The 72,089-nt window shown below is 45.1% G+C and overlaps 1 protein-coding gene across 1 annotated transcript; it reads right to left on the reverse strand.

Annotated features, from left to right (window-relative positions):
• Positions 1–34,050: 34,050 nt before the first annotated feature.
• LOC139973750 (uncharacterized) lies at positions 34,051–41,055 on the reverse strand. The gene is made up of 2 exons (XM_071980612.1): positions 40,044–41,055; positions 34,051–39,983 (listed from the first exon to the last, which is right to left on the reverse strand). Exon 2 carries the CDS (start codon positions 39,851–39,853, stop codon positions 35,291–35,293), a length of 4,563 nt encoding a protein of 1,520 aa, XP_071836713.1. The 5' UTR covers positions 39,854–39,983; positions 40,044–41,055; the 3' UTR covers positions 34,051–35,290.
• Positions 41,056–72,089: the final 31,034 nt, after the last annotated feature.

Here is a 72,089-nt window from a genome sequence, read left to right on the forward strand (position 1 = left end):
CAATCGAATGTGCGGTATCGATCAATCGAATGTGCGGTATCGATCAATCGAATGTGCGGTATCGATCAATCGAATGTATGCTACCGATCAATCGAATGTGCGGTATCGATCAATCGAATGTACGGTACCGATCAATCGAATGCGCGGTACCGATCAATCGAATGTGCGGTACCGATCAATCGAATCTGCGTTACTGATCAATCGAAAGCGCAGTATCGATCATTCGAATGTGCGGTATCGATCAATCGATGTGCGTTATCGACAAATTGAATGCGCAGTATCGATCTATCGAATAAGCGTTATCGATCAATCGAATGTGCGGTATCGATCAATCGAATGTGCGATATCGATCAATCGAATGTGCGGTACCGATCAATCGAATGTGCGGTACCGATAAATCGATAGCGCAGTATCGATCAATCGAATGTGCGGTACCGATCAATCGATGGGCGTTATCGACTAATCGAATGTGCAGTATCGATCATTCGAATGTGCGTTATCGATCAATCGAATGTGCGGTATAGATCAATCGAATGTGCGGTACCGATAAATCGATAGCGCAGTATCGATCTATCGAATGTGCGGTATCGGTCAATCGAAAGTGCAGTACCGATTAATCGAATGTGCGATATCGATCAATCGAATGTGCGTTACCGATCAATGGTATGTGCGGTACCGATCAATCGAATGTTCGGTACCGATCAATCGAATGTGTTGTATCGATCAATCGAATGTGCGGTATCGATCAATCGAATTTGCGGTATAGATCAATCGAATGTGCGGTATCGATCAATCGAATGTGCGGTATCGATCAATCGAATGTTCGCTACCGATCAATCGAATGTGCGTTATCGGCTAATCGAACGCGCAGTTTCGATCTATCGAATGTGCGGTATCGATCAATCGAATGTGCGGTACCGATCAATCGAATGTGTTGTATCGATCAATCGAATGTGCGGTATCGATCAATCGAATGTGCGGTATCGATCAATCGAATGTGCGGTGTCGATCAATCGAATGTGCGGTATCGATCAATCGAATGTTCGCTACCGATCAATCGAATGTGCGGTATCGATCAATCGATAGAGCAGAATCGATCAATCGAATGTGCGGTACCGATCAATCGAATGTGCGGTACCGATCAATCGAATGTGCGGTACCGATAAATCGAAAGCGCAGTATCGATCAATCGACCGGGCGGTACCGATCATTCGATGTGCGTTATCGACTGATCGAATGCGCAGTATCGATCAATCGAATGTGCGGTATCGATCAATCGAATGTGCGGTATAGATCAATCGAATGTGCGGTATCGATCAATCGAATGTGCGGTATCGATCAATCGAATGTTCGCTACCGATCAATCGAATGTGCGTTATCGGCTAATCGAACGCGCAGTTTCGATCTATCGAATGTGCGGTATCGATCAATCGAATGTGCGGTACCGATCAATCGAATGTGTTGTATCGATCAATCGAATGTGCGGTATCGATCAATCGAATGTGCGGTATCGATCAATCGAATGTGCGGTGTCGATCAATCGAATGTGCGGTATCGATCAATCGAATGTTCGCTACCGATCAATCGAATGTGCGGTATCGATCAATCGATAGAGCAGAATCGATCAATCGAATGTGCGGTACCGATCAATCGAATGTGCGGTACCGATCAATCGAATGTGCGGTACCGATAAATCGAAAGCGCAGTATCGATCAATCGACCGGGCGGTACCGATCATTCGATGTGCGTTATCGACTGATCGAATGCGCAGTATCGATCAATCGAATGTGCGGTATCGATCAATCGTATGTGCGGTACCGATCAATCGAATGTTCGGTACCGATCAATCGAATGTGTTGTATCGATCAATCGAATGTGCGGTATCGATCAATCAAATGTGCGCTACCGATCAATCGAATGTGCGGTACCGATCAATCGAATGTTCGGTACCTATCAATCGAATGTGTTGTATCGATCAATCGAATGTGCGGTATCGATCAATCGAATGTGCGCTACCGATCAATCGAATGTGCGCTACCGATCAATCGAATGTGCGGTACCGATCAATCGATAGCGCAGTATCGATCAATCGAATGTGCGGTACCGATCAATCGAATGTGCGGTACTGATAAATCGAAAGCGCAGTATCGATAAATCGAATGTGCGGTATCGATCAATCGATGTGCGTTATCGACTAATCGAATGCGCAGTATCGATCTATCGAATGTGCGGTATCGGTCAATCGAAAGTGCAGTACCGATTAATCGAATGTGCGATATCGATCAATCGAATGTTCGCTACCGATCAATCGAATGTGCGGTATCGATCAATCGATAGAGCAGAATCGATCAATCGAATGTGCGGTACCGATCAATCGAATGTGCGGTACCGATCAATCGAATGTGCGGTACCGATAAATCGAAAGCGCAGTATCGATCAATCGACCGGGCGGTACCGATCAATCGAATGTGCCGTACCGATCAATCGAATGCGCAGTATCGATCAATCGAATGTGCGGTACCGATCAATCGAATGTGCGTTATCGACTAATCGAATGCGCAGTATCGATCTATCGAATATGCGGTATCGGTCAATCGAAAGTGCAGTACCGATTAATCGAATGTGCGATATCGATCAATCGAATATGCGTTACCGATCAATCGTATGTGCGTTACCGATCAATCGAATGTTCGGTACCGATCAATCGAATGTGTTGTATCGATCAATCGAATGTGCGGTATCGATCAATCGAATGTGCGGTATCGATCAATCGATAGAGCAGAATCGATCAATCGATTGTGCGTTACCGATAAATCGAAAGCGCAGTATCGATCAATCGAATGTGCGGTATCGATCAATCGATGTGCGTTATCGACTGATCGAATGCGCAGTATCGATCTATCGAATGTGCGGTATCGATCAATCGAATGTGCGGTATCGATCAATCGAATGTGCGGTACCGATCAATCGAATGTGCGGTACCGATAAATCGATAGCGCAGTATCGATCAATCGAATGTGCGGTACCGATCTATCGAATGTGTGTTACCGATCAATCGAATGTGCGGTAACGATCAATCGAAATGTGCGGTACCGATCAATCGAATGTGCGGTACCGATCAATCGAATGTGCGGTACCGATCAATCGATTGCGCAGTATCGATTAATCGAATGTTCGGCACCGATCAATCGATGTGCGTTATCGACTAATCGAATGTGCAGTATCGATCTATCGAATGTGCTTTATCGATCAATCGAATGTGCGGTATCGATCAATCGAATGTGATACCGAAAATCGAATGTGCCGTACCGATAAATCGAATTTGTGTTACCGATCAATCGAATGTGCGTTATCGATCAATCGAATGTGCGGTATCGATCAATCGAAAGTGCAGCAACGATCAATCGAATGTGCGTTATCGATCAATCGAATGTGCGTTACAGATCAATTGAATGTGCGGTACCGATCAATCGAATGTGCGGTATCGATCAATCGATGTGCGTTATCGACTAATCGAATGTGCAGTATCGATCTATCGAATATGCGGTATCGATCAATCGAATGTGCGGTACCGATCAATCGAATGTGCGATATCGATCAATCGAATGTGCGTTACCGATCTATCGTATGTGCGGTACCCATCAATCGAATGTTCGGTACCGATCAATCGAATGTGTTGTATCGATCAATCGAATGTGCGGTATCGATCAATCGAATGTGCGCTACCGATCAATCGAATGTGTTGTATCGATCAATCGAATGTGCGGTATCGATCAATCGAATGTGCGGTATCGATCAATCGATAGAGCAGAATCGATCAATCGATTGTGCGTTACCGATAAATCGAAAGCGCAGTATCGATCAATCGAATGTGCGGTACCGATCAATCGATGGGCGTTATCGACTAATCGAATGTGCGGTATCGATCAATCGATGTGCGTTATCGACTGATCGAATGCGCAGTATCGATCTATCGAATGTGCGGTATCGATCAATCGAATGTGCGGTATCGATCAATCGAATGTGCGGTACCGATCAATCGAATGTGCGGTACCGATAAATCGATAGCGCAGTATCGATCAATCGAATGTGCGGTACCGATCTATCGAATGTGTGTTACCGATCAATCGAATGTGCGGTAACGATCAATCGAAATGTGCGGTACCGATCAATCGAATGTTCGGTACCGATAAATCGAAAGCGCAGTATCGATCAATCGAATGTGCGGTATCGATCAATCGATGTGCGTTATCGACTAATCGAATGCGCAGTATCGATCTATCGAATGTGCGGTATCGATCAATCGAATGTGCGGTATCGATCAATCGAATGTGCGGTACCGATCAATCGAATGTGCGGTACCGATCAATCGAATGTGCGGTACCGATAAATCGATAGCGCAGTATCGATCAATCGTATGTGCAGTGCCGATCAATCGAATGTGCGTTATCGATCAATCGAATGTGCGGTACCGATCAATCGAATGTGCGGTACCGATCAATCGAATGTGCGGTACCGATAAATCGATAGCGCAGTATCGATCAATCGTATGTGCAGTGCCGATCAATCGAATGTGCGTTATCGATCAATCGAATGTGCGGTACCGATCAATCGAATGTGCGGTATCGATCAATCGATGTGCGTTATCGACTAATCGAATGCGCAGTATCGATCTATCGAATGTGCGGTATTTGTCAATCGAATGTGCCGTACCGATCAATCGAATGTGCGGTTTCGATGAATCGAATGTGCGGTATCGATCAATCGAATGTGCGGTGTCGATCAATCGAATGTGCGGTATCGATCAATCGAATGTTCGCTACCGATCAATCGAATGTGCGGTATCGATCAATCGATAGAGCAGAATCGATCAATCGAATGTGCGGTACCGATCAATCGAATGTGCGGTACCGATCAATCGAATGTGCGGTACCGATAAATCGAAAGCGCAGTATCGATCAATCGACCGGGCGGTACCGATCATTCGATGTGCGTTATCGACTGATCGAATGCGCAGTATCGATCAATCGAATGTGCGGTATCGATCAATCGTATGTGCGGTACCGATCAATCGAATGTTCGGTACCTATCAATCGAATGTGTTGTATCGATCAATCGAATGTGCGGTATCGATCAATCGAATGTGCGCTACCGATCAATCGAATGTGCGCTACCGATCAATCGAATGTGCGGTATCGATCAATCGATGTGCGTTATCGACAAATTGAATGCGCAGTATCGATCTATCGAATAAGCGTTATCGATCAATCGAATGTGCGGTATCGATCAATCGAATGTGCGATATCGATCAATCGAATGTGCGATACCGATCAATCGAATGTGCGGTACCGATAAATCGAATGTGCGATATCGATCAATCGAATGTGCGGTACCGATCAATCGATGGGCGTTATCGACTAATCGAATGTGCAGTATCGATCATTCGAATGTGCGTTATCGATCAATCGAATGTGCGGTATAGATCAATCGAACGTGCAGTATCGATCAATCGAATGTGAGGTATCGATCAATCGAATGTGCGCTATCGATCAATCGAATGTGCGCTACCGATCAATCGAAAGTGCGCTACCGATCAATCGAATGTGCGGTACCGATCAATCGAATGTGCGGTATCGATCAATCGAATGTGCGGTACCGATCAATCGAATGTGCGGTACCGATAAATCGATAGCGCAGTATCGATCAATCGAATGTGCGGTACCGATCAATCGATGGGCGTTATCGACTAATCGAATGTGCAGTATCGATCATTCGAATGTGCGTTATCGATCAATCGAATGTGCGGTATAGATCAATCGAACGTGCAGTATCGATCAATCGAATGTGCGTTACCGATCAATCGTATGTGCGGTACCGATCAATCGAATGTTCGGTACCGATCAATCGAATGTGTTGTATCGATCAATCGAATGTGCGGTATCGATCAATCGAATGTGCGGTATAGATCAATCGAATGTGCGGTATCGATCAATCGAATGTGCGGTATCGATCAATCGAATGTTCGCTACCGATCAATCGAATGTGCGTTATCGGCTAATCGAACGCGCAGTTTCGATCTATCGAATGTGCGGTATCGATCAATCGAATGTGCGGTACCGATCAATCGAATGTTCGGTACCGATCAATCGAATGTGTTGTATCGATCAATCGAATGTGCGGTATCGATCAATCGAATGTGCGGTATCGATCAATCGAATGTGCGGTGTCGATCAATCGAATGTGCGGTATCGATCAATCGAATGTTCGCTACCGATCAATCGAATGTGCGGTATCGATCAATCGATAGAGCAGAATCGATCAATCGAATGTGCGGTACCGATCAATCGAATGTGCGGTACCGATCAATCGAATGTGCGGTACCGATAAATCGAAAGCGCAGTATCGATCAATCGACCGGGCGGTACCGATCATTCGATGTGCGTTATCGACTGATCGAATGCGCAGTATCGATCAATCGAATGTGCGGTATCGATCAATCGTATGTGCGGTACCGATCAATCGAATGTTCGGTACCGATCAATCGAATGTGTTGTATCGATCAATCGAATGTGCGGTATCGATCAATCAAATGTGCGCTACCGATCAATCGAATGTGCGGTACCGATCAATCGAATGTTCGGTACCTATCAATCGAATGTGTTGTATCGATCAATCGAATGTGCGGTATCGATCAATCGAATGTGCGCTACCGATCAATCGAATGTGCGCTACCGATCAATCGAATGTGCGGTACCGATCAATCGATAGCGCAGTATCGATCAATCGAATGTGCGGTACCGATCAATCGAATGTGCGGTACTGATAAATCGAAAGCGCAGTATCGATATATCGAATGTGCGGTATCGATCAATCGATGTGCGTTATCGACTAATCGAATGCGCAGTATCGATCTATCGAATGTGCGGTATCGGTCAATCGAAAGTGCAGTACCGATTAATCGAATGTGCGATATCGATCAATCGAATGTTCGCTACCGATCAATCGAATGTGCGGTATCGATCAATCGATAGAGCAGAATCGATCAATCGAATGTGCGGTACCGATCAATCGAATGTGCGGTACCGATCAATCGAATGTGCGGTACCGATAAATCGAAAGCGCAGTATCGATCAATCGACCGGGCGGTACCGATCAATCGAATGTGCCGTACCGATCAATCGAATGCGCAGTATCGATCAATCGAATGTGCGGTACCGATCAATCGAATGTGCGTTATCGACTAATCTAATGCGCAGTATCGATCTATCGAATATGCGGTATCGGTCAATCGAAAGTGCAGTACCCATCAATCGAATGTGCGATATCGATCAATCGAATATGCGTTACCGATCAATCGTATGTGCGTTACCGATCAATCGAATGTTCGGTACCGATCAATCGAATGTGTTGTATCGATCAATCGAATGTGCGGTATCGATCAATCGAATGTACGGTATCGATCAATCGATAGAGCAGAATCGATCAATCGATTGTGCGTTACCGATAAATCGAAAGCGCAGTATCGATCAATCGAATGTGCGGTATCGATCAATCGATGTGCGTTATCGACTGATCGAATGCGCAGTATCGATCTATCGAATGTGCGGTATCGATCAATCGAATGTGCGGTATCGATCAATCGAATGTGCGGTACCGATCAATCGAATGTGCGGTACCGATAAATCGATGGCGCAGTATCGATCAATCGAATGTGCGGTACCGATCTATCGAATGTGTGTTACCGATCAATCGAATGTGCGGTAACGATCAATCGAAATGTGCGGTACCGATCAATCGAATGTTCGGTACCGATAAATCGAAAGCGCAGTATCGATCAATCGAATGTGCGGTATCGATCAATCGATGTGCGTTATCGATCAATCGAATGCGCAGTATCGATCTATCGAATGTGCGGTATCGATCAATCGAATGTGCGGTATCGATCAATCGAATGTGCGGTACCGATCAATCGAATGTGCGGTACCGATCAATCGAATGTGCGGTACCGATAAATCGATAGCGCAGTATCGATCAATCGTATGTGCGGTGCCGATCAATCGAATGTGCGTTATCGATCAATCGAATGTGTGGTACCGATCAATCGAATGTGCGGTATCGATCAATCGATGTGCGTTATCGACTAATCGAATGCGCAGTATCGATCTATCGAATGTGCGGTATTTGTCAATCGAATGTGCCGTACCGATCAATCGAATGTGCGGTTTCGATTAATCGAATGTGCGTTACCGATCAATCGAATGTTCGCTACCGATAAATCGAATGTGCGTTATCGATCAGTCGAATGTGCGGTACCGATCAATCGAATACGTGGTACCGATCAATCGAAAGCGCAGTATCGATCAATCGAATGTGCGGTATCGATCAATCGCTGTGCATTATCGACTAATCGAATGTGCAGTATCGATCCATCGAATGTGCTGTATCGATCAATCGACTGTGATACCGAAATTCGAATATGCCGTACCGATCAATCGAATGTGTGTTACCGATCAATCGAATATGCGTTATCGATCAATCGAATGTGCGGTACCGATCAGTCGAATATGCAGTTCCGATCAATCGAATGCGTGGTACCGATAAATCGAAAGCGCAGTATCGATCAATAGAATGTGCGGTATCGATCAATCGATGTGCGTTATCGAATAATCGAATGCGCGGTATCGATCTATCGAATGTGCGGTATCGATCAATCGAATGTGCGGTATCGATCATTCGAATGTGCAGTATCGATCTATCGAATGTGCGGTATCGATCAATCGAATGTGCGGTATCGATCAATCGAATGTGCAGTATCGATCAATCGAATGTGCGGTACCGATCAATCGATTTGCGTTATCGACTAATCGAATTTGCCGTATCGATCAATCGAATGTGCGGTATCGATCAATCGATTTGCGTTATCGACTAATCGAATGTGCAGTATCGTTCAATCGAATGTGCGGTATCGATCAATCCAATGTAAGGTATCGATCAGACGAATGTGCGGTATCGATCAGTCGAATGTGCGGTATCGATCAATCGAATGTGCGGTATCGATCAATCGAACGTGCGGTATTTGTCAATCGAATGTGCCGTACCGATCAATCGAATGTGCGGTATCGATCAATCGAATGTGCGTTATCGATCAATCGAATGTGCGGTATCGATCAGTCGAATGTGCCGTATCGATCAATCGAATGTGCGGTATCGATCAATCGAATGTGCGGTATTTGTCAATCGAATGTGCCGTACCGATCAATCGAATGTGCGGTATCGATCAGTCGAATGCGCGGTATCGATCAACTGAAAGTGCAGTATCGATGAATCGAATGTGCGGTACCGATCAATCGAATGTGCGTTACCGATCAATGGAATGTGCGGTACCGATCAATCGAATGTGCGGTACCGATCAATCGAATCTGCGATACTGATAAATCGAAAGCGCAGTATCGATCATTCGAATGTGCGGTATCGATCAATCGATATGCGTTATCGACTAATGGAATGCGCAGTATCGATCTATCGAATGTGCGTTATCGATCAATCGAATGTGCGGTATAGATCAATCGAACGTGCAGTATCGATCAATCGAATGTTCGCTACCGATCAATCGAATGTGCGGTATCGATCAATCGAATGTTCGCTACCGATCAATCGAATGTGCGGTACCGATCAATCGAATGTGCGGTACCGATCAATCGATTGCGCAGTATCGATTAATCGAATGTTTGGCACCGATCAATCGATGTGCGTTATCGACTAATCGAATGTGCAGTATCGATCTATCGAATGTGCTTCATCGATCAATCGAATGTGCGGTATCGATCAATCGAATGTGATACCGAAAATCGAATGTGCCGTACCGATAAATCGAATTTGTGTTACCGATCAATCGAATGTGCGTTATCGATCAATCGAATGTGCGGTATCGATCAATCGAAAGTGCAGCAACGATCAATCGAATGTGCGTTATCGATCAATCGAATGTGCGTTACAGATCAATTGAATGTGCGGTACCGATCAATCGAATGTGCGGTATCGATCAATCGATGTGCGTTATCGACTAATCGAATGTGCAGTATCGATCTATCGAATATGCGGTATCGATCAATCGAATGTGCGGTACCGATCAATCGAATGTGCGATATCGATCAATCGAATGTGCGTTACCGATCTATCGTATGTGCGGTACCCATCAATCGAATGTTCGGTACCGATCAATCGAATGTGTTGTATCGATCAATCGAATGTGCGGTATCGATCAATCGAATGTGCGCTACCGATCAATCGAATGTGCGGTACCGATCAATCGAATGTGCGGTACCGATCAATCGAATGCGCAGTATCGATCAATCGAATGTGCAGTACCGATCAATCGAATGTGCGGTACTGATAAATCGAAAGCGCAGTATCGATCAATCGAATGTGCGGTATCGATTAATCGATGTGCGTTATCGACTAATCGAATGCGCAGTATCGATCTATCGAATATGCGGTATCGGTCAATCGAAAGTGCAGTACCGATTAATCGAATGTGCGATATCTATCAATCGAATGTGCGTTACCGATCAATCGTATGTGCGGTACCGATCAATCGAATGTTCGGTACCGATCAATCGAATGTGTTGTATCGATCAATCGAATGTGCGGTATCGATCAATCGAATGTGCGGTATCGATCAATCGAATGTGCGGTACCAATCAATCGAATGTGCGGTACCGATCAATCAAATGTGCGGTACCGATAAATCGAAAGCGCAGTATCGATCATTCGAATGTGCGGTATCGATCAATCAATGTGCGTTATCGACTAATTGAATGCGCAGTATCGATCTATCGAATGTGCGTTATCGATCAATCGAATCTGCGTTACTGATAAATCGAAAGCGCAGTATCGATCATTCGAATGTGCGGTATCGATCAATCGATGTGCGTTATCGACTTATTGAATGCGCAGTATCGATCTATCGAATGTGCGTTATCGATCAATCGAATGTGCGGTATAGATCAATCGAACGTGCAGTATCGATCAATCGAATGTGCGGTATCGATCAATCGAATGTGCGGTACCGATCAATCGAATGTGCGGTACTGATAAATCGAAAGCGCAGTATCGATCAATCGAATGTGCGGTATCGATCAATCGATGTGCGTTATCGACTAATCGAATGCGCAGTATCGATATATCGAATGTGCGGTATCGATCAATCTAAAGTGCAGTACTGATTAATCGAATGTGGGATATCGATCAATCGAATGTGCGTTACCGATCAATTGTATGTGCGGTACCGATCAATCAAATGTTCGGTACCGATCAATCGAATGTGTTGTATCGATCAATCGAATGTGCGGTATCGATCAATCGAATGTGCGGTATCGATCAATCGAATGTGCGGTGTCGATCAATCGAATGTGCTGTATCGATCAATCGAATGTTCGCTACCGATCAATCGAATGTGCGGTATCGATCAATCGATAGATCAGAATCGATCAATCGAATGTGCGGTACCGATCAATCGAATGTGCGGTACCGATCAATCGAATGTGCGGTACCGATAAATCGAAAGCGCAGTATCGATCAATCGACCGGGCGGTACCGATCAATCGATGTACGTTATCGACTGATCGAATGCGCAGTATCGATCTATCGAATGTGCGGTATCGATCAATCGAATGTGCGGTATCGATCAATCGAATGTGCGGTATCGATCAATCGAATGTGCGGTACCGATCAATCGAATGTGCGGTATCGATCAATCGATGTGCGTTATCGACTTATTGAATGCGCAGTATCGATCTATCGAATGTGCGTTATCGATCAATCGAATGTGCGGTATAGATCAATCGAACGTGCAGTATCGATCAATCGAATGTGCGGTATCGATCAATCGAATGTGCGGTACCGATCAATCGAATGTGCGGTACTGATAAATCGAAAGCGCAGTATCGATCAATCGAATGTGCGGTATCGATCAATCGATGTGCGTTATCGACTAATCGAATGCGCAGTATCGATCTATCGAATGTGCGGTATCGATCAATCGAAAGTGCAGTACTGATTAATCGAATGTGGGATATCGATCAATCGAATGTGCGTTACCGATCAATTGTATGTGCGGTACCGATCAATCGAATGTTCGGTACCGATCAATCGAATGTGCGGTATCGATCAATCGATGTGCGGTATCGACCAATCGAATGTGCGGTATCGATCAATCGAATGTGCGGTACCGATCAATCGAATGTGCGGTATCGATCAATCGATGTGCGGTATCGACCAATCGAATGTGCGGTACCGATCAATCGAATGTGCGGTACCGATCAATCGAATGTGCGGTACCGATAAATCGAAAGCGCAGTATCGATCAATCGACCGGGCGGTACCGATCAATCGATGTACGTTATCGACTGATCGAATGCGCAGTATCGATCTATCGAATGTGCGGTATCGATCAATCGAATGTGCGGTATCGATCAATCGAATGTGCGGTACCGATCAATCGAATGTGCGGTATCGATCAATCGATGTTCGTTATCGACTTATTGAATGCGCAGTATCGATCTATCGAATGTGCGTTATCGATCAATCGAATGTGCGGTATAGATCAATCGAACGTGCAGTATCGATCAATCGAATGTGCGGTATCGATCAATCGAATGTGCGGTACCGATCAATCGAATGTGCGGTACTGATAAATCGAAAGCGCAGTATCGATCAATCGAATGTGCGGTATCGATCAATCGATGTGCGTTATCGACTAATCGAATGCGCAGTATCGATCAATCGAATGTGCGGTATCGATCAATCGAAAGTGCAGTACTGATTAATCGAATGTGGGATATCGATCAATCGAATGTGCGTTACCGATCAATTGTATGTGCGGTACCGATCAATCGAATGTTCGGTACCGATCAATCGAATGTGCGGTATCGATCAATCGATGTGCGGTATCGACCAATCGAATGTGCGGTATCGATCAATCGAATGTGCGGTACCGATCAATCGAATGTGCGGTATCGATCAATCGATTTGCGTTATCGACTAATCGAATGTGCAGTATCGAATGTGCGATATCGATCAATCGAATGTGCGTTACCGATCAATCGTATGTGCGGTACCGATCAATGGAATGTTCGGTACCGATCAATCGAATGTGCGGTACTGATAAATCGAAAGCGCAGTATCGATCAATCGAATGTGCGGTATCGATCAATCGATGTGCGTTAACGACTAATCGAATGCGCAGTATCGATCTATCGAATGTGCGGTATCGGTCAATCGAAAGTGCAGTACCGATTAATCGAATGTGCGATATCGATCAATCGAATGTGCGTTACCGATCAATCGTATGTGCGGTACCGATCAATCGAATGTTCGGTACCGATCAATCGAATGTGTTGTATCGATCAATCGAATGTGCGGTATCGATCAATCGAATGTGCGGTATAGATCAATCGAATGTGCGGTATCGATCAATCGAATGTGCGGTATCGATCAATCGAATGTTCGCTACCGATCAATCGAATGTGCGTTATCGGCTAATCGAACGCGCAGTTTCGATCTATCGAATGTGCGGTATCGATCAATCGAATGTGCGGTACCGATCAATCGAATGTTCGGTACCGATCAATCGAATGTGTTGTATCGATCAATCGAATGTGCGGTATCGATCAATCGAATGTGCGGTATCGATCAATCGAATGTGCGGTGTCGATCAATCGAATGTGCGGTATCGATCAATCGAATGTTCGCTACCGATCAATCGAATGTGCGGTATCGATCAATCGATAGAGCAGAATCGATCAATCGAATGTGCGGTACCGATCAATCGAATGTGCGGTACCGATCAATCGAATGTGCGGTACCGATAAATCGAAAGCGCAGTATCGATCAATCGACCGGGCGGTACCGATCATTCGATGTGCGTTATCGACTGATCGAATGCGCAGTATCGATCAATCGAATGTGCGGTATCGATCAATCGTATGTGCGGTACCGATCAATCGAATGTTCGGTACCGATCAATCGAATGTGTTGTATCGATCAATCGAATGTGCGGTATCGATCAATCAAATGTGCGCTACCGATCAATCGAATGTGCGGTACCGATCAATCGAATGTTCGGTACCTATCAATCGAATGTGTTGTATCGATCAATCGAATGTGCGGTATCGATCAATCGAATGTGCGCTACCGATCAATCGAATGTGCGCTACCGATCAATCGAATGTGCGGTACCGATCAATCGATAGCGCAGTATCGATCAATCGAATGTGCGGTACCGATCAATCGAATGTGCGGTACTGATAAATCGAAAGCGCAGTATCGATATATCGAATGTGCGGTATCGATCAATCGATGTGCGTTATCGACTAATCGAATGCGCAGTATCGATCTATCGAATGTGCGGTATCGGTCAATCGAAAGTGCAGTACCGATTAATCGAATGTGCGATATCGATCAATCGAATGTTCGCTACCGATCAATCGAATGTGCGGTATCGATCAATCGATAGAGCAGAATCGATCAATCGAATGTGCGGTACCGATCAATCGAATGTGCGGTACCGATCAATCGAATGTGCGGTACCGATCAATCGAATGTTCGGTACCGATCAATCGAATGTGTTGTATCGATCAATCGAATGTGCGGTATCGATCAATCAAATGTGCGCTACCGATCAATCGAATGTGCGGTACTGATAAATCGAAAGCGCAGTATCGATATATCGAATGTGCGGTATCGATCAATCGATGTGCGTTATCGACTAATCGAATGCGCAGTATCGATCTATCGAATGTGCGGTATCGGTCAATCGAAAGTGCAGTACCGATTAATCGAATGTGCGATATCGATCAATCGAATGTTCGCTACCGATCAATCGAATGTGCGGTATCGATCAATCGATAGAGCAGAATCGATCAATCGAATGTGCGGTACCGATCAATCGAATGTGCGGTACCGATCAATCGAATGTGCGGTACCGATAAATCGAAAGCGCAGTATCGATCAATCGACCGGGCGGTACCGATCATTCGATGTGCGTTATCGACTGATCGAATGCGCAGTATCGATCAATCGAATGTGCGGTATCGATCAATCGTATGTGCGGTACCGATCAATCGAATGTTCGGTACCGATCAATCGAATGTGTTGTATCGATCAATCGAATGTGCGGTATCGATCAATCAAATGTGCGCTACCGATCAATCGAATGTGCGGTACTGATAAATCGAAAGCGCAGTATCGATATATCGAATGTGCGGTATCGATCAATCGATGTGCGTTATCGACTAATCGAATGCGCAGTATCGATCTATCGAATGTGCGGTATCGGTCAATCGAAAGTGCAGTACCGATTAATCGAATGTGCGATATCGATCAATCGAATGTTCGCTACCGATCAATCGAATGTGCGGTATCGATCAATCGATAGAGCAGAATCGATCAATCGAATGTGCGGTACCGATCAATCGAATGTGCGGTACCGATCAATCGAATGTGCGGTACCGATAAATCGAAAGCGCAGTATCGATCAATCGACCGGGCGGTACCGATCAATCGAATGTGCCGTACCGATCAATCGAATGCGCAGTATCGATCAATCGAATGTGCGGTACCGATCAATCGAATGTGCGTTATCGACTAATCTAATGCGCAGTATCGATCTATCGAATATGCGGTATCGGTCAATCGAAAGTGCAGTACCGATCAATCGAATGTGCGATATCGATCAATCGAATATGCGTTACCGATCAATCGTATGTGCGTTACCGATCAATCGAATGTTCGGTACCGATCAATCGAATGTGTTGTATCGATCAATCGAATGTGCGGTATCGATCAATCGAATGTGCGGTATCGATCAATCGATAGAGCAGAATCGATCAATCGATTGTGCGTTACCGATAAATCGAAAGCGCAGTATCGATCAATCGAATGTGCGGTATCGATCAATCGATGTGCGTTATCGACTGATCGAATGCGCAGTATCGATCTATCGAATGTGCGGTATCGATCAATCGAATGTGCGGTATCGATCAATCGAATGTGCGGTACCGATCAATCGAATGTGCGGTACCGATAAATCGATGGCGCAGTATCGATCAATCGAATGTGCGGTACCGATCTATCGAATGTGTGTTACCGATCAATCGAATGTGCGGTAACGATCAATCGAAATGTGCGGTACCGATCAATCGAATGTTCGGTACCGATAAATCGAAAGCGCAGTATCGATCAATCGAATGTGCGGTATCGATCAATCGATGTGCGTTATCGACTAATCGAATGCGCAGTATCGATCTATCGAATGTGCGGTATCGATCAATCGAATGTGCGGTATCGATCAATCGAATGTGCGGTACCGATCAATCGAATGTGCGGTACCGATCAATCGAATGTGCGGTACCGATAAATCGATAGCGCAGTATCGATCAATCGTATGTGCGGTGCCGATCAATCGAATGTGCGTTATCGATCAATCGAATGTGTGGTACCGATCAATCGAATGTGCGGTATCGATCAATCGATGTGCGTTATCGACTAATCGAATGCGCAGTATCGATCTATCGAATGTGCGGTATTTGTCAATCGAATGTGCCGTACCGATCAATCGAATGTGCGGTTTCGATGAATCGAATGTGCGTTACCGATCAATCGAATGTTCGCTACCGATAAATCGAATGTGCGTTATCGATCAGTCGAATGTGCGGTACCGATCAATCGAATACGTGGTACCGATCAATCGAAAGCGCAGTATCGATCAATCGAATGTGCGGTATCGATCAATCGCTGTGCATTATCGACTAATCGAATGTGCAGTATCGATCAATCGAATGTGCGGTACCGATCAATCGAATGTGCGGTACCGATAAATCGAAAGCGCAGTATCGATCAATCGACCGGGCGGTACCGATCAATCGATGTACGTTATCGACTGATCGAATGCGCAGTATCGATCTATCGAATGTGCGGTATCGATCAATCGAATGTGCGGTATCGATCAATCGAATGTGCGGTACCGATCAATCGAATGTGCGGTATCGATCAATCGATGTTCGTTATCGACTTATTGAATGCGCAGTATCGATCTATCGAATGTGCGTTATCGATCAATCGAATGTGCGGTATAGATCAATCGAACGTGCAGTATCGATCAATCGAATGTGCGGTATCGATCAATCGAATGTGCGGTACCGATCAATCGAATGTGCGGTACTGATAAATCGAAAGCGCAGTATCGATCAATCGAATGTGCGGTATCGATCAATCGATGTGCGTTATCGACTAATCGAATGCGCAGTATCGATCAATCGAATGTGCGGTATCGATCAATCGAAAGTGCAGTACTGATTAATCGAATGTGGGATATCGATCAATCGAATGTGCGTTACCGATCAATTGTATGTGCGGTACCGATCAATCGAATGTTCGGTACCGATCAATCGAATGTGCGGTATCGATCAATCGATGTGCGGTATCGACCAATCGAATGTGCGGTATCGATCAATCGAATGTGCGGTACCGATCAATCGAATGTGCGGTATCGATCAATCGATTTGCGTTATCGACTAATCGAATGTGCAGTATCGAATGTGCGATATCGATCAATCGAATGTGCGTTACCGATCAATCGTATGTGCGGTACCGATCAATGGAATGTTCGGTACCGATCAATCGAATGTGCGGTACTGATAAATCGAAAGCGCAGTATCGATCAATCGAATGTGCGGTATCGATCAATCGATGTGCGTTAACGACTAATCGAATGCGCAGTATCGATCTATCGAATGTGCGGTATCGGTCAATCGAAAGTGCAGTACCGATTAATCGAATGTGCGATATCGATCAATCGAATGTGCGTTACCGATCAATCGTATGTGCGGTACCGATCAATCGAATGTTCGGTACCGATCAATCGAATGTGTTGTATCGATCAATCGAATGTGCGGTATCGATCAATCGAATGTGCGGTATAGATCAATCGAATGTGCGGTATCGATCAATCGAATGTGCGGTATCGATCAATCGAATGTTCGCTACCGATCAATCGAATGTGCGTTATCGGCTAATCGAACGCGCAGTTTCGATCTATCGAATGTGCGGTATCGATCAATCGAATGTGCGGTACCGATCAATCGAATGTTCGGTACCGATCAATCGAATGTGTTGTATCGATCAATCGAATGTGCGGTATCGATCAATCGAATGTGCGGTATCGATCAATCGAATGTGCGGTGTCGATCAATCGAATGTGCGGTATCGATCAATCGAATGTTCGCTACCGATCAATCGAATGTGCGGTATCGATCAATCGATAGAGCAGAATCGATCAATCGAATGTGCGGTACCGATCAATCGAATGTGCGGTACCGATCAATCGAATGTGCGGTACCGATAAATCGAAAGCGCAGTATCGATCAATCGACCGGGCGGTACCGATCATTCGATGTGCGTTATCGACTGATCGAATGCGCAGTATCGATCAATCGAATGTGCGGTATCGATCAATCGTATGTGCGGTACCGATCAATCGAATGTTCGGTACCGATCAATCGAATGTGTTGTATCGATCAATCGAATGTGCGGTATCGATCAATCAAATGTGCGCTACCGATCAATCGAATGTGCGGTACCGATCAATCGAATGTTCGGTACCTATCAATCGAATGTGTTGTATCGATCAATCGAATGTGCGGTATCGATCAATCGAATGTGCGCTACCGATCAATCGAATGTGCGCTACCGATCAATCGAATGTGCGGTACCGATCAATCGATAGCGCAGTATCGATCAATCGAATGTGCGGTACCGATCAATCGAATGTGCGGTACTGATAAATCGAAAGCGCAGTATCGATATATCGAATGTGCGGTATCGATCAATCGATGTGCGTTATCGACTAATCGAATGCGCAGTATCGATCTATCGAATGTGCGGTATCGGTCAATCGAAAGTGCAGTACCGATTAATCGAATGTGCGATATCGATCAATCGAATGTTCGCTACCGATCAATCGAATGTGCGGTATCGATCAATCGATAGAGCAGAATCGATCAATCGAATGTGCGGTACCGATCAATCGAATGTGCGGTACCGATCAATCGAATGTGCGGTACCGATAAATCGAAAGCGCAGTATCGATCAATCGACCGGGCGGTACCGATCAATCGAATGTGCCGTACCGATCAATCGAATGCGCAGTATCGATCAATCGAATGTGCGGTACCGATCAATCGAATGTGCGTTATCGACTAATCTAATGCGCAGTATCGATCTATCGAATATGCGGTATCGGTCAATCGAAAGTGCAGTACCGATCAATCGAATGTGCGATATCGATCAATCGAATATGCGTTACCGATCAATCGTATGTGCGTTACCGATCAATCGAATGTTCGGTACCGATCAATCGAATGTGTTGTATCGATCAATCGAATGTGCGGTATCGATCAATCGAATGTGCGGTATCGATCAATCGATAGAGCAGAATCGATCAATCGATTGTGCGTTACCGATAAATCGAAAGCGCAGTATCGATCAATCGAATGTGCGGTATCGATCAATCGATGTGCGTTATCGACTGATCGAATGCGCAGTATCGATCTATCGAATGTGCGGTATCGATCAATCGAATGTGCGGTATCGATCAATCGAATGTGCGGTACCGATCAATCGAATGTGCGGTACCGATAAATCGATGGCGCAGTATCGATCAATCGAATGTGCGGTACCGATCTATCGAATGTGTGTTACCGATCAATCGAATGTGCGGTAACGATCAATCGAAATGTGCGGTACCGATCAATCGAATGTTCGGTACCGATAAATCGAAAGCGCAGTATCGATCAATCGAATGTGCGGTATCGATCAATCGATGTGCGTTATCGACTAATCGAATGCGCAGTATCGATCTATCGAATGTGCGGTATCGATCAATCGAATGTGCGGTATCGATCAATCGAATGTGCGGTACCGATCAATCGAATGTGCGGTACCGATCAATCGAATGTGCGGTACCGATAAATCGATAGCGCAGTATCGATCAATCGTATGTGCGGTGCCGATCAATCGAATGTGCGTTATCGATCAATCGAATGTGTGGTACCGATCAATCGAATGTGCGGTATCGATCAATCGATGTGCGTTATCGACTAATCGAATGCGCAGTATCGATCTATCGAATGTGCGGTATTTGTCAATCGAATGTGCCGTACCGATCAATCGAATGTGCGGTTTCGATGAATCGAATGTGCGTTACCGATCAATCGAATGTTCGCTACCGATAAATCGAATGTGCGTTATCGATCAGTCGAATGTGCGGTACCGATCAATCGAATACGTGGTACCGATCAATCGAAAGCGCAGTATCGATCAATCGAATGTGCGGTATCGATCAATCGCTGTGCATTATCGACTAATCGAATGTGCAGTATCGATCCATCGAATGTGCTGTATCGATCAATCGACTGTGATACCGAAATTCGAATATGCCGTACCGATCAATCGAATGTGTGTTACCGATCAATCGAATATGCGTTATCGATCAATCGAATGTGCGGTACCGATCAGTCGAATATGCAGTTCCGATCAATCGAATGCGTGGTACCGATAAATCGAAAGCGCAGTATCGATCAATAGAATGTGCGGTATCGATCAATCGATGTGCGTTATCGAATAATCGAATGCGCAGTATCGATCTATCGAATGTGCGGTATCGATCAATCGAATGTGCGGTATCGATCATTCGAATGTGCAGTATCGATCTATCGAATGTGCGGTATCGATCAATCGAATGTGCGGTATCGATCAATCGAATGTGCAGTATCGATCAATCGAATGTGCGGTACCGATCAATCGATTTGCGTTATCGACTAATCGAATTTGAAGTATCGATCAATCAAATGTGCGGTATCGATCAATCGATTTGCGTTATCGACTAATCGAATGTGCAGTATCGTTCAATCGAATGTGCGGTATCGATCAATCCAATGTAAGGTATCGATCAGACGAATGTGCGGTATCGATCAGTCGAATGTGCGGTATCGATCAATCGAATGTGCGGTATCGATCAATCGAACGTGCGGTATTTGTCAATCGAATGTGCCGTACCGATCAATCGAATGTGCGGTATCGATCAATCGAATGTGCGTTATCGATCAATCGAATGTGCGGTATCGATCAGTCGAATGTGCCGTATCGATCAATCGAATGTGCCGTATCGATCAATCGAATGTGCGGTATTTGTCAATCGAATGTGCCGTACCGATCAATCGAATGTGCGGTATCGATCAGTCGAATGCGCGGTATCGATCAACTGAAAGTGCAGTATCGATGAATCGAATGTGCGGTACCGATCAATCGAATGTGCGTTACCGATCAATGGAATGTGCGGTACCGATCAATCGAATGTGCGGTACCGATCAATCGAATCTGCGATACTGATAAATCGAAAGCGCAGTATCGATCATTCGAATGTGCGGTATCGATCAATCGATATGCGTTATCGACTAATGGAATGCGCAGTATCGATCTATCGAATGTGCGTTATCGATCAATCGAATGTGCGGTATAGATCAATCGAACGTGCAGTATCGATCAATCGAATGTTCGCTACCGATCAATCGAATGTGCGGTATCGATCAATCGAATGTTCGCTACCGATCAATCGAATGTGCGGTACCGATCAATCGAATGTGCGGTACCGATCAATCGATTGCGCAGTATCGATTAATCGAATGTTCGGCACCGATCAATCGATGTGCGTTATCGACTAATCGAATGTGCAGTATCGATCTATCGAATGTGCTTCATCGATCAATCGAATGTGCGGTATCGATCAATCGAATGTGATACCGAAAATCGAATGTGCCGTACCGATAAATCGAATTTGTGTTACCGATCAATCGAATGTGCGTTATCGATCAATCGAATGTGCGGTATCGATCAATCGAAAGTGCAGCAACGATCAATCGAATGTGCGTTATCGATCAATCGAATGTGCGTTACAGATCAATTGAATGTGCGGTACCGATCAATCGAATGTGCGGTATCGATCAATCGATGTGCGTTATCGACTAATCGAATGTGCAGTATCGATCTATCGAATATGCGGTATCGATCAATCGAATGTGCGGTACCGATCAATCGAATGTGCGATATCGATCAATCGAATGTGCGTTACCGATCTATCGTATGTGCGGTACCCATCAATCGAATGTTCGGTACCGATCAATCGAATGTGTTGTATCGATCAATCGAATGTGCGGTATCGATCAATCGAATGTGCGCTACCGATCAATCGAATGTGCGGTACCGATCAATCGAATGTGCGGTACCGATCAATCGAATGCGCAGTATCGATCAATCGAATGTGCAGTACCGATCAATCGAATGTGCGGTACTGATAAATCGAAAGCGCAGTATCGATCAATCGAATGTGCGGTATCGATTAATCGATGTGCGTTATCGACTAATCGAATGCGCAGTATCGATCTATCGAATATGCGGTATCGGTCAATCGAAAGTGCAGTACCGATTAATCGAATGTGCGATATCTATCAATCGAATGTGCGTTACCGATCAATCGTATGTGCGGTACCGATCAATCGAATGTTCGGTACCGATCAATCGAATGTGTTGTATCGATCAATCGAATGTGCGGTATCGATCAATCGAATGTGCGGTATCGATCAATCGAATGTGCGGTACCAATCAATCGAATGTGCGGTACCGATCAATCAAATGTGCGGTACCGATAAATCGAAAGCGCAGTATCGATCATTCGAATGTGCGGTATCGATCAATCAATGTGCGTTATCGACTAATTGAATGCGCAGTATCGATCTATCGAATGTGCGTTATCGATCAATCGAATCTGCGTTACTGATAAATCGAAAGCGCAGTATCGATCATTCGAATGTGCGGTATCGATCAATCGATGTGCGTTATCGACTTATTGAATGCGCAGTATCGATCTATCGAATGTGCGTTATCGATCAATCGAATGTGCGGTATAGATCAATCGAACGTGCAGTATCGATCAATCGAATGTGCGGTATCGATCAATCGAATGTGCGGTACCGATCAATCGAATGTGCGGTACTGATAAATCGAAAGCGCAGTATCGATCAATCGAATGTGCGGTATCGATCAATCGATGTGCGTTATCGACTAATCGAATGCGCAGTATCGATATATCGAATGTGCGGTATCGATCAATCTAAAGTGCAGTACTGATTAATCGAATGTGGGATATCGATCAATCGAATGTGCGTTACCGATCAATTGTATGTGCGGTACCGATCAATCAAATGTTCGGTACCGATCAATCGAATGTGTTGTATCGATCAATCGAATGTGCGGTATCGATCAATCGAATGTGCGGTATCGATCAATCGAATGTGCGGTGTCGATCAATCGAATGTGCTGTATCGATCAATCGAATGTTCGCTACCGATCAATCGAATGTGCGGTATCGATCAATCGATAGATCAGAATCGATCAATCGAATGTGCGGTACCGATCAATCGAATGTGCGGTACCGATCAATCGAATGTGCGGTACCGATAAATCGAAAGCGCAGTATCGATCAATCGACCGGGCGGTACCGATCAATCGATGTACGTTATCGACTGATCGAATGCGCAGTATCGATCTATCGAATGTGCGGTATCGATCAATCGAATGTGCGGTATCGATCAATCGAATGTGCGGTATCGATCAATCGAATGTGCGGTACCGATCAATCGAATGTGCGGTATCGATCAATCGATGTGCGTTATCGACTTATTGAATGCGCAGTATCGATCTATCGAATGTGCGTTATCGATCAATCGAATGTGCGGTATAGATCAATCGAACGTGCAGTATCGATCAATCGAATGTGCGGTATCGATCAATCGAATGTGCGGTACCGATCAATCGAATGTGCGGTACTGATAAATCGAAAGCGCAGTATCGATCAATCGAATGTGCGGTATCGATCAATCGATGTGCGTTATCGACTAATCGAATGCGCAGTATCGATCTATCGAATGTGCGGTATCGATCAATCGAAAGTGCAGTACTGATTAATCGAATGTGGGATATCGATCAATCGAATGTGCGTTACCGATCAATTGTATGTGCGGTACCGATCAATCGAATGTTCGGTACCGATCAATCGAATGTGCGGTATCGATCAATCGATGTGCGGTATCGACCAATCGAATGTGCGGTATCGATCAATCGAATGTGCGGTACCGATCAATCGAATGTGCGGTATCGATCAATCGATGTGCGGTATCGACCAATCGAATGTGCGGTACCGATCAATCGAATGTGCGGTACCGATCAATCGAATGTGCGGTACCGATAAATCGAAAGCGCAGTATCGATCAATCGACCGGGCGGTACCGATCAATCGATGTACGTTATCGACTGATCGAATGCGCAGTATCGATCTATCGAATGTGCGGTATCGATCAATCGAATGTGCGGTATCGATCAATCGAATGTGCGGTACCGATCAATCGAATGTGCGGTATCGATCAATCGATGTGCGTTATCGACTTATTGAATGCGCAGTATCGATCTATCGAATGTGCGTTATCGATCAATCGAATGTGCGGTATAGATCAATCGAACGTGCAGTATCGATCAATCGAATGTGCGGTATCGATCAATCGAATGTGCGGTACCGATCAATCGAATGTGCGGTACTGATAAATCGAAAGCGCAGTATCGATCAATCGAATGTGCGGTATCGATCAATCGATGTGCGTTATCGACTAATCGAATGCGCAGTATCGATCTATCGAATGTGCGGTATCGATCAATCGAAAGTGCAGTACTGATTAATCGAATGTGGGATATCGATCAATCGAATGTGCGTTACCGATCAATTGTATGTGCGGTACCGATCAATCGAATGTTCGGTACCGATCAATCGAATATGCGGTATCGATCAATCGATGTGCGGTATCGACCAATCGAATGTGCGGTATCGATCAATCGAATGTGCGGTATCGGTCAATCGAAAGTGCAGTACCGATTAATCGAATGTGCGATATCGATCAATCGAATGTGCGTTACCGATCAATCGTATGTGCGGTACCGATCAATGGAATGTTCGGTACCGATCAATCGAATGTGCGGTATCGATCAATCGAATGTGCGGTGTCGATCAATCGAATGTGCGGTATCGATCAATCGAATGTTCGCTACCGATCAATCGAATGTGCGGTATCGATCAATCGATAGAGCAGAATCGATCAATCGAATGTGCGGTACCGATCAATCGAATGTGCGGTACCGATCAATCGAATGTGCGGTACCGATCAATCGAAAGCGCAGTATCGATCAATCGACCGGGCGGTACCGATCAATCAATGTGCGATATCAACTGATCGAATGCGCAGTATCGATCTATCGAATGTGCGGTATCGATCATTCGAATGTGCGGTATCGATCAATCGAATGTGCGGTACCGATCAATCGAATGTGCGGTACCGATCAATCGTATGTGCGGTACCGATCAATCGAATGTTCGGTACCGATCAATCGAATGTGTTGTATCGATCAATCGAATGTGCGGTATCGATCAATCGAATGTGCGGTATCGATCAATCGAATGTGCGGTACCGATCAATCGAATGTGTTGTATCGATCAATCGAATGTGCGGTATCGATCAATCGAATGTGCGGTATCGATCAATCGAATGTGCGGTATCGATCAATCGAATGTGCGGTATCGATCAATCGAATGTATGCTACCGATCAATCGAATGTGCGGTATCGATCAATCGAATGTACGGTACCGATCAATCGAATGCGCGGTACCGATCAATCGAATGTGCGGTACCGATCAATCGAATCTGCGTTACTGATAAATCGAAAGCGCAGTATCGATCATTCGAATGTGCGGTATCGATCAATCGATGTGCGTTATCGACAAATTGAATGCGCAGTATCGATCTATCGAATAAGCGTTATCGATCAATCGAATGTGCGGTATCGATCAATCGAATGTGCGATATCGATCAATCGAATGTGCGATACCGATCAATCGAATGTGCGGTACCGATAAATCGAATGTGCGATATCGATCAATCGAATGTGCGGTACCGATCAATCGATGGGCGTTATCGACTAATCGAATGTGCAGTATCGATCATTCGAATGTGCGTTATCGATCAATCGAATGTGCGGTATAGATCAATCGAACGTGCAGTATCGATCAATCGAATGTGAGGTATCGATCAATCGAATGTGCGCTATCGATCAATCGAATGTGCGCTACCGATCAATCAAAAGTGCGCTACCGATCAATCGAATGTGCGGTACCGATCAATCGAATGTGCGGTATCGATCAATCGAATGTGCGGTACCGATCAATCGAATGTGCGGTACTGATAAATCGAAAGCGCAGTATCGATCAATCGAATGTGCGGTATCGATCAATCGATGTGCGTTAACGACTAATCGAATGCGCAGTATCGATCTATCGAATGTGCGGTACCGGTCAATCGAAAGTGCAGTACCGATTAATCGAATGTGCGATATCGATCAATCGTATGTGCGTTACCGATCAATCGTATGTGCGGTACCGATCAATCGAATGTTCGGTACCGATCAATCGAATGTGTTGTATCGATCAATCGAATGTGCGGTATCGATCAATCGAATGTGCGGTATCGATCAATCGAATGTGCGGTATCGACCAATCGAATGTGCGATATCGATCAATCGAATGTTCGCTACCGATCAATCGAATGTGCGTTATCGACTAATCGAACGCGCAGTTTCGATCTATCGAATGTGCGGTATCGATCAATCGAATGTGCGGTACCGATCAATCGAATGTTCGGTACCGATCAATCGAATGTGTTGTATCGATCAATCGAATGTGCGGTATCGATCAATCGAATGTGCGGTATCGATCAATCGAATGTGAGGTATCGATCTAACGAATGTGCGGTATCGATCAATCGAATGTTCGCTACCGATCAATCGAATGTGCGGTATCGATCAATCGATAGAGCAGAATCGATCAATCGAATGTGCGGTACCGATCAATCGAATGTGCGGTACCGATCAATCGAATGTGCGGTACCGATCAATCGAAAGCGCAGTATCGATCAATCGATCGGGCGGTACCGATCATTCGATGTGCGTTATCGACTGATCGAATGCGCAGTATCGATCTATCGAATGTGCGGTATCGGTCAATCGAAAGTGCAGTACCGATTAATCGAATGTGCGATATCGATCAATCGAATGTGCGTTACCGATCAATCGTATGTGCGGTACCGATCAATCGAATGTTCGGTACCGATCAATCGAATGTGTTGTATCGATCAATCGAATGTGCGGTATCGATCAATCGAATATGCGGTATCGATCAATCGAATGTGCGGTATCGACCAATCGAATGTGCGGTATCGATCAATCGAATGTTCGCTACCGATCAATCGAATGTGCGTTATCGACTAATCGAACGCGCAGTTTCGATCTATCGAATGTGCGGTATCGATCAATCGAATGTGCGGTACCGATCAATCGAATGTTCGGTACCGATCAATCGAATGTGTTGTATCGATCAATCGAATGTGCGGTATCGATCAATCGAATGTGCGGTATCGATCAATCGAATGTGCGGTATCGATCAATCGAATGTGCGGTATCGATCAATCGAATGTTCGCTACCGATCAATCGAATGTGCGGTATCGATCAATCGATAGAGCAGAATCGATCAATCGAATGTGCGGTACCGATCAATCGAATGTGCGGTACCGATCAATCGAATGTGCGGTACCGATAAATCGAAAGCGCAGTATCGATCAATCGATCGGGCGGTACCGATCATTCGATGTGCGTTATCGATTGATCGAATGCGCAGTATCGATCTATCGAATGTGCTGTATCGATCAATCGAATGTGCGGTATCGATCAATCGTATGTGCGGTACCGATCAATCGAATGTTCGGTACCGATCAATCGAATGTGTTGTATCGATCAATCGAATGTGCGGTATCGATCAATCAAATGTGCGCTACCGATCAATCGAATGTGCGGTACCGATCAATCGAATGTTCGGTACCTATCAATCGAATGTGTTTTATCAATCAATCGAATGTGCGGTATCGATCAATCGAATGTGCGCTACCGATCAATCGAATGTGCGCTACCGATCAATCGAATGTGCGCTACCGATCAATCGATAGCGCAGTATCGATCAATCGAATGTGCGGTACCGATCAATCGAATGTGCGGTACTGATAAATCGAAAGCGCAGTATCGATAAATCGAATGTGCGGTATCGATCAATCGATGTGCGTTATCGACTAATCGAATGCGCAGTATCGATCTATCGAATGTGCGGTATCGGTCAATCGAAAGTGCAGTACCGATTAATCGAATGTGCGATATCGATCAATCGAATGTTCGCTACCGATCAATCGAATGTGCGGTATCGATCAATCGATAGAGCAGAATCGATCAATCGAATGTGCGGTACCGATCAATCGAATGTGCGGTACCGATCAATCGAATGTGCGGTACCGATAAATCGAAAGCGCAGTATCGATCAATCGACCGGGCGGTACCGATCAATCGAATGTGCCGTACCGATCAATCGAATGCGCAGTATCGATCAATCGAATGTGCGGTATCGATCAATCGAATGTGCGTTATCGACTAATCTAATGCGCAGTATCGATCTATCGAATATGCGGTATCGGTCAATCGAAAGTGCAGTACCGATTAATCGAATGTGCGATATCGATCAATCGAATATGCGTTACCGATCAATCGTATGTGCGTTACCGATCAATCGAATGTTCGGTACCGATCAATCGAATGTGTTGTATCGATCAATCGAATGTGCGGTATCGATCAATCGAATGTGCGGTATCGATCAATCGATAGAGCAGAATCGATCAATCGAATGTGCGGTACCGATCAATCGAATGTGCGTTACCGATAAATCGAAAGCGCAGTATCGATCAATCGAATGTGCGGTATCGATCAATCGATGTGCGTTATCGACTGATCGAATGCGCAGTATCGATCTATCGAATGTGCGGTATCGATCAATCGAATGTGCGGTATCGATCAATCGAATGTGCGGTACCGATCAATCGAATGTGCGGTACCGATAAATCGAATGCGCAGTATCGATCAATCGAATGTGCGGTACGGATCTATCGAATGTGTGTTACCGATCAATCGAATGTGCGGTATCGATCAATCGAAAGTGCAGCATCGATCAATCGAATGTGCGGTATCAATCAATCGAATGTGCGTTACCGATCAATCGAATGTGCGTTACCGATCAATCGAATGTGCGTTACCGATCAATCGAATGTGCGGTACCGATCAATCGAATGTGCGGTACCGATAAGTCGAAAGCGCAGTATCGATCCATCGAATGTGCGATATCGATCAATCAATGTGCGTTATCGACTAATCGAACGCGCAGTATCGATCTATCGAATGTGCGGTATCGATCAATCGAATGTGCGGTATCGATCAATCGAATGTGCGGTATCGATCTATCGAATGTGCGGTATCGATCAATCGAATGTGCGGTATCGATCAATCGAATGTGCAGTATCGATCAATCGAATGTGCAGTACCGATCAATCGATTTGCGTTATCGACTAATCGAATTTGCCGTATCGATCAATCGAATGTGCGGTACCGATCAATCGATTTGCGTTATCGACTAATCGAATGTGCAGTATCGTTCAATCGAATGTGCGGTATCGATCAATCCAATGTAAGGTATCGATCAGACGAATGTGCGGTATCGATCAGTCGAATGTGCGGTATCGATCAATCGAATGTGCGGTATCGATCAATCGAATGTGCGTTATCGATCAATCGAATGTGCGGTATCGATCAGTCGAATGTGCCGTATCGATCAATCGAATGTGCCGTATCGATCAATCGAATGTGCGGTATCGATCAATCGAATGTGCCGTATCGATCAATCGAACGTGCGGTATTTGTCAATCGAATGTGCCGTACCGATCAATCGAATGTGCGGTATCGATCAATCGAATGTGCGTTATCGATCATTCGAATGTGCGGTATCGATCAGTCGAATGTGCCGTATCGATCAATCGAATGTGCCGTATCGATCAATCGAATGTGCCGTATCGATCAATCGAATGTGCGGTATTTGTCAATCGATTGTGCCGTACCGATCACCTGAAAGTGCAGTATCGATGAATCGAATGTGCGGTACCGATCAATCGAATGTGCGTTACCGATCAATGGAATGTGCGGTACCGATCAATCGAATGTGCGGTACCGATCAATCGAATCTGCGATACTGATAAATCGAAAGCGCAGTATCGATCAATCGAATGTGCGGTACCGATCAATCGATGGGCGTTATCGACTAATCGAATGTGCAGTATCGATCATTCGAATGTGCGTTATCGATCAATCGAATGTGCGGTATAGATCAATCGAATGTGCAGTATCGATCAGTCGAATGTTCGCTACCGATCAATCGAATGTGCGGTATCGATCAATCGAATTTTCGCTACCGATCAATCGAATGTGCGGTACCGATCAATCGAATGTGCGGTACCGATCAATCGATTGCGCAGTATCGATTAATCGAATGTTCGGCACCGATCAATCGATGTGCGTTATCGACTAATCGAATGTGCAGTATCGATCTATCGAATGTGCGTTATCGATCAATCGAATGTGCGGTATTGATCAATCGAATATGATACCGACAGTCGAATGTGCCGTACCGATCAATCGAATTTGTGTTACCGATCAATCGAATGTGCGTTATCGATCAATAGAATGTGCGGTATCGATCAATCGAAAGTGCAGCAACGATCAATCGAATGTGCGTTATCGATCAATCGAATGTGCGTAACAGATCAATTGAATGTGCGGTACCGATCAATCGAATGTGCGGTATCGATCAATCGATGTGCGTTATCGACTAATCGAATGTGCAGTATCGATCTATCGAATATGCGGTTTCGATCAATCGAATGTGCGGAATCGATCAATCGAATGTGCGGTATCGATCAATCGAACGCGCAGTATCGATCAATCGAATGTGCGGTATCGATCAATCGAATGTGCGGTACCGATCAATCGAATTTGCCGTATCGATCAATCGAATGTGCGTTACAGATCAATTGAATGTGCGGTACCGATCAATCGAATGTGCGGTATCGATCAATCGATGTGCGTTATCGACTAATCGAATGTGCAGTATCGATCTATCGAATATGCGGTATCGATCAATCGAATGTGCGGTATCGATCAATCGAATGTGCGGTACCGATCAATCGAACGCGCAGTATCGATCAATCGAATGTGCGGTATCGATCAATCGAATGTGCGGTACCGATCAATCGAATGTGCGATATCTATCTATCGAATGTGCGTTACCGATCAATCGTATGTGCGGTACCCATCAATCGAATGTTCGGTACCGATCAATCGAATGTGTTGTATCGATCAATAGAATGTGCGGTATCGATCAATCGAATGTGCGCTACCGATCAATCGAATGTGCGCTACCGATCAATCGAATGTGCGGTACCGATCAATCGAATGCGCAGTATCGATCAATCGAATGTGCAGTACGGATCAATCGAATGTGCGGTACTGATAAATCGAAAGCGCAGTATCGATCAGTCGAATGTTCGGTATCGATCAATCGATGTGCGTTATCGACTAATCGAATGCGCAGTATCGATCTATCGAATATGCGGTATCGGTCAATCGAAAGTGCAGTACCGATTAATCGAATGTGCGATATCTATCAATCGAATGTGCGTTACCGATCAATCGTATGTGCGGTACCGATCAATCAAATGTTCGGTACCGATCAATCGAATGTGTTGTATCGATCAATCGAATGTGCGGTATCGATCAATCGAATGTGCGGTATCGATCAATCGAATGTGCGGTATCGATCAATCGAATGTGCGGTACCAATTAATCGAATGTGCGGTACCGATCAATCAAATGTGCGGTACCGATAAATCGAAAGCGCAGTATCGATCATTCGAATGTGCGGTATCGATCAATCGAATCTGCGTTACTGATAAATCGAAAGGGCAGTATCGATCATTCGAATGTGCGGTATCGATCAATCGATGTGCGTTATCGACTTATTGAATGCGCAGTATCGATCTATTGAATGTGCGTTATCGATCAATCGAATGTGCGGTATAGATCAATCGAACGTGCAGTATCGATCAATCGAATGTGCGGTATCGATCAATCGAATGTGCGGTACCGATCAATCGAATGTGCGGTACTGATAAATCGAAAGCGCAGTATCGATCAATCGAATGTGCGGTATCGATCAATCGATGTGCGTTATCTACTAATCGAATGCGCAGTATCGATCTATCGAATGTGCGGTATCGATCAATCGAAAGTGCTTTACTGATTAATCGAATGTGGGATATCGATCAATCGAATGTGCGTTACCGATCAATTGTATGTGCGGTACCGATCAATCGAATGTTCGGTACCGATCAATCGAATGTGTTGTATCGATCAATCGAATGTGCGGTATCGACCAATCGAATGTGCGGTATCGATCAATCGAATGTGCGGTATCGATCAATCGAATGTGTTGTATCGATCAATCGAATGTGCGGTATCGACCAATCGATTGCGCAGTATCGATCAATAGAATGTGCGGCACCGATCAATCGATGTGCGTTATCGACTAATCGAATGTGCAGTATCGATCTATCGAATGTGCGTTATCGATCAATTGAATGTGTTGTATCGATCAATCGAATGTGCGGTATCGATCTATCGAATGTGCGGTACCGATCAATCGAATGTGCGCTACCGATCAATCGAATGTGCGGTACCGATCAATCGAATGCGCGGTAACGATATATGGAATGTGCGTTATCGATCAATCGAATGTGCGGTATAGATCAATCGAACGTGCAGTATCGATCAATCGAATGTGCGGTATCGATCAATCGAATGTGCGGTACCGATCAATCGAATGTGCGGTACTGATAAATCGAAAGCGCAGTATCGATCAATCGAATGTGCGGTATCGATCAATCGATGTGCGTTATCTACTAATCGAATGCGCAGTATCGATCTATCGAATGTGCGGTATCGATCAATCGAAAGTGCTTTACTGATTAATCGAATGTGGGATATCGATCAATCGAATGTGCGTTACCGATCAATTGTATGTGCGGTACCGATCAATCGAATGTGCGGTATCGACCAATCGAATGTGCGGTATCGATCAATCGAATGTGCGGTATCGATCAATCGAATGTGTTGTATCGATCAATCGAATGTGCGGTATCGACCAATCGATTGCGCAGTATCGATCAATAGAATGTGCGGCACCGATCAATCGATGTGCGTTATCGACTAATCGAATGTGCAGTATCGATCTATCGAATGTGCGTTATCGATCAATTGAATGTGTTGTATCGATCAATCGAATGTGCGGTATCGATCTATCGAATGTGCGGTACCGATCAATCGAATGTGCGCTACCGATCAATCGAATGTGCGGTACCGATCAATCGAATGCGCGGTAACGATATATGGAATGCGCAGTATCGATCAATCGAATGTGCGGTACCGATCAATCGAATGTGCGGTACTGATAAATCGAAAGCGCAGTATCGATCAATCGAATGTGCGGTATCGATCAATCGATGTGCGTTATCGAGTAATCGAATGCGCAGTATCGATCTATCGAATGTGCGGTATCGGTCAATCGAAAGTGCAGTACCGATTAATCGAATGTGCGATATCGATCAATCGAATGTGCGTTACCGATCAATCGTATGTGCGGTACCGATCAATGGAATGTTCGGTACCGATCAATCGAATGTGTTGTATCGATCAATCGAATGTGCGGTATCGATCAATCGAATGTGCGGTATCGATCAATCGAATGTGCGATGTCGATCAATCGAATGTGCGGTATCGATCAATCGAATGTTCGCTACCGATCAATCGAATGTGCGGTATCGATCAATCGATAGAGCAGAATCGATCAATCGAATGTGCGGTACCGATTGTCACAACTTCCGTGGGATAATACAAAATGGCACCCTCTAGCGCCCCCTCTGTTGCGACCCCGGGTTTTTCCTTTGGCCTTCAAAGCCGATAAAAATAAAATTTTAGATAGATTCAGGGAAGTAAACTCAAAGGACCAAAAGACTACTGAGATGTTTCTGAAAGTTAAATAAACGATATATTTACAATGATACGATCTCTACTGATTTGTACAAGGATTATTGGTACTAGAAATTTGGAATATTACAGACAGATTTTACAATATTATACGGCCGTTAAATTTTTAAAAGATTATTTAACTTATCTTACGCGGCGCGTGCCGGCTCTCGGTTCCTTTCGTAGCTGTTCTGACCTCCTTGCGTCACCAGCAACGATGTCGGGATTCTCCCTCGTAGACTGGTATCCCGTGACTTGGTCAGGAGCAAAACCGTTCCCCGCTGGTCCAATTCGACTCAACGTTTGTATCCCAAGGATGGCTTCCTCCTGGGTGAACTCCGAAAAACTCTGCCGAAGTCACGCCTGTCCCGGTTAAACGACGCACCAATCTAATAAACAAACAGTCCACCGGTTCCTCTGTCCGTCCCCTCGATTAATCTTTTATCTCAAATGAATTTCTTTTCACAATAGATCGGAAAACTAAACTCCTCATCACCGAAAATATCTCTTCTTATATATAGCCGGGTTTAATCTCCCGAAAGTTCTTTTCCAGGAATCCTGACGGAAAAACATCGAGAATCATCCATGTCTCGAAGATACGACTGATAGTGCATCGTTCATTGGTCGACGATATCCGGTCACCTACTAAAAAAACTCTTCCCGTATGTTCTGGAAATTTGCACTCGTTAATACCGAATAGCGCCATCATTTCTCGACGCTTCCAGAAAAAACGCACAAGTTGTCAGTCACGACGAGTGACCTACTTATCACCCTGACCAGCATATACTGAATACACGTACAATGAATAAAGTCGTTCGTGACAATTACTCCCCCTTTAAGATAAATATTTTAAATATTTCATCTATAAATGGACGTGTATGCAACTTTAAATTAAACATAACTAATGAATATTGATAACCATCTCAAAATACTCAAACTAACAATTCCATAAATGTCAAATTCTATAAACTATAAACAATTCTATAATCCGACAAAACTATAAATGTATGATAGCATAACAACAATCAATAGTGTTACAATCAACAAATCTACATCTGATTAAATGAATGAATAACCCGCTTACATTCGGCTCATATAATCTGCACCAACATTGTACTTTCCTTTGATTGATTCTAGTCTGAATCTGTACTCTTGTAGTACTAATGCCCATCTCATAATTCTTGAGTTCAGCAACTTCGCTCTATTTAAATAAGTGAGTGGTTCGTGATCAGTCTGTAAGACGAACTCACTTCCGTACAGATATACATGGAATTTCTGTACTGCCCAAACTAATCCTAGGCATTCTCTCTCAATCACTGAATAATTTCTTTCCCTCTCCAATAACTTTCTACTAGCATACGCTACAGGAAATAATTCTCCTTCATGTTCCTGTAGTAGGACTGCACCTATCCCTACATCGGATGCATCGGTCCTCAGAACAAATTGCTTATTTATATCAGGAAGCCTGAGAAGGGGTGGACTAATAAGCGCTCGCTTCAGATCATTGAACGCCTTGTCCTGGGCGCTTCCCCAAATCACTCTATTGGGTGAACCCTTCCTCGTCAGGTCCGACAGTGGGGCAACTAGTGCAGAGTAGTTTGGTATATAGTCTCTGTAATACCCCGTGAGACCAAGAAACGACCTGACTTGGGTTTTCGTCTCGGGTTTTGGAGCGTTTTTGATTTTATCAAGGGTACTCTGCTTCGGGCCCAACTTCCCGTTTCCAACTGTGTGGCCCAAGAACTCTAATTTAGTGAACCCTATTTCACACTTACTCGGACGAGCTGTCAGTCCGCTCTCTCTCAACGTCTGAAATAACAACTCCAAACACTCTACATGCTCATCCCATGTCTCGGTATGAATCAAAATATCATCCAGATAATTGACAACATTTGGCACATCCCTCAAAATGGTTCTCATTAACCTAGTGAAAACTGCCGGTGCCCCAACCAATCCAAAGGGCATCGTTTTAAATTGCCATAACCCATCTGGTGTCACAAAGGCAGTCTTCTCTTTCGCTGACTGTGTCATTTCAACCTGCCAATATCCCTTCGTTAGATCGATTCGGCTGAAGTACTTGTCATTCGACAATTCCGAGAATATCTCTGTCATGGTTTGCATAGGTTCAGCTTCATACGTGGTTACTTTATTGAGCTTCCTATAATCCACGCAGAATCTCTTCGTACCATCAGGTTTAGGTACCAACACCACAGGTGAACTATAAGGTGAGTTTGAAGGTTCAATCACTCCCATGTCAATCATTTTCCTAACTTCCTCTTGTAACGAATCTTGCATCGAGAGTGGTACTGGGTAAGGCTTTGCTTTGATTGGCTTATCAGTAGTTAACTTGATGTCACATTTAAGAACATCAGTTTTGCCAGGTTCATCAGTCAGGACATCAGTGAACTTGGATAACACTCGTTTAACCTCGTGTGATTGGCCTACACCTAATTCGTCATTTACGACAACATCCGATGCCGATTCACTCTGATTAGTCTGCAGCGCAGGCAGTTCGAAACAACTTTCCTGCTCCTCATCCTCAGACATTGAAATGACTGTAGTCCCAACCACATTTGACTTGTCCCTACTTATGTACTCTTTCAGCAGGTTTGCATGAAAACTTTTCGACTTCCCATTGACATCGATTGAATAGCTTGATTCGCCAATTTCACTCAATACGGTGAATGGCCCCTTCCACTGCATCAACAGCTTGTTTTGATCAGTAGGCAAGAGTATCAACACCAAATCACCTGGTTTGAACTTGCGACTTTTAGCCTTCCGGTTATAGTACTTCTTGTACCTCTCTGACGATTCCTGTAACTCTGATCTAGCCAGAGCGCAAGTCTCCTCTAGCCGTTCTCTCAAATCTAGGACATACTGATATGTTGACCTAGTTTCAGGGTTGTCCACTTCAGATGTCCACATCTCTTTCAAAATGGCCATAGGACCTCTCACTGTCCTACCATAGAGTAACTCGAACGGTGCGAAACCTGTGCTGGCTTGCGGAGCCTCCCTATACGCAAATAGTAGTGGTCCTATATAGCGGTCCCAGTCTGACGGTCTCTCCTCACACATGCGCTTTAGCATCCTCTTCAAGGTACCATTGAATTTCTCAACTAGACCGTTGCAGATCGGGTGGTAGGGGGTAGTGGTGAGTTGTCGCAGTGACAGTAATCGACTCACCTCCTTCATCACATCTGAGGTAAACTGTGACCCCCTGTCAGTCAGGATCTCAGATGGGACTCCCACTCTTGAAAATATGTCCACCAAAGCTTCTGCCACTCTCTCAGTATCTATGTTACGCAATGGAACTGCCTCGGGAAACCTTGTTGCATAATCGACAAGTGTTAGGATATACCGATTCCCATGCTTGGAAGTAGGACTGATCGGTCCGACAATGTCTACCGCCACCCTCTTGAATGGTGTGTCAATCAAGGGCATGTGACCCAATGGGACCTTAGTGACCCTTCCCTTATCACATGTTCTCTGGCAAATATCGCATGACTTGCAATAACGCATTACGTCGGATCCTACACCTGGCCAGTAGAATTGAGACTGAACTTTGTCAGTTGTCTTGGCTATCCCTAGGTGACCCGCCATAATACTGTCATGAGCCAGTTTCATCACTTGATTTCTGAACTTTTCGGGTACAACCAATTGGTCACTAGGTTTGTCATTCCCCGAAACTTTGCGATATAGAATATCATTCCTTAAAATGAATTCGGAGATCCCCTCTTTACCTTTCAGTGGTCTGGGATTCCCAACATGCTTGAAGCAATTTTTGAGGGTTGAATCCTCCTTCTGAGCTTGTCTCAATTGCTCAGGTGTTACGTCATCCATAGGAACATTAGCCGTTTTTAGGGGTTTCAGATTTTCATTTCGTTTTTGCTTTTGTGCACGTGTCTCTACGGCACCTCCAATATCTGAGTCATCGCCTACGTTATCACTTGGAATCATTCGATCCGCAGCGACTTCCGGTTCATCACGTGACTCAACACTGGTTCCTATTTCAACACTAGCTGTTTCTTCCACATTGTGAGGTTCAAACTGCTCACTTGGAACTTTTTTTACACTCCAATCTGGGTCGGGATTCTCAGGACCTCGAACACCAGGAACATTCCCAATTATTAAGTCATACACTGGCCTCTTCATACAGAGAGCCTTGAGGGATCCTGTGAAAAAGGGCGTGTCCACCGCCACGATAGCTTCTGGAATCTTCCTCACTGTACCGTCAATCAGTACACACAGTTGATCTACACCGGTCAACTGATCATCGGAGATCAAATCTCTCCTAACGATGACACCAGAACACCCGCTATCGCGTAACACTGACACCTTCCTCCCTTTAAGATAGCCCTCAACCACCGGCATGCGCTCCTTAACATCTGACAAAATTTTCTCAGTAATGTCGGTAGGCTCCTCACACGCCGCACTGACTATTGGGATCTCGTGACCACACGCTAAATTAATTGAATAGTTGTCACTTTCCTTGATTTGTTTCATCAAACACAGATTCGCGGTTTGTCCGCTACGATGATCTTTTTGCGACCCATCGCTCGATCCTAGCTTGTCGGGTTTGGCATTTTCAGTCGCAACCGCCGATTGCGCTTTAAACCTCTGCCTGCAATCGTTTGCCTTATGCCCCAATTTCCCGCAAACAAAGCATTTTATGGCTGAACGCGTGTTTCTGTTTTCACCAGCGTCCACAATTTTGGTTTTGTATTCCTGACTGTTGGGGTTACCGTCAGGTTTTTTCCCATTTCCCTGATTTGTTTGGAAGGATTTCACACATTTTTCAAGATCCCTGTGATGCGCTTCTAAGTATTTGTCAGCCAGCTCTGACAGCGCTTTAGAAGTCTTGCAGTCATGTTCTCTCAGGAATAATGCTAATTCCTTACTGCATACATTTAGGAACTGCTCCCGCAACATGAGATCTGAAAATTCCTCGAACGTTTTCTTAATTCCGCCCATTTCCAACCATCTGGCCATATAATTTTCCAACCTTGCCATGTATTGAATTGATGTTTCCCCTTTTTTGGGCCTTTCTCGTCTGAATTTCTGACGGAAGCCTTCCTCTGTGAATTGAAATCGTTTCAACAGGGCTTTCTTTAGCTTTTGATAATCTTGTGAGTCATCGGGTGGTAACCTAGAGTAAACACGGAGACTTTCTCCCTTTAGACACAGACTCAAATTTAATGCCCATTGTTCCTCTGGCCACTCTTGCGCTGTTGCGAATTGCTCGAAGCGCAGCAAGTATGCGTCGAGGTCTTCCTTCTCATCAAAGTGAGGCATTTTGGGCGTTGGGATTCTATTTGGCTCGCGGCTTGAAGTGGAGCTACGGGAGGAATTCAAATCGGCATCGCCATTGCTATTTTGCTGCAACTCAGCTTGCTTTTCAAGCTTAGCCAATTCAAACATTCTTTGTTTTTCCGCCTCAGCCCTTTGCTTTTCCGCCTCAGCCCTTTGCTTTTCCGCCTCATCCCTTTCTTTTTCCGCCTCAGCCCTTTCTTTTTCCGCCTCAGCCCTTTCTTGTTGCCTTTCGTCACGAGCGATCTGCTGCTGTTCTTTGACGAAGTTTAAGAGTTCGCCACCCGTAAGACCCATTTTAGCCCCCAACTCAGTTAATTCTCTAATATCCATCATTCAGTCAGGCAAACACATGTACCAATAACAATATATCAAATATATATGGTTTCAGAAACTTCTCAGTTTGTAAGTCACTTCGGGATATACTCCTTTCTGGTGTTTTACACTTTTCCCGTTTTGTTTCTATCTTTTTAAACACTTCCCCGGTTTGTTTCTATCTTTTAAACAATTCCCGTTTTGTTTCTACCTTTTAAACAATTCCCGGATAGGCCCCCATTAATTGTCACAACTTCCGTGGGATAATACAAAATGGCACCCTCTAGCGCCCCCTCTGTTGCGACCCCGGGTTTTTCCTTTGGCCTTCAAAGCCGATAAAAATAAAATTTTAGATAGATTCAGGGAAGTAAACTCAAAGGACCAAAAGACTACTGAGATGTTTCTGAAAGTTAACAAAACGATATATTTACAATGATACGATCTCTACTGATTTGTACAAGGATTATTGGTACTAGAAATTTGGAATATTACAGACAGATTTTACAATATTATACGGCCGTTAAATTTTTAAAAGATTATTTAACTTATCTTACGCGGCGCGTGCCGGCTCTCGGTTCCTTTCGTAGCTGTTCTGACCTCCTTGCGTCACCAGCAACGATGTCGGGATTCTCCCTCGTAGACTGGTATCCCGTGACTTGGTCAGGAGCAAAACCGTTCCCCGCTGGTCCAATTCGACTCAACGTTTGTATCCCAAGGATGGCTTCCTCCTGGGTGAACTCCGAAAAACTCTGCCGAAGTCACGCCTGTCCCGGTTAAACGACGCACCAATCTAATAAACAAACAGTCCACCGGTTCCTCTGTCCGTCCCCTCGATTAATCTTTTATCTCAAATGAATTTCTTTTCACAATAGATCGGAAAACTAAACTCCTCATCACCGAAAATATCTCTTCTTATATATAGCCGGGTTTAATCTCCCGAAAGTTCTTTTCCAGGAATCCTGACGGAAAAACATCGAGAATCATCCATGTCTCGAAGATACGACTGATAGTGCATCGTTCATTGGTCGACGATATCCGGTCACCTACTAAAAAAACACTTCCCGTATGTTCTGGAAATTTGCACTCGTTAATACCGAATAGCGCCATCATTTCTCGACGCTTCCAGAAAAAACGCACAAGTTGTCAGTCACGACGAGTGACCTACTTATCACCCTGACCAGCATATACTGAATACACGTACAATGAATAAAGTCGTTCGTGACACCGATCAATCGAATGTGCGGTACCGATCAATCGAATGTGCGTACCGATAAATCGAAAGCGCAGTATCGATCAATCGACCGGGCGGTACCGATCAATCGATGTGCGTTATCGACTGATCGAATGCGCAGTATCGATCTATCGAATGTGCGGTATCGATCAATCGAATGTGCGGTATCGATCAATCGAATGTGCGGTACCGATCAATCGAATGTGCGGTACCGATCATACGTATGTGCGGTACCGATCAATCGAATGTTCGGTACCGATCAATCGATTGTGTTGTATCGATCAATCGAATGTGCGGTATCGATCAATCGAATGTGCGGTATCGATCAATCGAATGTGCGGTATCGATCAATCGAATGTGCGGTATCGATCAATCGAATGTTCGCTACCGATCAATCGAATGTGCGGTACCGATCAATCGAATGTGCGGTACTGATAAATCGAAAGCGCAGTATCGATCTATCGAATGTGCGGTATCGATCAATCGAATGTGCGGTATCGATCAATCGAATGTGCGGTACCGATCAATCGAATGTGCGGTACCGATCAAACGTATGTGCGGTACCGATCAATCGAATGTTCGGTACCGATCAATCGAATGTGTTGTATCGATCAATCGAATGTGCGGTATCGATCAATCGAATGTGCGGTATCGATCAATCGAATGTGCGGTATCGATCAATCGAATGTGCGGTATCGATCAATCGAATGTTCGCTACCGATCAATCGAATGTGCGGTACCGATCAATCGAATGTGCGGTACCGATCAATCGAATGCGCGGTAACGATATATGGAATGCGCAGTATCGATCAATCGAATGTGCGGTACCGATCAATCGAATGTGCGGTACTGATAAATCGAAAGCGCAGTATCGATCAATCGAATGTGCGGTATCGATCAATCGATGTGCGTTATCGAGTAATCGAATGCGCAGTATCGATCTATCGAATGTGCGGTATCGGTCAATCGAAAGTGCAGTACCGATTAATCGAATGTGCGATATCGATCAATCGAATGTGCGTTACCGATCAATCGTATGTGCGGTACCGATCAATGGAATGTTCGGTACCGATCAATCGAATGTGTTGTATCGATCAATCGAATGTGCGGTATCGATCAATCGAATGTGCGTTACCGATCAATCGTATGTGCGGTATCGATCAATCGAATGTGCGGTATACATCAATCGAACGTGCAGTATCGATCAATCGAATGTGCGGTATCGATCAATCGACTGTGCGGTACCGATCAATCGAATGTGCGCTACCGATCAATCGAATGTGCGGTACCGATCAATCGAATGTGCGGTACCGATCAATCGAATGCGCAGTATCGATCAATCGAATGTGCGGTACCGATCAATCGATGTGCGTTATCGACTAATCGAATGCGCAGTATCGATCTATCGAATGTGCGGTATCGGTCAATCGAAAGTGCAGTACCGATTAATCGAATGTGCGATATCGATCAATCGAATGTGCGTTACCGATCAATCGTATGTGCGGTACCGATCAATCGAATGTTCGGTACCGATCAATCGAATGTGTTGTATCGATCAATCGAATGTGCGGTATCGATCAATCGAATGTGCGGTATCGATCAATCGAATGTGCGGTGTCGATCAATCGAATGTGCGGTATCGATCAATCAAATGTTCGCTACCGATCAATCGAATATGCGGTATCGATTAATCGATAGAGCAGAATCGATCAATCGAATGTGCGGTACCGATCAATCGAATGTGCGGTACCGATCAATCGAAAGCGCAGTATCGATCAATCGACCTGGCGGTACCGATCAATCGATGTGCGTTATCGACTGATCGAATGCGCAGTATCGATCTATCGAATGTGCGGTATCGATCAATCGAATGTGCGGTATCGATCAATCGATGTGCGTTTTCGGCTAATCGAATGCGCAGTATCGATCTATCGAATGTGCGGTATTTGTCAATCGAATGGGCCGTACCGATCAATCGAATGTGCGGTCCCGATAAATCGAATGTGCATTATCGATCAATCGAATGTGCGGTATCGATCAATCGAATGTGCGTTACCGATCAATCGAATGTTCGGTACCGATCAATCGAATGTGTTGTATCGATCAATCGAATGTGCGGTATCGATCTATCGAATGTGCGGTATCGATCAATCGAATGTGCGGTGTCGATCAATCGAATGTGCGGTACCGATCAATCGAATGTGCGGTACCGATAAATCGAAAGCGCAGTATTGATCATTCGAATGTGCGGTATCGATCAATCGATGTGCGTTATCGACTTATCGAATGCGCAGTATCGATCTATCGAAAGTGCGGGATCGATCAATCGAATGTGCGGTATCGATCAATCGAATGTTCGCTACCGATCAATCGAATGTGCGGTACCGATCAATCGAATGTGCGGTATCGGTCAATCGAAAGTGCGTTACCGATCAATCGTATGTGCGGTATCGATCAATCGAATGTGCGGTACCTATTAATCGAATGTGCGCTACCGATCAATCGAATGTGCGGTATCGATCAATCGATAGAGCAGAATCGATCAATCGAATGTGCGGTACCGATCAATCGAATGTGCGGTACCGATCAATCGAATGTGCGGTACCGATAAATCGAAAGCGCAGTATCGATCAATCGACCTGGCGGTACCGATCAATCGATGTGCGTTATCGACTGATCGAATGCGCAGTATCGATCAATCGATAGAGCAGAATCGATCAATCGAATGTGCGTTACCGATCAATCGAATGTGCGGTACCGATCAATCGAATGTGCGGTACCGATAAATCGAAAGCGCAGTATCGATCAATCGACCTGGCGGTACCGATCAATCGATGTGCGTTATCGACTGATCGAATGCGCAGTATCGATCTATCGAATGTGCGGTATCGATCAATCGAATGTGCGGTATCGATCAATCGAATGTGCGGTACCGATCAATCGAATGTGCGGTACCGATCAAACGTATGTGCGGTACCGATCAATCGAATGTTCGGTACCGATCAATCGAATGTGTTGTATCGATCAATCGAATGTGCGGTATCGATCAATCGAATGTGCGGTATCGATCAATCGAATGTGCGGTATCGATCAATCGAATGTGCGGTATCGATCAATCGAATGTTCGCTACCGATCAATCGAATGTGCGGTACCGATCAATCGAATGTGCGGTATCGATCAATCGAATGTTCGCTACCGATCAATCGAATGTGCGGTACCGATCAATCGAATGTGCGGTACCGATAAATCGATAGCGCAGTATCGATCAATCGAATGTGCGGTACCGATCAATCGATGGGCGTTATCGACTAATCGAATGTGCAGTATCGATCATTCGAATGTGCGTTATCGATCAATCGAATGTGCGGTATAGATCAATCGAACGTGCAATATCGATCAATCGAATGTGCGCTACCGATCAATCGAAAGTGCGGTATCGATCAATCGAATGTGCGCTACCGATCAATCGAAAGTGCGGTATCGATCAATCGAATGTGCGGTATAGATCAATCGAACGTGCGGTACTGATAAATCGAAAGCGCAGTATCGATCAATCGAATGTGCGGTATCGATCAATCGATGTGCGTTATCGAGTAATCGAATGCGCAGTATCGATCTATCGAATGTGCGGTATCGGTCAATCGAAAGTGCAGTACCGATTAATCGAATGTGCGATATCGATCAATCGAATGTGCGTTACCGATCAATCGTATGTGCGGTACCGATCAATCGAATGTTCGGTACCGATCAATCGAATGTGTTGTATCGATCAATCGATTGTGCGGTATCGATCAATCGAATGTGCGGTATCGATCAATCGAATGTGCGGTGTCGATCAATCGAATGTGCGGTATCGATCAATCGAATGTTCGCTACCGATCAATCGAATGTGCGGTATCGATCAATCGATAGAGCAGAATCGATCAATCGAATGTGCGGTATCGATCAATCGAATGTGCGGTACCGATCAATCGAATGTGCGGTACCGATAAATCGAAAGCGCAGTATCGATCAATCGACCGGGCGGTACCGATCAATCGATGTGCGTTATCGACTGATCGAATGCGCAGTATCGATCTATCGAATGTGCGGTATCGATCAATCGAATGTGCGGTATTGATCAATCGATAGAGCAGAATCGATCAATCGAATGTGCGGTACCGATCAATCGAATGTGCGGTACCGATCAATCGAATGTGCGGTACCGATAAATCGAAAGCGCAGTATCGATCAATCGACCGGGCGGTACCGATCAATCGATGTGCGTTATCGACTGATCGAATGCGCAGTATCGATCTATCGAATGTGCGGTATCGATCAATCGAATGTGCGGTATCGATCAATCGAATGTTCGCTACCGATCAATCGAATGTGCGGTACCGATCAATCGAATGTGCGGTACTGATAAATCGAAAGCGCAGTATCGATCAATCGAATGTGCGGTATCGATCAATCGATGTGCGTTATCGACAAATCGAATGCGCAGTATCGATCTATCGAACGTGCGGTATCGGTCAATCGAAAGTGCGTTACCGATCAATCGTATGTGCGGTATCGATCAATCGAATGTGCGGTACCGATCAATCGAACATGCAGTATCGATCAATCGAATGAGCGGTATCGATCAATCGAATGTGCGGTATCGATCAATCGAATGTTCGCTACCGATCAATCGAATGTGCGGTATCGATCAATCGAATGTACGGTACCGATCAATCGAATGTGCGGTACCGATCAATCGAATTTTCGCTACCGATCAATCGAATCTGCGTTACTGATAAATCGAAAGCGCAGTATCGATCATTCGAATTTGCGGTATCGATCAATCGAATGTGCGGTACCGATCAATCGAATCTGCGTTACTGATAAGTCGAAAGCGCAGAATCGATCATTCGAATGTGCGGTATCGATCAATCGATGTGCGTTATCGACTTATTGAATGCGCAGTATCGATCTATCGAATGTGCGTTATCGATCAATCGAATGTGCGGTATAGATCAATCGAACGTGCAGAATCGATCAATCGAATGTGCGGTATCGATCAATCGAATGTGCGGTGTCGATAAATCGAATGTGCGCTACCGATCAATCGAATGTGCGTTACCGATCAATCGTATGTGCGTTACCGATCAATCGAATGTTCGGTACCGATCAATCGAATGTGTTGTATCGATCAATCGAATGTGCGGTATCGATCAATCGAATGTGCGGTATAGATCAATCGAATGTTCGCTACCGATCAATCGAATGTGCGGTACCGATCAATCGAATGTGCGTTACCGATCAATCGTATGTGCGGTATCGATCAATCGAATGTGCGGTACCTATTAATCGAATGTGCGCTACCGATCAATCGAATGTGCGGTATCGATCAATCGATAGAGCAGAATCGATCAATCGAATGTGCGGTACCGATCAATCGAATGTGCGGTACCGATCAATCGAATGTGCGGTACCGATAAATCGAAAGCGCAGTATCGATCAATCGACCTGGCGGTACCGATCAATCGATGTGCGTTATCGACTGATCGAATGCGCAGTATCGATCTATCGATAGATCAGAATCGATCAATCGAATGTGCGGTACCGATCAATCGAATGTGCGGTACCGATCAATCGAATGTGCGGTACCGATAAATCGAAAGCGCAGTATCGATCAATCGACCTGGCGGTACCGATCAATCGATGTGCGTTATCGACTGATCGAATGCGCAGTATCGAACTATCGAATGTGCGGTATCGATCAATTGAATGTGCGGTATCGATCAATCGATGTGCGTTTTCGGCTAATCGAATGCGCAGTATCGATCTATCGAATGTGCGGTATTTGTCAATCGAATGTGCCGTACCGATCAATCGAATGTGCGGTCCCGATAAATCGAATGTGCATTATCGATCAATCGAATGTGCGGTATCGATCAATCGAATGTTCGTTACCGATCAATCGAATGTTCGGTACCGATCAATCGAATGTGCGGTATCGATCAATCGAATGTGCGGTATCGATCTATCGAATGTGCGGTATCGATCAATCGAATGTGCGGTGTCGATCAATCGAATGTGCGGTACCGATCAATCGAATGTGCGGTACCGATAAATCGAAAGCGCAGTATCGATCAATCGAATGTGCGGTATCGATCAATCGATGTGCGTTATCGACTTATCGAATGCGCAGTATCGATCTATCGAAAGTGCGGGATCGATCAATCGAATGTGCGGTATCGATCAATTGAATGTTCGCTACCGATCAATCGAATGTGCGGTACCGATCAATCGAATGTGCGGTATCGGTCAATCGAAAGTGCGTTACCGATCAATCGTATGTGCGGTATCGATCAATCGAATGTGCGGTACCGATTAAACGAATGTGCGCTACCGATCAATCGAATGTGCGGTATCGATCAATCGATAGAGCAGAATCGATCAATCGAATGTGCGGTACCGATCAATCGAATGTGCGGTACCGATCAATCGAATGTGCGGTACCGATCAATCGAAAGCGCAGTATCGATCAATCGACCTGGCGGTACCGATCAATCGATGTGCGTTATCGACTGATCGAATGCGCAGTATCGATCTATCGAATGTGCGGTATCGATCAATCGATGTGCGTTTTCGGCTAATCGAATGCGCAGTATCGATCTATCGAATGTGCGGTATTTGTCAATCGCCTACAATCGAATGTGCCGTACCGATCAATCGAATGTGCGGTCCCGATAAATCGAATGTGCATTATCGATCAATCGAATGTGCGGTATCGATCAATCGAATGTGCGTTACCGATTATTCGATTGTTCGGTACCGATCAATCGAATGTGTTGTATCGATCAATCGAATGTGCGGTATCGATCTTTCGAATGTGCGGTATCGATCAATCGAATGTGCGGTGTCGATCAATCGAATGTGCGGTACCGATCAATCGAATGTGCGGTACCGATAAATCGAAAGCGCAGTATCGATCAATCGAATGTGCGGTATCGATCAATCGATGTGCGTTATCGACTTATCGAATGCGCAGTATCGATCTATCGAAAGTGCGGGATCGATCAATCGAATGTGCGGTATCGATCAATCGAATGTTCGCTACCGATCAATCGAATGTGCGGTACCGATCAATCGAATGTGCGGTATCGATCAATCGAAAGTCCGTTACCGATCAATCGTACGTGCGGTATCGATCAATCGAATGTGCGGTACCGATCAATCGAATGTGCGCTACCGATCAATCGAATGTGCGGTATCGATCAATCGATAGAGCAGAATCGATCAATCGAATGTGCGGTACCGATCAATCGAATGTGCGGTACCGATCAATCGAATGTGCGGTACCGATCAATCGAAAGCGCAGTATCGATCAATCGACCTGGCGGTACCGATCAATCGATGTGCGTTATCGACTGATCGAATGCGCAGTATCGATCTATCGATAGAGCAGAATCGATCAATCGAATGTGCGGTACCGATCAATCGAATGTGCGGTACCGATCAATCGAATGTGCGGTACCGATAAATCGAAAGCGCAGTATCGATCAATCGACCTGGCGGTACCGATCAATCGAATGTGCGGTATCGATCAATCGATGTGCGTTTTCGGCTAATCGAATGCGCAGTATCGATCTATCGAATGTGCGGTATTTGTCAATCGAATGTGCCGTACCGATCAATCGAATGTGCGGTATCGATGAATCGAATGTGCGTTACCGATCAATCGAATGTGTGGTCCCGATAAATCGAATGTGCATTATCGATCAATCGAATGTGCGGTATCGATCAATCGAATGTGCGGTATCGATCAATCGATGTGCGTTATCAACTAATCGAAAGTGCAGTATCGATCTATCGAATGTGCTGTATCGATCAATCGACTGTGATACCGAAAATCAAATGTGCCGTACCGATCTATCGAATGTGTGATACCGATTAATCGAATGTGCGTTATCGATCAATCGAATGTGCGGTATCGATCAATCGAATGTGGAGTACCGATCAATCGAATGTGCGGTATCGATCAATCGAATGTGCGTTATCGATCAATCGAATGTGCCGTACCAATCAATCGAATGTGCGTTACCGATCAATTGAATGTGCGGTACCGATCAACCGAATGTGCGGTATCGATCAATCGATAGAGCAGAATCGATCAATCGAGTGTGCGGTATCGATCAATCGATGTGCGTTATCGACTAATCGAATGCGCAGTATCGATCTATCGAATGTGCGGTATCGATCAATCGAATGTGCGGTATCGATCAATCGAATGTGCGGTACCGATCAATCGAACGCGCAGTATCGATCAATCGAATGTTCGGTATCGATCAATCGAATGTGCGGTATCGATCTATCGAATTTGCGGTACCGATCAATCGAATTTTCCGTATCGATCAATCGAATGTGCGGTACCGATCAATAGAATGTGCGGTACCGATCAATCGAATGTGCAGTACCGATCAATCGAATCTGCGTTACTGATGAATCGAAAGCGCAGTATCGATCATTCGAATGTGCGGTATCGATCAATCGATGTGCGTTATCGATTAATCGAATGCGCAGTATCGATCTATCGAATGTGCGTTATCGATCAATCGAATGTGCGGTACCGATCAATCGAATGTGCGCTACCGATCAATCGAATGTGCGCTACCGATCAATCGAATGTGCGGTACCGATCAATCGAATGCGCAGTATCGATCAATCGAATGTGCGGTACCGATCAATCGAATGTGCGGTACTGATAAATCGAAAGCGCAGTATCGATCAATCGAATGTGCGGTATCGATCAATCGATGTGCGTTATCGACTAATCGAATGCGCAGTATCGATCTATCGAATGTGCGGTATCGGTCAATCGAAAGTGCATTACCGATTAATCGAATGTGCGATATCGATCAATCGAATGTGCGTTACCGATCAATCGAATGTGTTGTATCGATCAATCGAATGTGCGGTATCGATCAATCGAATGTGCGGTATCGATCAATCGAATGTGCGGTGTCGATCAATCGAATGTGCGGTATCGATCAATCGAATGTTCGCTACCGATCAATCGAATGTGCGGTATGGATCAATCGATAGAGCAGAATCGATCAATCGAATGTGCGGTACCGATCAATCGAATGTGCGGTACCGATCAATCGAATGTGCGGTACCGATAAATCGAAAGCGCAGTATCGATCAATCGACCGGGCGGTACCGATCAATCGATGTGCGTTATCGATCAATCGAATGCGCAGTATCGATCTATTGAATGTGCGGTATCGATCAATCGAATGTGCGGTATCGATCAATCGAATGTGCGGTACCGATCAATCGAATGTGCGGTACCGATCAATCGTATGTGCGGTACCGATCAATCGAATGTTCGGTACCGATCAATCGAATGTGTTGTATCGATCAATCGAATGTGCGGTATCGATCAATCGAATGTGCGCTATTGATCAATCGAATGTGCGGTACCGATCAATCGAATGTGCGGTACCGATCAATCGAATGCGCGGTATCGATCAATCGAATGTGCGGTATCGATCAATCGAATGTGCGGTACCGATCAATCGAATGTGCGGTACCGATCAATCGAATCTGCGTTACTGATGAATCGAAAGCGCAGTATCGATCATTCGAATGTGCGGTATCGATCAATCGAATGTGCGTTATCGATTAATCGAATGCGCAGTATCGATCTATCGAATGTGCGTTATCGATCAATCGAATGTGCGGTACCGATCAATCGAATGTGCGCTACCGATCAATCGAATGTGCGCTACCGATCAATCGAATGTGCGGTACCGATCAATCGAATGCGCAGTATCGATCAATCGAATGTGCGGTACCGATCAATCGAATGTGCGGTACTGATAAATCGAAAGCGCAGTATCGATCAATCGAATGTGCGGTATCGATCAATCGATGTGCGTTATCGAGTAATCGAATGCGCAGTATCGATCTATCGAATGTGCGGTATCGGTCAATCGAAAGTGCAGTACCGATTAATCGAATGTGCGATATCGATCAATCGAATGTGCGTTACCGATCAATCGTATGTGCGGTATCGATCAATCGAATGTTCGGTACCGATCAATCGAATGTGTTGTATCGATCAATCGAATGTGCGGTATCGATCAATCGAATGTGCGGTATCGATCAATCGAATGTGCGGTGTCGATCAATCGAATGTGCGGTATCGATCAATCGAATGTTCGCTACCGATCAATCGAATGTGCGGTATGGATCAATCGATAGAGCAGAATCGATCAATCGAATGTGCGGTATCGATCAATCGAATGTGCGGTATCGATCAATCGAATGTGCGGTACCGATCAATCGAATGTGCGGTACCGATCAATCGTAAGTGCGGTACCGATCAATCGAATGTTCGGTACCGATCAATCGAATGTGTTGTATCGATCAATCGAATGTGCGTTATCGATCAATCGAATGTGCGGTATCGATCAATCGAATGTTCGGTATCGATCAATCGAATGTGCGGTACCGATCAATCGAATGTGCGGTACCGATCGATCGAATGTGCGGTACCGATCAATCGAATGCGCGGTATCGATCAATCGAATGTGCGGTACCGATCAATCGAATGTGCGGTATCGATCAATCGATGTGCGTTATCGACTTATCGAATGCGCGGTACCGATTAATCGAATGTGCGGTACCGATCAATCGAATGTGCGGTACCGATCAATCGTATGTGCGGTACCGATCAATCGAATGTTCGGTACCGATCAATCGAATGTGTTGTATCGATCAATCGAATGTGCGTTATCGATCAATCGAATGTGCGGTATCGATCAATCGAATGTTCGGTATCGATCAATCGAATGTGCGGTACCGATCAATCGAATGTGCGGTGCCGATCAATCGAATGTGCGGTACCGATCAATCGAATGCGCGTTATCGATCAATCGAATGTGCGGTACCGATCAATCGAATGTGCGGTATCGATCAATCGATGTGCGTTATCGACTAATCGAATGCGCAGTATCGATCTATCGAATGTGCGGTATCGGTCAATCGAAAGTGCAGTACCGATTAATCGAATGTGCGATATCGATCAATCGAATGTGCGTTACCGATCAATCGTATGTGCGGTACCGATCAATCGAATGTTCGGCACCGATCAATCGAATGAGTTGTATCGATCAATCGAATGTGCGGTATCGATCAATCGAATGTGCGGTACCGATCAATCGAATGTGCGGTACCGATCAATCGTATGTGCGGTACCGATTAATCGAATGTGTTGTATCGATCAATCGAATGTGCGTTATCGATCAATCGAATGTGCGGTATCGATCAATCGAATGTGCGGTATCGATCAATCGAATGTTCGGTACCGATCAATCGAATGTGCGGTACCGATCAATCGAATGTGCGGTACCGATCAATCGAATGCGCGGTATCGATCAATCGAATGTGCGGTACCGATCAATCGAATGTGCGGTATCGATCAATCGATGTGCGTTATCGACTAATCGAATGCGCAGTATCGATCTATCGAATGTGCGGTATCGGTCAATCGAAAGTGCAGTACCGATTAATCGAATGTGCGATATCGATCAATCGAATGTGCGTTACCGATCAATCGTATGTGCGGTACCGATCAATCGAATGTTCGGCACCGATCAATCGAATGAGTTGTATCGATCAATCGAATGTGCGGTATCGATAAATCGAATGTGCGGTATCGATCAATCGAATGTGCGGTATCGATCAATCGAATGTGCGGAACCAATCAATCGAATGTGCGGAACCCTTCAATCAAATGTGCGGTACCGATAAATCGAAAGCGCAGTATCGATCATTCGAATGTGCGGTATCGATCAATCGATGTGCGTTATCGACTAATTGAATGCGCAGTATCGATCTATCGAATGTGCGTTATCGATCAATCGAATGTGCGGTATAGATCAATCGAACGTGCAGTATCGATCAATCATATGTGCCGTATCGATCAATCGAATGTGCGGTACCGATCAATCGAATGTGCGGTACTGATAAATCGAAAGCGCAGTATCGATCAATCGAATGTGCGGTATCGATCAATCGATGTGCGTTATCGACTAATCGAATGCGCAGTATCGATCTATCGAATGTGCGGTATCGATCAATCGAAAGTGCAGTACTGATTAATCGAATGTGCGATATCGATCAATCGAATGTGCGTTACCGATCAATCGTATGTGCGGTACTGATCAATCGAATGTTCGGTACCGATCAATCGAATGTGCGGTACCGATCAATCGAATCTGCGGTACCGATAAATCGAAAGCGCAGTATCGATCAATCGAATGTGCGGTATCGATCAATCGATGGGCGTTATCGATCAATCGAATGTGCGGTATCGATCAATCGATGTGCGTTATCGACTAATTGAATGCGCAGTATCGATCTATCGAATGTGCGGTACCGATAAATCGAAAGCGCAGTATCGATCAATCGACCGGGCGGTACCGATCAATCGATGTGCGTTATCGACTGATCGAATGCGCAGTATCGATCAATCGAATGTGCGGTATCGATCAATCGAATGTGCGGTATCGATCAATCGAATGTGCGGTACCGATCAATCGAATGTGCGGTACCGATCAATCGTATGTGCGGTACCGATCAATCTAATGTGCCGTACCGATCAATCGAATGTGCGGTACCGATAAATCGAAAGCGCAGTATCGATCAATCGACCGGGCGGTACCGATCAATCGATGTGCGTTATCGACTGATCGAATGCGCAGTATCGATCTATCGAATGTGCGGTATCGATCAATCGAATGTGCGGTATCGATCAATCGAATGTGCGGTACCGATCAATCGAATGTGCGGTACCGATCAATCGTATGTGCGGTACCGATCAATCGACTGTTCGGTACCGATCAATCGAATGTGTTATATCGATCAATCGAATGTGCGGTATAGATCAATCGAATGTGCAGTATCGATCAATCGAATGTGCAGTATCGATCAATCGAATGTGCGGTATCGATCAATCGAATGTGCGGTATCGATCAATCGAATGTGTTGTATCGATCAATCGAATGTGCGGTATCGATCAATCGAATGTGCGGTATCGATCAATCGAATGTGCGGTATCGATCAATCGAATGTTCGCTACCGATCAATCGAATGTGCGGTATCGATCAATCGAATGTACGGTACCGATCAATCGAATGCGCGGTACCGATCAATCGAATGTGCGGTACCGATCAATCGAATCTGCGTTACTGATAAATCGAAAGCGCAGTATCGATCATTCGAATGTGCGGTATCGATCAATCGATGTGCGTTATCGACTAATTGAATGCGCAGTATCGATCTATCGAATGTGCGGTATCGATCAATCGAATGTGCGATATCGATCTATCGAATGTGCGGTATCGATCAATCGAATGTGCGGTACCGATCAATCGAATGTGCGGTACCGATAAATCGATAGCGCAGTATCCATCAATTGAATGTGCGGTACCGATCAATCGAATGTGTGTTACCGATCAATCGAATGTGCGGTAACGATCAATCGAATGTGCGGTACCGATCAATCGAATGTTCGGTACCGATAAATCGAAAGCGCAGTATCGATCAATCGATTGTACGGTATCGATCAATCGATGTGCGTTATCGACTAATCGAACGCGCAGTTTCGATCTATCGAATGTGCGGTATCGATCAATCGAATGTGCGGTACCGATCAATCGAATGTTCGGTACCGATCAATCGAATGTGTTGTATCGATCAATCGAATGTGCGGTATCGATCAATCGAATGTGCGGTATCGATCAATGGAATGTGCGGTGTCGATCAATCGAATGTTCGCTACCGATCAATCGAATGCGCGGTATCGATCAATCGATAGAGCAGAATCGATTGATCGAATGTGCGGTACCGATCAATCGAATGTGCGGTACCGATCAATCGAATGTGCGGTACCGATCAATCGAATGTTCGGCACTGATCAATCGAATGAGTTGTATCGATCAATCGAATGTGCGGTACCGATCAATCGAATGTGCGGTATCGATCAATCGAATGTGCGGTATCGATCAATCGAATGTGCGGAACCAATCAATCGAATGTGCGGAACCCATCAATCAAATGTGCGATACCGATAAATCGAAAGCGCAGTATCGATCATTCGAATGTGCGGTATCGATCAATCGATGTGCGTTATCGACTAATTGAATGCGCAGTATCGATCTATCGAATGTGCGGTACCGATCAATCGAATGTGCGGTACTGATAAATCGAAAGCGCAGTATCGATCAATCGAATGTGCGGTATCGATCAATCGATGTGCGTTATGGACTAATCGAATGTGCGGTACCGATCAATCGAATGTGCGTTACCGATCAATCGTATGTGCGGTATCGATCAATCGAATGTGCGGTATAGATCAATCGAACGTGCAGTATCGATCAATCGAATGTGCGGTATCGATCAATCGAATGTGCGGTACCGATTAATCGAATGTTCGCTACCGATCAATCGAATGTGCGGTATCGATCAATCGACAGAGCAGAATCGATCAATCGAATGTGCGGTACCGATCAATCGAATGTGTGGTACCGATCAATCGAATGTGCGGTACCGATCAATCGAAAGCGCAGTATCGACCAATCGACCGGGCGGTACCGATCAATCGATGTGCGTTATCGACTGATCGAATGCGCAGTATCGATCTATCGAATGTGCGATATCGATCAATCGAATGTGCGGTATCGATCAATCGAATGTGCGGTACCGATCAATCGAATGTACGGTACCGATCAATCGTGTGTGCGGTACCGATCAATCGAATGTTCGGTACCGATCAATCGAATGTGCGGTACTGATAAATCGAAAGCGCAGTATCGATCAATCGAATGTGCGGTATCGATCAATCGAATGTGCGTTATCGACTAATCGAATGCGCAGTATCGATCTATCGAATGTGCGGTATCGGTCAATCGAAAGTGCAATACCGATTAATCGAAAGTGCGATATCAATCAATCGAATGTGCGTTACCGATCAATCGAATGTGCGGAATCGATCAATGGATAGAGCAGAATCGATCAATCGAATGTGCGGTACCGATCAATCGAATGTGCGGTACCGATCAATCGAATGTGCGGTACCGATAAATCGAAAGCGCAGTATCGATCAATCGACCGGGCGGTACCGATCAATCGATGTGCGTTATCGACTGATCGAATGCGCAGTATCGATCAATCGAATGTGCTGTATCGATCAATCGAATGTGCGGTACCGATCAATCGAATGTGCGGTACCGATCATTCGTATGTGCGGTACCGATCAATCGAATGTGTTGTATCGATCAATCGAATGTGCGGTATCGATCAATCGAATGTGCGCTACCGATCAATCGAATGTGCGCTACCGATCAATCGAATGTGCGGTACCGATCAATCGATAGCGCAGTATCGATCAATCGAATGTGCGGTACCGATCAATCGAATGTGCGGTACTGATAAATCGAAAGCGCAGTATCGATCAATCGAATGTGCGGTATCGATCAATCGATGTGCGTTATGGACTAATCGAATGTGCGGTACCGATCAATCGAATGTGCGTTACCGATCAATCGTATGTGCGGTATCGATCAATCGAATGTGCGGTATAGATCAATCGAACGTGCAGTATCGATCAATCGAATGTGCGGTATCGATCAATCGAATGTGCGGTACCGATTAATCGAATGAGCGCTACCGATCAATCGAATGTGCGGTATCGATCAATCGATAGAGCAGAATCGATCAATCGAATGTGCGGTACCGATCAATCGAATGTGCGGTACCGATCAATCGAATGTGCGGTACCGATAAATCGAAAGCGCAGTATCGATCAATCGACCGGGCGGTACCGATCAATCGATGTGCGTTATCGACTGATCGAATGCGCAGTATCGATCTATCGAATGTGCGGTATCGATCAATCGAATGTGCGGTATCGATCAATCGAATGTGCGGTACCGATCAATCGATGTGCGTTATCGATCAATCGAATGCGCAGTATCGATCTATCGAATGTGCGGTATCGATCAATCGAATGTGCGGTATCGATCAATCGAATGTGCGGTACCGATCAATCGAATGTGCGGTACCGATCAATCGTATGTGCGGTACCGATCAATCGAATGTTCGGTACCAATCAATCGAATGTGTTATATCGATCAATCGAATGTGCGGTATAGATCAATCGAATGTGCAGTATCGATCAATCGAATGTGCAGTATCGATCAATCGAATGTGCGGTATCGATCAATCGAATGTGCGGTACCGATCAATCGTATGTGCGGTACCGATCAATCGAATGTTCGGTACCGATCAATCGAATGTGTTGTATCGATCAATCGAATGTGCGGTATCGATCAATTGAATGTGCGGTATCGATCAATCGAATGTTCGCTACCGATCAATCGAATGTGCGGTATCGATCAATCGAATGTGCGGTATCGATCAATCGAATGTTCGCTACCGATCAATCGAATGTGCGGTACCGATCAATCGAATCTGCGGTAACGATAAATCGATAGCGCAGTATCGATCAATCGAATGTGCGGTATCGATCAATCGATGGGCGTTATCGACTAATCGAATGTGCAGTATCGATCATTCGAATGTGCGTTATCGATCAATCGAATGTGCGGTATAGATCAATCGAATGTGCAGTATCGATCAATCGAATGTGCGGTATCGATCAATCGAATGTGCGCTATCGATCAATCGAATGTGCGCTACCGATCAATCGAATGTGCGGTACCGATCAATCGATAGCGCAGTATCGATCAATCGAATGTGCGGTACCGATCAATCGAATGTGCGGTACTGATAAATCGAAAGTGCAGTATCGATCAATCGAATGTGCTGTATCGATCATTCGATGTGCGTTATCGACTAATCGAATGCGCAGTATAGATTTATCGAATGTGCGGTATCGGTCAATCGAAAGTGCAGTACCGATTAATCGAATGTGCGATATCGATCAATCGTATGTGCGGTACCGATCAATCGAATGTTCGGTACCGATCAATCGAATTCGTTGTATCGATCAATCGAATGTGCGGTAACGATCAATCGAATGTGCGGTACCGATCAATCGAATGTTCGGTACCGATAAATCGAAAGCCCAGTATCGATCAATCGAATGTACGGTATCGATCAATCGATGTGCGTTATCGACTAATCGAACGCGCAGTTTCGATCTATCGAATGTGCGGTATCGATCAATCGAATGTGCGGTACCGATCAATCGAATGTTCGGTACCGATCAATCGAATGTGTTGTATCGATCAATCGAATGTGCGGTATCGATCAATCGAATGTTCGCTACCGATCAATCGAATGTGCGGTATCGATCAATCCATAGAGCAGAATCGATCAATCGAATGTGCGGTACCGATCAATCGAATGTGCGGTACCGATCAATAGAATGTGCGGTACCGATAAATCGAAAGCGCAGTATCGATTTATCGACCGGGCGGTACCGATCAATCGATGTGCGTTATCGACTGATCGAATGCGCAGTATCGATCTATCGAATGTGCGATATCGATCAATCGAATATGCGGTATCGATCAATCGAATGTGCGGTATCGATCAATCGAATGTGCGGTACCGATCAATCGTGTGTGCGGTACCGATCAATCGAATGTTCAGTACCGATCAATCGAATGTGTTGTATCGATCAATCGAATGTGCGGTATCGATCAATCGAATGTGCGCTACCGATCAATCGAATGTGCGCTACCGATCAATCGAATGTGCGGTACCGATCAATCGATAGCGCAGTATCGATCAATCGAATGTGCGGTACCGATCAATCGAATGTGCGGTACTGATAAATCGAAAGCGCAGTATCGATCAATCGAATGTGCGGTATCGATCAATCGAATGTGCGTTATCGACTAATCGAATGCGCAGTATCGATCTATCGAATGTGCGGTATCGGTCAATCGAAAGTGCAGTACCGATTAATCGAATGTGCGATATCAATCAATCGAATGTGCGTTACCGATCAATCGAATGTGCGGTATCGATCAATGGATAGAGCAGAATCGATCAATCGAATGTGCGGTACCGATCAATCGAATGTGCGGTACCGATCAATCGAATGTGCGGTACCGATAAATCGAAAGCGCAGTATCGATCAATCGACCGGGCGGTACCGATCAATCGATGTGCGTTATCGACTGATCGAATGCGCAGTATCGATCTATCAATGTGCTGTATCGATCAATCGAATGTGCGGTATCGATCAATCGAATGTGCGGTATCGATCAATCGAATGTGCGGTACCGATCAATCGTATGTGCGGTACCGATCAATCGAATGTGTTGTATCGATCAATCGAATGTGCGGTATCGATCAATCGAATGTGCGCTACCGATCAATCGAATGTGCGCTACCGATCAATCGAATGTGCGGTACCGATCAATCGAATGTTCGGTACCGATCAATCGAATGTGCGGTACCGATCAATCGAATGTGCGGTATCGATCAATCGAAAGTGCAGTACCGATTAATCGAATGTGCGATATCGTTCAATCGAATGTGCGTTACCGATCAATCGTATGTGCGGTACCGATCAATCGAATGTTCGGTACCGATCAATCGAATGTTCGGTACCGATCAATCCGAATGTGCGGTATCGATCAATCGAATGTGCGGTATCGATCAATCGAATGTGCGGTATCGATCAATCGAATGTGCGGTATCGATCAATCGATTGTTCGCTACCGATCAATCGTATGTGCGGTACCGATCAATCGAATGTTCGGTACCGATCAATCGAATGTTCGGTACCGATCAATCCGAATGTGCGGTATCGATCAATCGAATGTGCGGTATCGATCAATCGAATGTGCGGTATCGATCAATCGAATGTGCCGTATCGATCAATTGAATTTGCGGTACCGATCAATCGAATGCGCGGTATCGATCAATCGATGTGCGTTATCGACTTATCGAATGTGCAGTATCGATCTATCCAATGTGCGGTATCGATCAATCGAATTTCGGTACCGATCAATCGAATGTTCGGTACCGATCAATAGAATGTGCGGTATCTATCAATCGAATGTGATACCGAAAATCGAATGTGCCGTACCGATTAATCGAATGTGTCTTACCGAACAATAAAATGTGTGTGATCGATCAATCGAATGTGCGGTATCGATCAATCGAATGTGCGGTATCGATCAATCGAATGTGCGGTATCGATCAATCGAATGTGCGGTATCGATCAATCGAATGTGCAGTATCGATCAATCGAATGTACGGTATCGATCAGTCGAATGTGCCGTATCGATCAATCGAATGTGCGGTACCGATCAATCGAATGTGCAGTATCGATCAATCGAATGTACGGTATCGATCAATCGAATGTGCCGTATCGATCAATCGAATGTGCGTTACCGATCAATCGAATGTGCGGTACTGATAAATCGAAAGCGCGTTACCGATCAATCGTATGTGCGGTATCGATCAATCGAAAGTGCGGTACCGATTAATCGAATGTGCGATATCGATCAATCGAATGAGCGTTACCGATCAATCGTATGTGCGGTACCGATCAATCGAATGTGCGGTATCGATCAATCGAATGTGCGGTATCGATCAATCGAATGTTCGCTACCGATCAATCGAATGTGTTGTATCGATCAATCGAATGTGCGGTATCGATCAATCGAATGTGAGGTAACGATCAATCGAATGTGCGGTATCGATCAATCGAATGTTCGCTACCGATCAATCGAATGTGCGATATCGATCAATCGAATGTGCGTTTCCGATCAATCGTATGTGCGGTACCGATCAATCGAATGTTCGGTACCGATCAATCGAATGTGCGGTATCGATCAATCGAATGTGCGGTATCGATCAATCGGATGTGCGGTACCGATCAATCGAATGTGCGGTATCGATCAATCGAATGTGCGGTATCGATCAATCGGATGTGCGGTATCGATCAATCGAATGTGCGGTATCGATCAATCGAATGTGCGGTATCGATCAATCGAATGTTCGCTACCGATCAATCGAATGTGCGGTACCGATCAATCGAATGTGTTGTATCGATCAATCGAATGTGCGGTATCGATCAATCGGATGTGCGGTATCGATCAATCGAATGTGCGGTATCGATCAATCGAATGTGCGGTATCGATCAATCGAATGTTCGCTACCGATCAATCGAATGTGCGGTACCGATCAATCGAATGTGCGGTACCGATTAAACGATAGCGCAGTATCGATCAATCGAATGTGCGGTACCGATCAATCGATGTGCGTTATCGACTAATCGAATGTGCGGTACCGATCAATCGATGTGCGTTATCGATCAATCGAATGTGCAGTATCGATCTATCGAATGTGCGTTATCGATCAATCGAATGTGCGGTATCGATTAATCGAATGTGATACCGAAAATCGAATGTGCCGTACCGATCAATCGAATGTGCATTACCGATCAATCGAATGTGCGTTATCGATCAATCGAATGTGCGTTATCGATCAATCGAATGTGCGGTATCGATCAATCGAATGTGCGGTACCGATCAATCGAATGTGCGGTATCGATCAATCGAATGTGCCGTATCGATCAATCGAATGTGCGGTATCGATAAGTCAATGTACGGAATCGTTCAATCGAATGTGCGGTATCGATCGAATGTGCGGTATCGATCAATCGAATGTGCGGTATCGATCAGTCGAATATGCTGTATCGATCAATCGAATGTGCGGTATCGATCAGTCGAATGTGCGTTATCGATCAATCGAATGTGCGGTATCGATCAATCGAATGTGCGGTACCGATCAATCGATGTGCGTTATCGACTAATCGAATGTGCATTATCGATCTATCGAATGTGCGTTATCGATCAATCGAATGTGCGGTATCGATTAATCGAATGTGATACCGAAAATCGGATGTGCGGTATCGATCAATCGAATGTGCGTTACCGATCAATCGAATGTGCGTTATCGATCAATCGAATGTGCGTTATCTATCAATCGAATGTGCGGTATCGATCAATCGAATGTGCGGTACCGATCAATCGAATGTGCGGTATCGATCAATCGAATGTGCCGTATCGATCAATCGAATGTGCGGTATCGATCAATTGATGTGCGTTATGGACTAATCGAATGTGCAGTACCGATCAATCGAATGTGCGTTACCGATCAATCGTATGTGCGGTATCGATCAATCGAATGTGCGGTATAGATCAATCAAACGTGCAGTATCGATCAATCGAATGTGCGGTATCGATCAATCGAATATGCGGTACCGATTAATCGAATGAGCGCTACCGATCAATCGAATGTGCGGTATCGATCAATCGATAGAGCAGAATCGATCAATCGAATGTGCGGTACCGATCAATCGAATGTGCGGTACCGATCAATCGAATGTGCGGTACCGATCAATCGAATGTGCGGTATCGATCAATCGATAGAGCAGAATCGATCAATCGAATGTGCGGTACCGATCAATCGAATGTGCGGTACCGATCAATGGAATGTGCGGTACCGATAAATCGAAAGCGCAGTATCGATCAATCGACCGGGCGGTACCGATCAATCGATGTGCGTTATCGACTGATCGAATGCGCAGTATCGATCTATCGAATGTGCGGTACCGATCAATCGAATGTGCGGTATCGATCAATCGAATGTGCGGTACCGATCAATCGAATGTGCGGTACCGATCAATCGTATGTGCGGTACCGATCAATCTAATGTGCCGTACCGATCAATCGAATGTGCGGTACCGATCAATCGAAAGCGCAGTATCGATCAATCGACCGGGCGGTACCGATCAATCGATGTGCGTTATCGACTGATCGAATGCGCAGTATCGATCTATCGAATGTGCGGTATCGATCAATCGAATGTGCGGTATCGATCAATCGAAAGTGCAGTACCGATGTATCGAATGTGCGATATCGATGAATCGTATGTGCGGTACCGATCAATCGAATGTGCGGTACCGATCAATCGAATGCGCGGTACCGATCAATCGAATGTGCGGTACCGATCAATCGAATCTGCGTTACTGATAAATCGAAAGCGCAGTATCGATCATTCGAATGTGCGGTATCCATCAATCGATTTGCGTTATCGACTAATTGAATGCGCAGTATCGATCTATCGAATGTGCGTTATCGATCAATCGAATGTGCGGTATCGATCAATCGAATGTGCGGTATCGATCAATCGAATGTGCGGTACCGATCAATCGAATGTGCGGTACCGATAAATCGATAGCGCAGTATCGAGTAATTGAATGTGCGGTACCGATCAATCGAATGTGTGTTACCGATCAATCGAATGTGCGGTAACGATAAATCGAATATGCGGTACCGATCAATCGAATGTTCGGTACCGATAAATCGAAAGCGCAGTATCGATCAATCGAATGTACGGTATCGATCAATCGATGTGCGTTATCGACTAATCGAACGCGCAGTTTCGATCAATTGAATGTGCGCTACCGATCAATCGAATGTGCGGTACCGATCAATCGAATGTTCGGTACCGATCAATCGAATGTTCGGTACCGATCAATCCGAATGTGCGGTATCGATCAATCGAATGTGCGGTGTCGATCAATCGAATGTGCGGTATCGATCAATCGAATGTTCGCTACCGATCAATCGAATGTGCGGTATCGATCAATCGATAGAGCAGAATCGATCAATCGAATGTGCGGTACCGATCAATCGAATGTGCGGTACCGATCAATCGAATGTGCGGTACCGATAAATCGAAAGCGCAATATCGATCAATCGACCGGGCGGTACCGATCAATCGATGTGCGTTATCGACTGATCGAATGCGCAGTATCGATCTATCGAATGTGCGATATCGATCAATCGAATATGCGGTATCGATCAATCGAATGTGCGGTACCGATCAATCGCATGTGCGGTACCGATCAATCGTGTGTGCGGTACCGATCAATCGAATGTTCGGTACCGATCAATCGAATGTGTTGTATCGATCAATCGAATGTGCGGTACCGATCAATCGAATGTGCGCTACCGATCAATCGAATGTGCGCTACCGATCAATCGAATGTGCGGTACCGATCAATCGATAGCGCAGTATCGATTAATCGAATGTGCGGTACCGATCAATCGAATGTGCGGTACTGATAAATCGAAAGCGCAGTATCGATCAATCGAATGTGCGGTATCGATCAATCGAATATGCGTTATCGACTAATCGAATGCGCAGTATCGATCTATCGAACGTGCGGTATCGGTCAATCGAAAGTGCAGTACCGATTAATCGAATGTGCGATATCAATCAATCGAATGTGCGTTACCGATCAATCGAATGTGCGGTATCGATCAATGGATAGAGCAGAATCGATCAATCGAATGTGCGGTACCGATCAATCGAATGTGCGGTACCGATAAATCGAAAGCGCAGTATCGATCAATCGAATGTACGGTATCGATCAATCGAATGTGCGGTACCGATCAATCGATGTGCGTTATCGACTAATCGAATGTGCAGTATCGATCTATCGAATGTGCGTTATCGATCAATCGAATGTGCGGTATCGATTAATCGAATGTGATACCGAAAATCGAATGTGCGGTACCGATCAATCGAATGTGCATTACCGATCAATCGAATGTGCGTTATCGATCAATCGAATGTGCGTTATCGATCAATCGAATGTGCGGTATCGATCAATCGAATGTGCGGTACCGATCAATCGAATGTGCGGTATCGATCAATCGAATGTGCGGTATCGATAAGTCAATGTACGGAATCGTTCAATCGAATGTGCGGTATCGATCGAATGTGCGGTATCGATCAATCGAATGTGCGGTATCGATCAATCGAATGTGCGGTATCGATCAGTCGAATGTGCGGTATCGATTAATCGAATGTGATACCGAAAATCGGATGTGCCGTACCGATCAATCGAATGTGCGTTACCGATCAATCGAATGTGCGTTATCGATCAATCGAATGTGCGTTATCGATCAATCGAATGTGCCGTACCGATCAATCGATGTGCGTTATCGACTAATCGAATGTGCAGTATCGATCTATCGAATGTGCGTTATCGATCAATCGAATGTGCGGTATCGATTAATCGAATGTGATACCGAAAATCGGATGTGCCGTACCGATCAATCGAATGTGCGTTACCGATCAATCGAATGTGCGTTATCGATCAATCGAATGTGCGTTATCGATCAATCGAATGTGCGGTATTGATCAATCGAATGTGCGGTACCGATCAATCGAATGTGCGGTATCGATCAATCGAATGTGCCGTATCGATCAATCGAATGTGCGGTATCGATAAGTCAATGTGCGGAATCGTTCAATCGAATGTGCGGTATCGATCGAATGTGCGGTATCAATCAATCGAATGTGCGGTATCGATCAGTCGAATGTGCGGTATCGATCAATCGAATGTGCCGTATCGATCAATCGAATGTGCGGTATCGATAAGTCAATGTGCGGAATCGTTAAATCGAATGTGCGGTATCGATCAATCGAATGTGCGGTACCGATAATCGAAAGTGCAGTATCGATCAATCGAATGTGCGGTATTTGTCAATCGAATGTGCCGTACCGATCAATCGAAAGTTCGGTACCGATCAATCGAATGTTCGGTACCGATCAATCCGAATGTGCGGTATCGATCAAACGAATGTGCGGTATCGATCAATCGAATGTGCGGTATCGATCAATCGAATGTGCGGTATCGATCAATCGAATGTGCGGTATCGATCAATCGAATGAACGGTATCGATCAATCGAATGTGCCGTATCGATCAATCGAATGTGCGGTACCGATCAATCGAATGTGCAGTATCGATCAATCGAATGTACGGTATCGATCAATCGAATGTGCCGTATCGATCAATCGAATGTGCGGTACCGATCAATCGAATGTGCGGTACTGATAAATCGAAAGCGCGTTACCGATCAATCGTATGTGCGGTATCGATCAATCGAAAGTGCAGTACCGATTAATCGAATGTGCGATATCGATCAATCGAATGTGCGTTACCGATCAATCGTATGTGCGGTACCGATCAATCGAATGTGCGGTATCGATCAATCGAATGTGCGGTATCGATCAATCGAATGTTCGCTACCGATCAATCGAATGTGTTGTATCGATCAATCGAATGTGCGGTATCGATCAATCGAATGTGCGGTAACGATCAATCGAATGTGCGGTATCGATCAATCGAATGTTCGCTACCGATCAATCGAATGTGCGATATCGATCAATCGATTGTGCGTTTCCGATCAATCGTATGTGCGGTACCGATCAATCGAATGTTCGGTACCGATCAATCGAATGTGTGGTATCGATCAATCGAATGTGCGGTATCGATCAATCGGATGTGCGGTACCGATCAATCGAATGTGCGGTATCGATCAATCGAATGTGCGCTATCGATCAATAGGATGTGCGGTATCGATCAATCGAATGTGCGGTACCGATCAATCGGATGTGCGGTATAGATCAATCGAATGTGCGGTATCGATCAATCGGATGTGCGGTATCGATCAATCGAATGTGCGGTATCGATCAATCGAATGTGCGGTATCGATCAATCGAATGTGCGGTATCGATCAATCGAATGTGCGGTATCGATCAATCGAATGTGCGGTACCGATCAATGGAATGTGCGGTACCGATCAATCGAATGTGCGGTACCGATCAATCGATGTGCGTTATCGACTAATCGAATGTGCGGTACCGATCAATCGATGTGCGTTATCGACTAATCGAATGTGCAGTATCGATCTATCGAATGTGCGTTATCGATCAATCGAATGTGCGGTATCGATTAATCGAATGTGATACCGAAAATCGAATGTGCCGTACCGATCAATCGAATGTGCATTACCGATCAATCGAATGTGCGTTATCGATCAATCGAATGTGCGTTATCGATCAATCGAATGTGCGGTATCGATCAATCGAATGTGCGGTACCGATCAATCGAATGTGCGGTATCGATCAATCGAATGTGCCGTATCGATCAATCGAATGTGCGGTATCGATAAGTCAATGTACGGAATCGTTCAATCGAATGTGCGGTATCGATCGAATGTGCGGTATCGATCAATCGAATATGCGATATCGATCAGTCGAATGTGCGGTATCGATCAATCGAATGTGCTGTATCGATCAATCGAATGTGCGGTATCGATCAGTCGAATGTGCGTTATCGATCAATCGAATGTGCGGTATCGATCAATCGAATGTGCGGTACCGATCAATCGATGTGCGTTATCGACTAATCGAATGTGCAGTATCGATCTATCGAATGTGCGTTATCGATCAATCGAATGTGCGGTATCGATTAATCGAATGTGATACCGAAAATCGGATGTGCCGTACCGATCAATCGAATGTGCGTTACCGATCAATCGAATGTGCGTTATCGATCAATCGAATGTGCGTTATCGATCAATCGAATGTACGGTATCGATCAATCGAATGTGCGGTACCGATCAATCGAATGTGCGGTATCGATCAATCGAATGTGTCGTATCGATCAATCGAATGTGCGGTATCGATAAGTCAATGTGCAGTATCGATCAATCGAATGAACGGTATCGATCAGTCGAATGTGCCGTATCGATCAATCGAATGTGCGGTACCGATCAATCGAATGTGCAGTATCGATCAATCGAATGTACGGTATCGATCAATCGAATGTGCGGTATCGATCAATCGAATGTGCGGTACCGATCAATCGAATGTGCGGTACTGATAAATCGAAAGCGCGTTACCGATCAATCGTATGTGCGGTATCGATCAATCGAAAGTGCAGTACCGATTAATCAAATGTGCGATATCGATCAATCGAATGTGCGTTACCGATCAATCGTATGTGCGGTACCGATCAATCGAATGTGCGGTATCGATCAATCGAATGTGCGGTATCGATCAATCGAATGTTCGCTACCGATCAATCGAATGTGTTGTATCGATCAATCGAATGTGCGGTATCGATCAATCGAATGTGCGGTAACGATCAATCGAATGTGCGGTATCGATCAATCGAATGTTCGCTACCGATCAATCGAATGTGCGATATCGATCAATCGAATGTGCGTTTCCGATCAATCGTATGTGCGGTACCGATCAATCGAATGTTCGGTACCGATCAATCGAATGTGTGGTATCGATCAATCGAATGTGCGGTATCGATCAATCGGATGTGCGGTATCGATCAATAGGATGTGCGGTATCGATCAATCGAATGTGCGGTATCGATCAATAGGATGTGCGGTATCGATCAATCGAATGTGCGGTATCGATCAATCGAATGTGCGGTATCGATCAATCGAATGTTCGCTACCGATCAATCGAATGTGTTGTATCGATCAATCGAATGTGCGGTATCGATCAATCGAATGTGCGGTAACGATCAATCGAATGTGCGGTATCGATCAATCGAATGTTCGCTACCGATCAATCGAATGTGCGATATCGATCAATCGAATGTGCGTTTCCGATCAATCGTATGTGCGGTACCGATCAATCGAATGTTCGGTACCGATCAATCGAATGTGTGGTATCGATCAATCGAATGTGCGGTATCGATCAATCGGATGTGCGGTACCGATCAATCGAATGTGCGGTACCGATCAATCGAATGTGCGGTATCGATCAATAGGATGTGCGGTATCGATCAATCGAATGTGCGGTACCGATCAATCGAATGTGCGGTATCGATCAATCGAATGTGCGGTATCGATCAATCGAATGTGCGGTACCGATCAATCGAATGTGTTGTATCGATCAATCGAATGTGCGGTATCGATCAATCGGATGTGCGGTATCGATCAATCGAATGTGCGGTATCGATCAATCGAATGTGCGGTATCGATCAATCGAATGTGCGGTATCGATCAATCGAATGTGCGGTATCGATCAATCGAATGTGCGGTACCGATCAATCGAATGTGCGGTACCGATCAATCGAATGTGCGGTACCGATCAATCGATGTGCGTTATCGACTAATCGAATGTGCGGTACCGATCAATCGATGTGCGTTATCGACTAATCGAATGTGCAGTATCGATCTATCGAATGTGCGTTATCGATCAATCGAATGTGCGGTATCGATTAATCGAATGTGATACCGAAAATCGAATGTGCCGTACCGATCAATCGAATGTGCATTACCGATCAATCGAATGTGCGGTATCGATAAGTCAATGTACGGAATCGTTCAATCGAATGTGCGGTATCGATCGAATGTGCGGTATCGATCAATCGAATGTGCGGTATCGATCAGTCGAATGTGCGGTATCGATCAATCGAATGTGCTGTATCGATCAATCGAATGTGCGGTATCGATCAGTCGAATGTGCGTTATCGATCAATCGAATGTGCGGTATCGATCAATCGAATGTGCGGTACCGATCAATCGATGTGCGTTATCGACTAATCGAATGTGCAGTATCGATCTATCGAATGTGCGTTATCGATCAATCGAATGTGCGGTATCGATTAATCGAATGTGATACCGAAAATCGGATGTGCCGTACCGATCAATCGAATGTGCGTTACCGATCAATCGAATGTGCGTTATCGATCAATCGAATGTGCGTTATCGATCAATCGAATGTACGGTATCGATCAATCGAATGTGCGGTACCGATCAATCGAATGTGCGGTATCGATCAATCGAATGTGTCGTATCGATCAATCGAATGTGCGGTATCGATAAGTCAATGTGCAGTATCGATCAATCGAATGAACGGTATCGATCAGTCGAATGTGCCGTATCGATCAATCGAATGTGCGGTACCGATCAATCGAATGTGCAGTATCGATCAATCGAATGTACGGTATCGATCAATCGAATGTGCCGTATCGATCAATCGAATGTGCGGTACCGATCAATCGAATGTGCGGTACTGATAAATCGAAAGCGCGTTACCGATCAATCGTATGTGCGGTATCGATCAATCGAAAGTGCAGTACCGATTAATCGAATGTGCGATATCGATCAATCGAATGTGCGTTACCGATCAATCGTATGTGCGGTACCGATCAATCGAATGTGCGGTATCGATCAATCGAATGTGCGGTATCGATCAATCGAATGTTCGCTACCGATCAATCGAATGTGTTGTATCGATCAATCGAATGTGCGGTACCGATCAATCGAATGTGCGGTATCGATCAATCGAATGTGCGGTATCGATCAATCGAATGTGCGGTACCGATCAATCGAATGTGTTGTATCGATCAATCGAATGTGCGGTATCGATCAATCGGATGTGCGGTATCGATCAATCGAATGTGCGGTATCGATCAATCGAATGTGCGGTATCGATCAATCGAATGTGCGGTATCGATCAATCGAATGTGCGGTATCGATCAATCGAATGTGCGGTACCGATCAATCGAATGTGCGGTACCGATCAATCGAATGTGCGGTACCGATCAATCGATGTGCGTTATCGACTAATCGAATGTGCGGTACCGATCAATCGATGTGCGTTATCGACTAATCGAATGTGCGGTATCGATTAATCGAATGTGATACCGAAAATCGGATGTGCCGTACCGATCAATCGAATGTGCGTTACCGATCAATCGAATGTGCGTTATCGATCAATCGAATGTGCGTTATCGATCAATCGAATGTACGGTATCGATCAATCGAATGTGCGGTACCGATCAATCGAATGTGCGGTATCGATCAATCGAATGTGTCGTATCGATCAATCGAATGTGCGGTATCGATAAGTCAATGTGCAGTATCGATCAATCGAATGAACGGTATCGATCAGTCGAATGTGCCGTATCGATCAATCGAATGTGCGGTACCGATCAATCGAATGTGCAGTATCGATCAATCGAATATACGGTATCGATCAATCGAATGTGCGGTATCGATCAATCGAATGTGCGGTACCGATCAATCGAATGTGCGGTACTGATAAATCGAAAGCGCGTTACCGATCAATCGTATGTGCGGTATCGATCAATCGAAAGTGCAGTACCGATTAATCGAATGTGCGATATCGATCAATCGAATGTGCGTTACCGATCAATCGTATGTGCGGTACCGATCAATCGAATGTGCGGTATCGATCAATCGAATGTGCGGTATCGATCAATCGAATGTTCGCTACCGATCAATCGAATGTGTTGTATCGATCAATCGAATGTGCGGTATCGATCAATCGAATGTGCGGTAACGATCAATCGAATGTGCGGTATCGATCAATCGAATGTTCGCTACCGATCAATCGAATGTGCGATATCGATCAATCGAATGTGCGTTTCCGATCAATCGTATGTGCGGTACCGATCAATCGAATGTTCGGTACCGATCAATCGAATGTGTGGTATCGATCAATCGAATGTGCGGTATCGATCAATCGGATGTGCGGTACCGATCAATCGAATGTGCGGTATCGATCAATCGGATGTGCGGTATCGATCAATAGGATGTGCGGTATCGATCAATCGAATGTGCGGTATCGATCAATAGGATGTGCGGTATCGATCAATCGAATGTGCGGTATCGATCAATCGAATGTGCGGTATCGATCAATCGAATGTTCGCTACCGATCAATCGAATGTGTTGTATCGATCAATCAAATGTGCGGTATCGATCAATCGAATGTGCGGTAACGATCAATCGAATGTGCGGTATCGATCAATCGAATGTTCGCTATCGATCAATCGAATGTGCGATATCGATCAATCGAATGTGCGATATCGATCAATCGAATGTGCGTTTCCGATCAATCGAATGTGCGGTACCGATCAATCGAATGTTCGGTACCGATCAATCGAATGTGTGGTATCGATCAATCGGATGTGCGGTACCGATCAATCGAATGTGCGGTACCGATCAATCGAATGTGCGGTATCGATCAATAGGATGTGCGGTATCGATCAATAGGATGTGCGGTACCGATCAATCGAATGTGCGGTATCGATCAATCGAATGTGCGGTATCGATCAATCGAATGTGCGGTACCGATCAA

Source organism: Apostichopus japonicus, chromosome 9, assembly GCF_037975245.1.
Source record: "Apostichopus japonicus isolate 1M-3 chromosome 9, ASM3797524v1, whole genome shotgun sequence".
Taxonomy (NCBI): domain Eukaryota; kingdom Metazoa; phylum Echinodermata; class Holothuroidea; order Aspidochirotida; family Stichopodidae; genus Apostichopus; species Apostichopus japonicus.

Coding starts and splice junctions, on each gene's coding strand:
- LOC139973750 (XM_071980612.1), bottom strand. CDS start 39,853: ATGATGGATATTAGAGAATTAACTGAGTTGGGGGCTAAAATGGGTCTT.